This window comes from Suncus etruscus, chromosome 8 (assembly GCF_024139225.1).
Source record: "Suncus etruscus isolate mSunEtr1 chromosome 8, mSunEtr1.pri.cur, whole genome shotgun sequence".
Lineage (NCBI taxonomy): Eukaryota > Metazoa > Chordata > Mammalia > Eulipotyphla > Soricidae > Suncus > Suncus etruscus.
Genome location: NC_064855.1, coordinates 52,776,510 through 52,848,598, shown reverse-complemented (window position 1 = coordinate 52,848,598; position 72,089 = coordinate 52,776,510). Strand labels below are relative to the sequence as shown.

General features: G+C 36.9%; 1 protein-coding gene and 1 pseudogene across 1 annotated transcript; both read left to right on the top strand.

Annotated features, from left to right (window-relative positions):
• The first annotated feature begins 10,781 nt into the window (after positions 1 to 10,781).
• On the top strand, positions 10,782 to 12,442 carry LOC126016218 (60 kDa heat shock protein, mitochondrial-like; annotated as a pseudogene).
• A 13,504-nt stretch (positions 12,443 to 25,946) lies between these two features.
• Positions 25,947 to 53,616, top strand: SPART (spartin). The gene is made up of 9 exons (XM_049778776.1): positions 25,947 to 26,175; positions 38,082 to 38,878; positions 41,316 to 41,513; positions 42,256 to 42,420; positions 45,322 to 45,439; positions 47,653 to 47,847; positions 49,879 to 50,037; positions 50,110 to 50,200; positions 52,974 to 53,616. The coding sequence occupies exons 2-9, from the start codon at positions 38,084 to 38,086 to the stop codon at positions 53,245 to 53,247; spliced, it is 1,995 nt and encodes a 664-aa protein (XP_049634733.1). The 5' UTR covers positions 25,947 to 26,175; positions 38,082 to 38,083; the 3' UTR covers positions 53,248 to 53,616.
• Positions 53,617 to 72,089: the final 18,473 nt, after the last annotated feature.

The following is a 72,089-nucleotide window of genomic DNA, read 5'->3' as shown; positions in this document are numbered from 1 at the left end:
TGAATCTTTAAAACTTTTAATCTTCCCATATACTTACTTTTAAACATCATAACTATATACATACTTCAGTTAATTTATTAATCATTATTTTGTATGGGTATGTGTCTAAGCTTTCAGATAATAATTTACTCAACAATAGCCATATTCTAAGATCTTGGTTATTTGACCGGTACTTAATCTAAAAACACATTTAAAAAGTTGGGTTTTTTTTTAATTATTTTTATTGTTGATATTTAACTACATGGGAGCTCAGGGACCATGTGGTGCTGGAAATAGAATCAGGGAGTCTTGCTTGAGAAGCGTGTGCTTTAGTGCATCAAGACATTTCCCTAGAACTAATTTATTTCCTTAAAGTAATAGACATAGGGGCAAATATCAGATTTTTAAAGGAACAAAATTTTAATAGAGATGCTGAATTAGGACCAGATATGCCTATGAAAATATTAGATATTACATATGAACCTGAAATATCAATTCTTTATAATGGGATGCTGAGTTAAATAAAAATACAAATACAGAATCAAATATATAGCTACAATGTGATAACAGCATAATGAGGATAACTTATTGTTCCATAGCAAAAATTATGAACTATAAATTTTCCCTTTCCAGTCAGAGGAGACATCTTTGTATCACTGGAATAGAAGTCAATATAGTTACCACAATAATAGCAAAAGAAGAAAGGTCCATCTATGACAGGAAGGGCTAGGAGGGACAGTTTAGAGTGCTGACATTTTATAGAACTCTGGAGCATCTGAAAAAAATTGCACCATGGAGAGGTTTTTATATTTATTTATTTATTTTGAGGCTTGGGGCCATACCCAGTGGTGCTGGGGGCTTCTCTCCCTTAGGGGTTCAGGAGACCCTGTTGCTTAGAATCAAACTTTGGCCTACTTATGCAGAGCTTACACACAGATAAAGGTAAATAAGTGATCACATTTCAAACTGTTTAGTAACAGTTACTTTCTATCTTGTATTTTACTCTTGGCTCTGAAATTAACCAATACAGATTACTTAAGGTCCAATTGCCATTATTTGTAGATAAAAGATTACATGATGTTGAAGTTAAATCATCTTCATGATTAATAACATTTTTCTAGAGAAAGATCGCTTTGGTTGACATTGGTCTGGCTCTCTATACCAAGCTCTATCTCTGGTCGTATGTGCCAGGGATTGTGGTTGGGTGAACAACATTGGTCATCAGCCATCTTCTTTGTACACTGGAGGGTCGGTTGAACTTGCTGGTGATGAAACTCACTGTCTACAGAAACAGGATGCTTCTGAAGGTTGTTTCTTCCGACGCCCCCTGATCGCTCAGTCCCCTGACACAGACCCCAACCCTCTGGCAGTCATTTCCTAGGGTATACAACTCCATGAAGTCTTCTTACTAAATAAAAAAATTGCAAAAAGCCTAATCAAAAGCTGAGACACTGATGAAAACAGAAATGTTAGCAGGTGAATTATCTGTCTTAGAAGTTCCTGAAAGAAGGGCTATTTTCAAGTGCAACAGGAGATGGGTTATCGTCTTGACCTGAATACCTAATGAAAAAGGGAAAAACAACTGAACAACATTTCCATTAGCTCAGAGTTATAATTCAGCGAAAGCAACATTTAGAATAATAACAAAACTATGGTGCAGAACAGTTCACAAGAGCCACAGAATATTTTGACTTTAAATAAACAATGCACCAGGCTAAAGTAAATACAAAAAAGCGTACCTATCGTTGCATTAAAAAGGCAATAGAAAGAGATTTTCACACATGCAGAAGGAAAGATCACACTTGTGACCCAGATCTAATTTTAAAAACTAAGAGAAAATACTAGAAAATGAGAAAAATAAATGTTTAGATCTCTACCAACCCATGGAATAAGTTAGGAAGAAATTTAATATTAATTTACTTTTGTTCATACTAGTTTACAAAAGTTAATAGAGTCAAGGAGATACATTGAATGTGACAATAGCACTTGTTTGGTAAATCACTTTAGCTGTTTCTGGAAATGTGAGTGTCAAGGATATCAATGAGTAGATTTTTTTAGAAGTTTATTGACATATTTACGCCATTTTAATGAAGACTTGAAGTTTTAATGTATAGATTAAATTTAACAGAGTTGTTCTAGTTAAAAAGTCCTACCCAAAAAAGAACTAAGAACTTTGGAACACTGCGGTGACAGGCAAGATTTAGCAGAGTAAAACTTGGAGCACAAAAATTCTCAATCTCCCCCCCTCAAGCACACATTCTACACAAATACATTCATGATTTTTAAAATGGTTATTGATAACTATGAATGATGTTGAAATATGTTAATAACTGGAAAGGCCTTAGTGAGCAGAAATTAAAAGGACTAGAGTAGGAAAATAATTGTATCAAGCTTGTGTGAAAATGAAGCTTTGATTTTTAAGTTCCAGAGTAAAATGGAACTCAACTTATATAATCACCCCCAATTGCATCTCTTTGCTTGCTTCTGATTGTTTAATAGGCCATTTAAGACATTCTTTTTTTTGTTTTGTTTTGTTTTGTTTTTGTTTTTGGGCCATACTCAGTGATACTTAGGGGTTACTCCTGGCTATGCACCCAGAAATCGCTCCTGGCTTGGGGGACCATATGGGACACCAGGGGATTGAACTGTGGTCCATTGTAGTTTAGTACATGGAAAGCAGACACCCTACCACTTGTGCCACTGCTCTGGCCTGACAGTCCTTTTCTTGTCAAATATTGATACCCTCGTTATGGAAAGGGAGGGAAGTGAGAAGGAGCAACAGATAATAAAGAAGAGAACCTAATTCTATCTTCTTGGCAAAGGACTGTAACAATAGTCTCCATAATTGACTTTGTTTCATTTTTATTTAAATACTGGTACTATAACAAGATATAAGGTGGATTTCATATACTAATGAACATAAGAGAATAGGATACACTTTTTCCTTTAGCATTAAATTATCAGTTCTTTATGCACTTAAATCCTATCAATGCCTTTACAAATTTATGTTGTATTTTATACAAATGACTGCCTCTCTTCCCCTTTATGTGTTAGATCTTAACATTTCTAGCCTTGCTTATGCTGTAGATCCCTCAGAAAAGGGAGCCTAACAAGATACTAATTTTAAAGAAGCATTGTTTAAAAGCATTTCCTGTCGTTAGGGGCTTTGAAGCTGTTACGCAATTACTAAAAATTAAAAAATTTTAATAGAATTCTTTGTTTTATAGTCTCAGGCTCACGTCCTACTTAATGTTATGATGAGGAATTTGTACAATAAACAGCACCCTGCATCTCTCAAATAATTACATAAATGTACTACAAAAACTGCTTCAGTGCCTTCTTATTGTAGTACTCAGAAGCCATCAATTTTTTCTATTTGTGGTTCGTTTAGCAGAGCATGTCTGGGGAAACATTTTCTGAATCATTGTTTCCTGAATCATATTACCTGAGGTAATTGGAATATGAGGCAATAGGTATACTCACAAGTACTATTTCTTAATCTTCTGCAAAAACAAAGCAAAAGCCGGAGAAATAGCATGGAGGTAGGGCATTTGCCTTGTATGCAGAAGGACGGTGGTTTGAATCTCGGCATCCCATATGGTCCCCTGAGCCTGCTAGGAGCGATTTCAGAGCATAGAGCCAGGAGTAACCCCTGTGCACTGCTGGGTGTGACCCAAACCACCCCCAAAAAAGCAAAATAAAGGGGGATTTCTATGCTAGATATAAAAATATCAGTTTTACAGCAGCTTGAAATCCTTTGAAAAACAGTCAAGGGAACAAAGAAATAAGTAAGCTACCATCTGAAAATAGTGGAAAGTGCTTTGAAATAATGAAAAGTACCACTATGATGGACTTGTTGACTATTGATAAATATCATAAAGGGAGAAGCTAATGCTCCTGGCACATAGTACTTTAAGGTATATAAAGAGAACAGACACAAGGGATAGAATTCATTGCAAATTATACTAGAAGGCAGTGGTTCTCAGAGTGGCCCTAGACTAGCAATATCAACATTCATTAGCATGTGTTAGAAAGGTTATTGTTGGGTTCTGCTTACCCACAAAATTAAGAAGTTTGCATGATGCCCAGCAATATGCATGTTCCCAGTATTACAGGTAACTGTAATGCTTGCTAAAGTTTAAGTTTAAGCATCACTAGAATTATTTCTACAAGGATTTAATTTCTGTGCTTCAAAATTATTAACTATGTATCCATAGTGTGTGTAAATACTTGGAAAATGATATTATTCTTTAAGGTTTTTTATTATAATATAAAATGTTAGGAAACAACCAACAGAAAAAGAAATTTTTTATTTTTCTTTCTTAACAGTCAAGTGTGAGCTCCTTGAGATTGTCTTGAGTTAAAATATTTTTGTTTTCATTTTGAAAGAACTTTAGGAACATCTGTTACCTTCTGTTGTGTATGTAAACATTTTATGGGATTATTATGTTACTGACCCTACCCTGATCAGTGATTGTGCCCTACCCTATAGGGGGTGTGGCCTGGCATTCTGCCCCCACCCTAGGGTGGTACCTGATTCTGCTTCTACCATTGGGTGGTATCTGATCCCACCATTGGGTGGTACCTGATTCTGGGGGATAAAAACAAGGGTCTGTGGAAGGCGAGATGTTTTTTTCCTGTGGCCTATTCTTAGGCCTTTTGGCTTCGGCCTCTTCACGGAATAAAGAGCTGTTTTCTTCAGAAGCCTGATTGCCTCTTGGCTTTCTTCTCGCCGCATTCACCTCAGAACCGCCGACTGAACAGGGTAACAGACGTGTGGTCCGAGCTGGAGGAGAAAGGCCTCATCCTCCATCCCTCCATCAGTTAACCCCATCTAGGGTTGACTTGCAACACCTTCTTATTTCACACATGAGGAATTTAGCAGTAAGGATTCACAAATCCTCCTTCACAGAAGATACATAGATACAGCTTAAACACAAATTGATATTCCTGGGTCAGAGGAAGAGGGAGTGCTCTAGAAGTTTTAACTGAGTAGGTAGTTCTGGATGAGTGTGTGTGTGTGTGTGTGTGTGTGTGTGTGTGTGTGTGTGTGTACACGCGTGCATGTGTGGGAAAGTTAAAGTATTTACACACATTTTATGAAATTGCATGGTTCATTTAACTGTCCTCCCTGTCTCTCAATTCCTGCCAGAGTTTCTTGGCTAAGATTCCTATCATTACAGGAACACATACTCTCTCAGGAGAGATCAGCAGAGCAGAGTGGCCCCAGCTGCAAAGTTGCTTTTGCCAGAGGAATGAAAGAGTCTTTTCACTCCCTGTTTATTCACTCCTCCATGCCAGGCACAGCACTAAGCCCAGAACCTCCTTTCTTCTATGAATGCAGTTTTCAGTTCTGGAAGGAAAACACGTGGATTGTTGAGGGAGGATTGTTCTTGAGTGAGTAAAGGGATAAACTTAATTTTAAACTTTAATCACTTATTTTATTATTTATTCAGACTGTACTTAAAGGGAGTGGGAGCAGAATTTTATTTTAAAGCCTGATTCTCTCTGATCCATCATCTTCCAGACATCCTCAGGAAAAATTTCCCATTGTCATATAGTTCCTAAGAGTTCTATCCCTTGTTTTCTACCGTACTTTAAAAAGTAAAATAGTAAAGGACACAAAATAATGTTAGCATGACATAGAAGTTAAGCATGGAAAGCAAATATTTTTATTCTTTCATAGGTTTCGGTAAAAAAAAAAAAAATAACCTGTATTTTTTTGGAGGAAAATGAGTTGGATTTCGAAAAGCTCCACACTAGGATCCAGGATATCTTTGTAACTGGGATAAGAGAGTTATGGCTTCCTTTGTAGCTATAACTTGGGTAAAACAATCATACCTCCAAATAATAAAGTTCCAGGGGCTTTAAGATAGGACAGTGGCTTTGAACCCAGGTTTAAACCCAACATCACATATGGTCTCGTGAGCCCCACCAGGAGTGAACCCTGCATACAGAATCAGAAGCCCTGAACACTACCAGGTGTGATCCAAACAAACAAACAAAGAAAATAAAAGAAAAGGAAACTTCAGAGTTAACAAACAGAAAAAAGGTAAAATTACAGGAGTATTTGGAGATAATTTAGGTTGTTTGCCATCATATAAGTTAAAATTCCTAATAAAAACTGTGATGAGAGCACTATTTGTTGAGAAATAAAAAACTGGGTCAGAGAGATAGCATGGAGGTAGGGTGTTTTCCTTGGATGCAGAAGGTTGGTGGTTCGAATCCTGGCATCCCATATGGTCCCCTGAGCCTGCCAGCAGCGATTTCTGAGAATAGAGTCAGGAGTAACCCCTGAGTGCTGCTGAGTGTGCCCCCTCCCAAAAAAAACCTAAAATGTCAATAAATCTTTACTGCAATTTTCCCCTTTTCTTTCCTCAGCTTCTGTTACAGCTTCTAAGTGACTAAATGAATATGTCATTTTCTTTCTCATTCTTTCAGAATGGTTTTCATTCCTTTGTTATTTAAAATCTTAATGAATAGTAAAATTTTAAATATGTTTGCACAGTACAAATAAGGTGAAAACAAATTATCTTGGAAGGTAATAAATAACTGGTTTAATTTAGAGAAAAATAAAAGTTTTTTTTTTTTTTTTTTTTTTTTTTTTTTGTTTTTTGGGCCACACCTGGCAGTGCTCAAGGGTTACTCCTGGCTGTATGCTCAGAAATAGCTCCTGGCAGGCACAGGGGACCATATGGGACACTGGGATTCGAACCAACCACCTTAGGTTCTAGATCGGCTGCTTGCAAGGCAAACACCGCTGTGCTATCTCTCCAGGCCCCAAAAGTATATTTTTTAAAGCTGCCACCTTAACTATGATCATGTTTGTGTTCAAAAATGTTATGGAGAAATATTGAAATGTACTGATGTTTTTCATTGGGAAATATAAAGCATTAAATATAAAATACATATTGCTGGAATTATTTTAATATTGAATTTGACATATAGCAACAAACTGATTAACAAGACATTTTTAATTTCAACCCATTGATTTGAAACTCCATTGCGAAAAACATTAATAATATACCAGAAATAACTTTCAATTAGCATTGTTTTAAAAAAAGAGCAATAAAGATACCTTGACTAAAGAATTAGGAGATAGTAGAAAAGTACATCCTGTTCCAATACTAATAAGTGGGTTCTCAGTGCTGAAATAGTTCCTGTCCTTTTTCTTGATGACTCTTTTTCTTCTCCAAGTTTTCTAGATTTTTTTATTTATTTGAAATTTTATGTTAGCCTTTAAGGGCAGAGGATCTCAACTGTGTAGTTTACTCCTATAACGTTCATAGCTAATAAAGTGCCTGGTTAAATGGGAGAAAGAAAAGAAAGAACAAAATAAAGAATGCTTTCTGTTGGGTCAGAGATTACATCAGGTAGGGTATTTGCCTCCTTGCATGTGGCAGATACAGGTTTATTTTTTATACAGTTTTATTACAATGGCTATTTTTCAAATATATAAATATTTAAGTACCATGATTACAAGTTCGTCCCAAGCATTCAATATAGTCCCCTGAGCCTGTCAGGAGTTATTCTTGAGCATAGAGTTAGGAGAAACCCCTGAGTATCACAAGTGTGCCCATCCCCCAAAAGAATACTTTCCACTGATACATAAAAAATATATGTAACTCATCAATTCTTTGAAAGAAAGCCACAATCTCTTTTATGTATATGAATTACATTATTTAAAGGTCATATATTACAATACATTTGCTTCCAGGTAAGTGAGACAAAAATTGTTAAAAGGGTAAAAAGAGAAAAGAAAGAAAGGATAAAAGAGAAGAAAAACATACAGCAACAAGAAAATTTGTGAAAATTATTGTATCTTGCAATGAGGTTATTAAGTTGTCAGGTTTCCTAAGTTCCTGTTGCTAGTTCATTTTTCTGTTATTTCTTTAATTTCTGAATATTATGTGGCCTCAAATACATGTTGATGTCTAAATTGGTGTATTTCTGCTGGAATGAAAGTATTAAAAATTTTGGAGTTACCATGTGGTTGTTTATGGGTTGCATGATCCAGGAATTCCCAGCACTGTGGCTGATAATGTGGGACATTTGTGGGACATGATTTTTGCTTTCAGGACTTCTGGAAATCTGAGAAGTCAGGGGAGGTTTCTGTACTCACTCCAAAAGAGTCCTGTGTTTTTGCCCAAATATTGCCATACTTGAAGTTTTGGTGGATTTGGCATCTCTGCAGAGAGCTATACTTGAGTAGTGAAGCTGGTCCATTGGTGAAGCAGTGATTGTGGATGGTGGGTGCAACTAGTATAGATAGCTTCAGCAGAGTGAGGACTTGATTCACCTCTCTTTTCAAGACTGCCAGGAAAGCCCCAAATCTTAAACTTTTATGGTCATGATCAATTCTACTAGTAGTGGCAAGGGCAAGTAAGTATTAATATATATTAAATCTCTTTCTGGATAACATTTAGATATAAATTATATTGCAATATGAATAGTGAATGTTGCATGCGACCAAACTAGGTTTAATCCCTGGCATCCCATTTGGTACCCCAAGCCTGCCAGGAATAATTTCTGAGTGCAGAGACAGTAGTAACTCCTAAACGCTGTTGGGTGTGGCAAAAAAGAATAGTGAATGTATAAATAATGTACAATAAATCTACAGGAGTAGTTATTAATCTTACTCAGAGAATTTCATTGATCAAAAGTTTTATTAAAATACCACATCTACAGGGACCTAACATAAAATACAGTGGATAAGGTGTTTTCTTAAAAGGGCGTGACTTTGGCTTGATTCTTTAGTACCACCTATGATCCCCCAGGGACCACTAGGAATTATCCCTGAGCTAGGAGATAAGCATTGAGAATATATGGGTGTGACTTAAAAACCAAATAACTAAAAAAATAATTATTAAAAATAACATGTGCACTGTTATATTTAAACAAAATTATTATAGCAGTTCTTTCTAGATAGTGTGGTTACATATCTTGTTTTTACATAATTCTTTATATTTAATGACTCTTTAAAATTTAAATATTATTCCAATGAGATAAAAATTGCCAAGAGTGCTACTTCTACTTTGGAAAAATTAGAAGGTCATTTAATAATAAAGATATAGGATGAGAACAGTTCAAAAATAGGAAGAGAGGGACCAGAGAGATAGCATGGGGATAAGGCCTTTGAACGGTGGTTCAAATCCCGGCATCCCATATGATCCCCCAAGCCTGCCAGGAGTGATTTCTGAATGTAGAGCCAGGAGTAACCCCTAAGCTCTGCCGGGTGTGACCCAAAAACAAACAAACAAACAAACAAAAAAGTAGAAAGAGAATGTGGGATGAACTTAGAGGTATGGAGGAAAATAAGCAGTTCAGCATGAAGTACCAGGAGGCTCCTAAATAGTATGAAGAGTTTATAATGGGCTTAAGTATACCTTCTGATCAAGAGCAATATATAGAACAAAGATATTCCTTTGGTTCAGTATGGAAAAGAGAGTAGGATGGGGAGTATGTTTAGGTGGAAAAGATCTTTAGTCTTTGGTAAATCATATAGTGGAGAAGAGTTGTTGAGATTCCTGGGGCAGAAAGACCATCTCCAGCTAAGTATCCAACTATTCTGTGCCTTAGTGTTCTCATTATGTAAAAAAATATAGCAACTATCTTCAAAGCAGACACATTACTACATGAGAGAAAGAGAGAGAGAGAGAGAGAGAGAGAGGAACAAATGGTCTCCCCCAGCGTTAGCCAAGTACATCCTGAACCCCCACAAACACACACTCACCACACACTAGCACCAGCAAAGAATCTTTGCAGTGAAGCTAAATCGAGAAGGCTGAGACAGATGCCATATAGACCCATGGTTCCTTGAGCATAATATAGGAGTATCCATTCATGCACAAGAAAGAAGATAAATCACGAAAATAGTGTTAAATTTAAGACCTCTGCTTGCACCAATCCATGGGTTTATTAATTTTTTAATATTTGTCACTTTTTTTAAAAAAAAACTATTTTTTTTCTTTTTTGTTTTTGGGCCACACCCGTTTAACGCTCAGGAGTTACTTCTGGCTATGCGCTCAGAAATCGCTCCTGGCTTGGGAGGACCATATGGGACGCCGGGGGATCGAACCGCGGTCCATCCTACGCTAGCACTTGCAAGGAGGACACCTTACCTCTAGCGCCACCTTCCCGGCCCCTAAAAATACTATTTCTTTTGATTAAAGACACTCAACATGAGAGCATCCTAAATTCTTTTTTTGTTTTGTTTTGTTTTTTGGGCCCCACCCATTTGATGCTCAGGGGTTACTCCTGGCTAGCACTCAGAAATCGCCCCTGGCTTGGGGGAACCATATGAAAAGCCGGGGGATCGAACCACGGCCCTTCCTTGGCTAGCACTTGCAAGGCAGACACCTTACCTCTAGCGCCATCTCACTGGCCCCATCCTCCTAAATTCTTAAAAGTTTATAGCTCGTATGATACAGTATGCTCAGCTAGAGTCACAGCTTGTATTCTAGAGCAGACCTACATTGTTCGGATAGCTGTAACTCATTTTTAAAGTTGACATGTATGACTATTGATTAGAAACTTTCCATTTCCCAGTAACCTGGTAATCACCATTTCAGGCTTTGAGAGGTTGACTCTTTCAGTGTCTGAGATAAGTTGTCCTTAAACATGATTTTTTCCTCTGTACCTGACTGTTTTTACTTATCATAATAACATCTTTATTTAAGCTTCATCCATGTTATAGAATATTGCAGGATTTCCTCACATAATTTTCACTTTTTTTTCCTTAAAAGTAGCCTCTCTGCCATTGGCCTGCCTTGCTGCATGCTCTGCTGATGCCCTGCAGAAAAATGCTTTGACTACCTGCAGTTCTTGGCCAGATAAAACCAGCATCTAAGGCACTGGCAGCTCATCTCACTCAGGCTATGCCAAAGATGTCAAATATGTTGCAGATGCTGGGAACTTAATGCTTCATAGTATAGACTTTAAGTCAATGCTGTAGCCATTACTATGGGGCCAAAGGGAAGAAGCGAGATTATGGAAGAGAATTAGGGAAGTCCTAAAATAACCAAACATGGTATGACTGTTGTGAAGTCGATTGACTTAAAATATAAATATAAAAATATTGGTTCCAAACTTGTTCAATATGTTTCCAAAAACACTAATAAAGAGTCTAGAGATGGTACCACGACTGCTACTGTACTGGTATGATGCATTGCTAAGAAGAGCTTCAGACAGATTAGCAAGGATGCTAATCCAATGGAAATCAGAAGACATATGAACTTCGCTATTGGTGTTCTAATTGCTAAATGTAAAATGCAGTCTAAATCAGTGACAATCTCTCAATAAATTGCACAGGTTGCTCCTATTTCTGCTAATGGAGACAAAAAAAAAATTGGCATCATCATTTCTGATGCAATGTAGAAGATTGAAGGAAGGGTGTCATCACAGTAAAGAATGGTAAAATGCTGAATGATTAATTAGAAATTATTGAAGAAATTAAGTTCGATCAAGGTTACATTTTTCCATGATTGATTAGTTCTTCAAAAGGTCAGAACCAAGAGCTTCAAGATGTCTACATTCTGTTTAGTGAAAGAAAAATTTCTAGTGTCCAGCATTGCTCTTGCAATTGCTAATTCTCACGATAAGCCCTTGGTCATAACTTCTGAAGATATTGATGGAGAATCTCTGAGTAAGCTTGTTTTAAATAGGCTAAAATGTGGCCTCCACGTTGTAGCAATAAAAACCACAGATTTTGCTGACAATAAAAAGACAGGCTTTTGCTACTGTGGTGCTGTATTTAGGAAAGAAAGATTGACTTAATCTTAAAGATGTTCAGCCACATGACTTAGAAAAAGTTGGAAAGGTCATTGAACCAAAGATGACATTAAGCTCTCTAAAGGAAAAGGTGACAAATTGAAAATTTATAAGTAATCATCAAATATTTAGATATCACAACTATTGACTATGAAAAGAAAAAACTAAATGAACATCTGGCAAAACTCTCAGATGATAAGGCCATGCTAAAGGTTGGTGGAAGAAGTGATGTTGAATTGAATTATAAATGCTTTCATTGCTACATGAACTGATGTTGTATTGTTTTGGGAGGGGTGCATTCTAGAATATTGCTCTCCTTTGGTGCATTCCAGCGTTGGAGTCATTAACACCCTCTAATGAAGATCAAAAATTGACATAGATATTATTAAAAGAAAACTCAGCATTCCTGCATTACCATTGCTAAAAATGCAGAATCATTGAGTGTTAAGAAAATTTTGCAGAGTTCCTCAGAAGATAGTTTTGATGCTATGGTTGGAGATTTTGTGGATATGGTGGAAAAAGGAAACATTAATTCAACAAAGGTTCTAAGAACTGTATTACTAGATGCTGCTGGAGTAGCCTCTATGTTAATTGCAGCAGAAGTTGTAGTTACTGAACTACTAAAGAAGAAAAAGGCATTAGGATGGTTGGAATGGGTGGATTGGGAGGAGGGAGAGTAGATGGCATGTTCTAATTCTTAGAATATAGTTCTTTAACTTTTTTTAATAAACTGTAAGAATAAGTTCAAGGCAGGTGATCCTCACCCATAACTTCAGAGAAGTCAGTTGAAGAAAAAATAACACTGAAGAAAAGGCTGGCTGTTGTTTAAGAAAGTAACATAATAATCAGTTTCAGTTGAAACATAGAAAGTTATACTGATGTTATTGTCCATGTCTACAGATAATAAATTTTGTATTTTGGGTTTTGGTTTTGTTTTGTTTTATTTTTAGGGGGCTGCACACCCGATGACGCTCAGGACTTACTCCTGGCAATGCGCTCAGAAATCGCTCCTGGCTTGGGGGATCATATGAGATGCCGAGGGATCAAACCACCATCAGTTCTAGGCTAGCACTGGCAAGGCAGAGATGCCTTACCGCTCCACACTACCGCTCCAGCCTCAATTATGTATTTTTGAATAAAAAGACATTTGTACATTCCGGATGACTGATTCAAGAGCCACATACCAAAGTACTGCTTTCAACTTAAATCATCAGGCATTTTTACTACTATTCTGTTAAACTCAGAATTTTAGTGCTTGTCATCACCAGATGAGAAGGTAAGCAGCCTTTCTATGGAGAGTAAGAATAATTGTATACACAGCAGAAAAATATCCAATTATGTAACAAACTTTATGTAATAAAAATTGTTTAAAGGGGTTGGAGCAGTGGCACAGCGGTAAGGCTTTTTTTGCTTCGCACACAGCCAATGCAGGATGGACATGGTTGGAATCCCAGCATCCCATATGGCCCCCCCCTTGAGCCTGCCAGGAGCGACTTCTGAGCACAGGGCCAAGAGTAACTCTTGAGCATCGCTGGGTGTGACCCAAAAACAGCAATAAATGTTTAAAGCTTAAAAAACTTTTTTTTAAAACCAAAATGATAGCACAAAGGTAGGGCATTTGCTTTGAACACGGCTGAACTGGGACAGAACCTGGTTTGATCCCCTATATCCGAGCCTGCCATCCATTAGGCCTAACACACACACACACACACACACACACACACACACACACACACACACACACACCAAAAAAAAAAAGGTAAAGAACAAAGTGGTTCTAAAGTTGAATAACTATTACTCGTTGGAAAATTTGGTTCTGTCCCTATATGTAGGATGACTCGTGGGATGACGCAAGCTGATCTACACAGAGCATGTGGCACACAGTGCCTGTACCAGGATCTATCTATCAGCTGTGTTTATTATACAAACATGAAATATCACTGACCAACACATCTCAGATGACCCCTGGGCATTCCGCTTTGGGCAGCAGGAAGCTATTTCACTATATAGAAATTACTTAGTTTAGTTTCAGAAAGACAGTATAGTGATAGAACACTTACCTTGCATATGGTTGACCGAGGTTTGATTCCCTAGCATCTCGTATGGTCCCCCAAGCACCACCAGGAGTGATTTCTAAGTGCAGATCCAGGAACAATCCCTGAGTACCACTAGGTGTGGCCCCAAAATAAAAAAACAAAACAAAAAAAAATTACTTAATTAAAAGAACTAAGGAATAGTAGTTCAATTTTTGGTATATTGATGTTTAAATTGTAAAGAAAATATTCTGTCAGTGTCCACAAAATGGTTAACCATTCAAGAGAAAGGTTAAAGGTCAGAGTCCAACCTTGTGTGAATGGACCTGAAGCAGAGGTACTGAGAGGATTAAGAAAACAAGACAGACCTAATAGAGGAAATCATGGGGCCACGGGGTTCCCAGCTGTGTGGACTGAAAGCCCTGACTCACCTTCAAGTACAACATTTACTATTCAGGGATAATCAACAAGGGAAGAGGGGAAGATAACCGCCTAATGCTAGTCAAGCCAAAACAAGTTTTTATATTTCAAAGTGAGTATGTAAAGTCTCTGTGGATATCTTCTATTGGGGGAGGTATCATGGCAAAAGACTGCATACAGGATCCCATAGCACAGTATGTTCCCTGGGAATGCTGGCACTCTGGTAATTCAGTCTTTAGGTCACCTTTTTCTTCCCTTCCTCTAGTACTTTCAACTCTCTAACTAAACTTATCTTTTTATCTATCTTTATATCTAACAATTAGGATTACTAATCTGAGAATGAACTAAATATGAAATATAGTTACAATTGCTATTTATGGGAAGGCTCAGGGAAAATAGGTAGAATGAAAACATGTGCCTCAGGATAGAATTGTAGGGGATACCAAATACTAACAATCAGGCAGATTTTAATTGTGGTTCTATGAAGCTACTTAATTGCATAACACTGTATATAGTCCCCCAATACCCCCCCCAAAAAATGGTGCATGTGAAAACTGGCAAAATCCAAATAAGATTGTAGTTGAATTAATGGTACTATGTCTATGTATGACCTGGTTTCAATAATGTACTATGATTAATATGTTATCATTGGGGAAAACCTAAGTGAAATGCATATTCTTTACTATTAGTGCATAAATATTTCAAAATAAAAATTAAAATACAACTAGGCCTCATCAATATTACTGTGAAAAAGTCCACTAGAAAAAGTCCAGCTCACAGTTGCCAGATAATCTTAAGTAAAATATTGTACTGATAATAGTTCATGGCTTTCTTAGATAGTATTGTTCTCACTGATTGATTTCAAAAGAATGCAACCAACTGCACAAAATAAAACAACTGTTTCATTCTTGTTATTTTTAACCTGGCCCACTGAATAGGCACTGTGGTGTGGAGGCTAGGGCTGGGGATAGAATGAGGCAGAAACAGAGAAAATAGAACTGAAAAATTCAAAGCAGGTAGATCTAGAGACAAAGGAGTTTAGCATTTTTTTTCTGTGGCACTGGGAACCTAGGAGAAAGATATGGTCTACTAGTCAATGAAACAGATGGCTTATTCACACATACAAAGAAAGACAATTATAGTTTATTCAGCTATTCTCATCTGAAAATTAATTTAAAAATAAAGGAAGGTTGCTTTTCTATTGATTTGCTTTGGTGGCAGTTCAAGGCTGTGCTCTTCACTCAATGCTTCACAATCTTTCTTGAAGGTGCTTAAGGGATCATATGTGATACCAGGTATCAAACCGGTATAGTCATATGCAAGACAAGCAGCTTACCCTCTCTAATATCTCTTCAGTCTCTCAGCCAAATTTATTTTAAGTTATTGCCTTCTTCAGAAAAATTATAAATTATTAATAATGTTTATTTATCCTACTCTCACATATTCTTGAGAAGATAAGATCTTTTTTTTGTTTGTTTGTTTTTTGTTTTTGTTTTTTGGGCCACACCCGTTTGATGCTCAGGGGTTATTCCTGGCTAAGCACTCAGAAATTGCCCCTGGCTTGGGAGGACCATATGGGACTCCGGGGGATTTAACCCGGGCCTTCCTTGGCTAGCGCTTGCAAGGCAGACACCTTACCTTTAGTGCCACCTCACTGGCCCCAGATAAGATCTTTTTGAAGTGTTTTATCTCCATGATCTATGCTATTAAAAGTCGTCTGTTGGCTAGCAACACTAGTCCCAGTTTCCTGGGAAACTTAGTAAAATGCAGACTCTAGAGCTCACCATAGACCTTTTGAATCTGAATTTGTATGTTTTTATAGTATTCAGAGGTTGCTAACGCATATTTAAAATATAGTGCTCTAGGAACTCTGCCTTTCTACCACATCCAGAAAATTCAGAATTCATAATCACCAACAAAGTATTAATCAAGAAAGCATTTATTCCCAGCACTTGGGAAAATAACCTCATCTACCAAAAAGAATAATAGAAAGATATTTTAGCATAAAACATAAACATAATTTTTAACATAAAACATAAAGTTTTTTCCTTCTATGTTACAGCTTGCTTTCTTGCTGCTACTTTGGGGCTTAACTGCTGAGAGATAGCAGTCGTAGGGTTTCACAGGCATTAAGCAACCCATGTCAATAAGCTTGGTGTCTGGTGAGAATCCTATACTGGTTGTCGCTAACACTTTCTCCTGAACTAAGCTGGTCTCTTCACTATGGTGTGGAGACCCCTGAACAGGGTCTCTAGAATGAAGGTCCATCAGGAAGAGAAGCAAGCAAGCAGCCCTCACCCCTCCTACCAACCCCTCAGCAATGTCTCCAGCTTGTGATATTGGAATACAATTTTGCTCCTAATAGCTCAGTTACTACCTAACAAGTTGTCTAAAAGATATGTAGGGAATTCCTGGCACTCGTTTATGACTCCTAAGAGGTAGGAGTCACAATAATTTCTGTGGCAAGTCATCTTACTAAATATCCTTTTAATCTTCCAAAACATTCAGTTAATTGCCACATGTCTAGTGCAAGTGCTGAAATAATTATATTTTTTAATGCTTACCTCAAAGGAAAAATAATATGTCCATAAAGGTAGTATAGGAGTTAAGGTACCTGAGTGCTATCATGACTGATCCTGGGCCACAGAGCCATAAATAAGCCCTGATCACTGCGTGATGTGCCACTAAACCAAATAAAATAAAATAAATTTTCAAAAAAATGATCAAAGAGGTATAATTAGGTAAAATTTGTACAAGGATCCTCACAATCATGCAAGTATAAACTATATTTACTCAGAGGTATTCAAGGCTTACTCCTGGCTCTGATCTCAGAGAATACTCCTGGTTGTACTCAAGGGACTGACTACATGAGATGTAGAGGATGGAACCTGGTTTGACTGTGTGCAAGGCAAGCTTCTTGCCCATTGTATTCTATCTCCAGTCCTGGTATAAACTATAATTAAACTGACAACCACAAAAAGAATTGTTCTTAAAACAAAGGGTAAAAATATAAACTGTAAATACTCTGTTGTAATCAATATAGATTGCTTATTATAAGGAAGTTTTAATGTTTAAAATGTAAACAGTAGCGATAAATGTTTAGTGAAATTAATAGATTTATTGATGGTATTTCCCAAGAATAAAAAGACCTTTGAAATATGCAGGGGATTTAGAAAACAATTATGGTAGTTAATGGTCCCTGAAATTTACAAGCTCAATCTGTAGGTCTAGTAGATGGAGCCATATAAAAGTACTAATTATTAGTACTTTCATACTGTACTGCCTAATAGTTTCAGTGCAGAAAATTTGAAAAACTGAAGGCCCCCTGGTGAAGCTTTTGTTTAAAATATTTTGAGTTCTGTTGTTTTTGTTATTTTGAAATTCAGAAATAACCTTACAAAACAAATGATTTTCAACATTAAAGGTTCTGCTTATTTGATACACTTTTTTAACCCAAAGCTTACATTAATTCAGGTGTTATGCATTATTCATGAGCTTTAAATTAAAAAAAAAACATCTTGATTGCCTCTAGTTGGAAGTAATTACACTATTATTTTCAAAATAGACCAAGATCACCAGGTTAAGGTGTGATATTGTTACACCACAAATTTTAGCTGTATGCTTAATTCTATTGTGTGAACTATGACTTTCATTTATGAGAAGAGGAACTTAATCATTACAACTTTTCAAGTTTTTACTAAACATTTAGAACCTGCACAACATCCCAAAAGGTTTTTTTTAATCTATGGGAATATTAAAAACTAAGAACTAAGAAAGGGAAATATGGGTTGAATGCCTACTCTTAATATGCCAATACTATATATACATGTGAAAATTCAGAACGCAAACAAATGGAATCACACCACTAACTAGCTTTACTGGAATAAACATCTTTTATTTGACAAAGGAGATTTGCTTGCATATATGGCAATATAATTCTTCAAAGATTTTCAGAGATTTGTTAATCAGAGGAGGACAGTAATATCCAGTAGGTTCTGAAAATAAACCAAGGATATCCTAAACCATCACTAGATCTCTTTCTTTGGTACCAATGATAGCCTAAACCATCACTAGATCTCTTTCTTCCCCTTTTCCTGTGTATCATTATCCCGTATTCCATTTCAGAAAATGACACCTACAGCCACATCCAGTTGTTTAACCCCCAAATCTGTAAAACATTCAATACTCTTTATCTTTCCTCTCCCAGAATCCAGTGAACTTACTAAGGTAGCCATAATCACCCATAGCTGCGGACTTTATTTTACATGTTTCTTTAGTGGCAATAGAAGAAAATTTTGTTTAAAAGCAAATATTTTAATTCCAGAAATTATGTATGCATAATTATCCTAAAAATTATCCACGGAACTACAGATTGACAGCTGCCACTTATTTAGCATTTACTGTGTTCAGTGTTGTTTTCAAATTTAACTACTTTGTAAATATTACTTGCAATGTGCCAGGCATATTTAATCAACACCACTTTATCCTAAATTATTCATGCATACTGATTCTGAACTAGTTACTATCATTATCTAGCATTATTGATAAGAAAATGGCACAGATTGTAAAAGTATATTTTGTCCATAATCTAAGCTCAATTGCCATCTAATATAAACTCAAGTAGCTGGTTTGAAGCCCAGGTCTTTTCACTTTGCTACTTTTCACATAATGCTGCTTAAGTTATCTTAATAATAGGCACAATACTAAGAAGTAATTATTATTTCCCAATGTCACAGTTGAGAAGTAGATATTTAAGGGTGTGGCGCAAGCAATATAGTAGAACAATCATGGTACTTGCCTTGCATGTTGCTCATCCAGGTTCCATCCTTGGTACCACATATAATTTCCTGAACTCCTACAGGAATGTTCATTATTATGTTCATTAATAATACAAAATTATTTTGGGGAAAATTATCCACATTTAGAAAGATAGTAGTGAAGACTACTGGGATTCAAACACAAGTCTTCTTATATAAGTCCATGATTCTAGTCTGTATTTTCAGATGTACTTGAGGTAATACCAAATTCCTGATCTTGGCAAAGGTTTCAGAAGGATGTTTAAGATTATTCCAAAACATTTTATCTCTTGAGAACAGGATATTGTATTACAACAAGATATTGTATTACAGCAGAAAATACTGAGGATTTAAAGTCCATTATAAAAGTAGCTCTATAAGTTAAATAATTACTATTAATGAGATTTTTATCATGTTACTTAAATATTCCATTCTATATGTGTATAAGAATTACAAGATAGTACATGAAATATACTCTTACTGAGCATACAAGAGTTATTCAATTTAATGTAAGTTTCAACAAAATAACTCTAAAAGTAATCTTTAAAAATCTTAGCTTTGTCAGGTATATTGATAAACACAAACAGGGGTTAGTTTTCATTTTATGATGCCTCCTTATTGATTCATTGGGGAATTAAATAAAATGGTGTAAAATTTTGTTTTACATGATATAGAGAATCTTCTAAATAGTAAGCATCAAGAAATGATAGTTGTTGACCCTAATTAATTTTTCTGACTATTTAATTCAAAAACCTTTAATTTGAATTACAAAAATCCTTATTTATTTTGATGGAGCAATTTATAGATTCAGAGAGAAGCTTAATACATAGTGGGGGGGGCTGTTTAATACTGGATTTTTGTTAAAATTTTAATTCTTCTCACCTCAGAACTGTATACAAACAGACTAGTGTTATAATCAAGCTTTGCAACTGAATACTAGTCAGTGGTACTTAGTTAAACTGGGATATAACACCACAGACACTTGTCTACTTGTCTATATGTAAATTAAGGGAACTTTGGGGATGGTAGAACTGGCTCTTTTAAAACAAAGAGGTATTCTCAAGATCTACTGCTATCTTGAATGTGATTAATAGCTAGCAACTTCTTTTGTTGTTAACGACAATTCCAATTGTTCAAAATGAACTGGGTCTATAGGGAAATATATATGTGTGTAATTAGAATTTTGAACCTTCGTATGTTTATTAGTTATGGCACCATATTTGGGACATGAATTTTCGTGTGTGTGTGTGTGTGTGTGTGTGTGTGTGTGTGTGTGTGTGTGTGTGTGTGTTTGGTATTTTTGGTTTTGGTTTTTGGGCCACACCTGGCAGCTCTCAGGGGTTACTCCTGGCTCTACGCTCAGAAATAGCTCCTGGCAGGCTGCGGGGACCATATGGGATGCCGGGATTCGAACCACCGACCTTCTGCATGCAAGGCAAATGCCTTATCTCCATGCTATCTCTGGCTCCGGGAGATAAATTTTCTTAAAGACTGATTTACTTTAGGGAAAAAGAATTTGTTTTTGAAGAAATTACATCAATCAGTGATCAAATCAAGGACAAAAAGATAAAAACAGACTTTTGTTGTTGTTGTTTTTGATTTGGGGCCATACCTAGCAGCACTTAGGGGCTACTTCTGGTTCTGTGTTCAGAAATCTTGCCAGGCTCAGGGCACCATCTGAGATACCATGGATCAAGAACCAGGGTCAGTCCTGGATCGGCTATGTAGGCAAACTCCCTACCACTGTGCTATTGCTCAGGTCCCCAGAAACAGATATTTTTAAAAATTCCTGGAAAGAATTGCTAGAACATATTTACCATATAAACATAACCCCTTAGTGTATTTTTATTTAGTCTCCTAGAATATTATGCTTTTATTTTTCTTGTTTGCTTTATGTACTCATATACTCATTTCTGCTTACCAGTGAACAATGTATCTGTGTGACATTAAGTACTTATTATCTGCTATAATGTAATACATTTGGGCAATTAGGTTGGGATGAGCTAGCCCCAAGAACTGAGAGTGCTGAAAGGATTTTTGGATCTAGATCTTTCCACCTATCGCATGTATACTACCATGAAATTGTTAATGTTTGTAGAATTAGGATCCCCATCCTGCCATACAGATAAGATAATCTAGGCTAGATGATGATGATGATGATGATGATGATGATGATGATAATAATAATAATAATATATCATTAATTCCTGGTATTTAGAGAATTGTTTATCCTTCCTAGGATTAATCAAGAAAGGAAAGTGTTACCCCCCCCCCCCCACTTAAAGAAGGCACGCACCAGAAATGGCTTTTTGCCTTCCTGGGGTAGTGCCTTTCTCCCAAAGAATTATTTGCCAAAAGGCCCGCTCAGTGAAGTCAATCATTTGACCCTTTGCGTGGATCATTGGCAGTAATTCCAACATGGCTGTAACATTACATTTTTTCTTTATTTGGTCACTATAGAAATCCAGCCTCAACTTTCCTACAGACAAAGAAATGCCAGTACCAAAAACCCGCCAAAAGTTCCCTGCTGGCTAGTTTATTTGTGACTCATATAACCTGGCGCCAGCAGCTTGTTTTTCTGAGTCTAGCTCTATGATGGTAAACAATCATTTCTGTCCCCCCTAAAATCTATTTTTCGGCAACTACATAAACATCATAAATATCTCTCTCCTCCTGGTTTCTTGAAAAACCTGCTTTTTGCTAAACTAAAAACATCTCTAGCTCTTGTTTCACTGCCCTCCAACAGGGGTCTTTCTCACCTATAGGATAGTCGTTTTGATATATAGATTCTAGGCCTGTTTCCCCATTGTACTGCTCTCCTGCTCTTTGTTCTCCCTGAGGACACCTTGCATACCAGAGTTTGTGCTTATAAATGTCATCAGCTGAAAAGTAAATTTGTCTTTCGTCCCTTGGACGAGGGTCCCCATACAATGCATTTTGTGTGGTCTCATTTATTTTATTTTCATATTTCATATTTGTCTGCCTTGTGTACCCGCTTATTCCAGTGGAAATTTATCTGACCCACTAAGGTTTTTGCTTAGGGACGCTAACACGTCTGCAGCAGGAAAGGGGTTGATGTCTAACTGTTGTCCCAATCAAGTAGTTCTAAAGACAGCCTCATGTCTGTCCAATATATATTGTCCAATATAATAAAGCAAACTGGATATCACAGATAACATTGAATCTAATACCTTCACTAATAAAATTTTTAATATATTCACCTAAGATTCAGGCTTTTATTCAAGAGTTGTTAATCTATAAATTTAATAGTAATTATAATTAATATTGCATGCCTATTTAGGCACATATTATTATAAGACCTTTAACAAGTATTTTTTCTAAGAATTTTATGTTATTCAAAAATGCTATATTACTTTTTTGTTTTGTTTTATTTGGGGGTCACATCAGGTGGTGCTCAAGGTTTACTACTGGTTTTATGGTCAGGGATCTCTCCTTGCTGGTTTAGGTGACTAGATATGGGTTATTAGATATTGGATTGGCTGCAAGCAAAGAAAACACTCTATTTGTTGTAATATGTCTCTGACACTATTGCTATTTTTTAAAATTACTTTATTTAATGCAATTTAAAAGTGGTTTACACAGTTGCTCATGTTACATTTGTTTTTCCAGCATTAATTCCACCATCCACCATTGTCCTCAGATTCCTACCCACTCCCAAGCTTGGTTCTTTGGAAGGCATGAAATAATTTACTTTACATTGCTTGTTTACAGGTAAGTGGTAATAAAATTATTTTTTAATTATAGCAAAAGAGTATTTGTAAAAATTATTATATCCAGCAATGGGGTCATTTAGTCATTGTCTGTAGGTTTAGTAAACTATTTATTGCTAGTTGAAAATTCCTTTATTGAGTTTTGCTTGTTAACCATAGGTGGCTTTTATGTTACTTTGACATCTAACTGGTGTGTTCCTTCTAAGGTGACAGTATTGAAAAATTTGGAAATATCATATGGCTGCATATGTGTTGCTTCGTGGTCTGGGAATTCCAAGTTCTGTGATTGATACGGTGGCAGCTAGGGGCTATAGTTATAGCTGTCAGGCCTTCTGGAAGTACTGGTGGGGCAAGGTGCCCACACTGACTGACAAAGTCCTGGTGATGTCAGTCCAAACATAATATACCTGGAGTTTTGGTCAGTTGATCAGTGGAAAAAGTTGGATCAGATGATCAGTGGAAATGTAGCAATGTTGGGTCATTGATGATGTAGAGATTGTGGGTTGTGGGTGAAGCTGCTGAAACTTCGGCAGGGCAGATACTCTACCCATCTCTCCTGCCTGTGAGTGTCCCACTTTTAGTTGAGAGGGTGGTGTACCCATGATTTTTCTCATCTTGGTTTACATCCTTTAGAGAATAAAATGAGTCTATGGAGCTTGTCCATGAAAGGAAATTGCTGCTGGTGTGGGTTATGACTTGATTGCTATTTTTAATAGGTCACTATAACAGGGTTAAAATATTATTATTTGGGGCTGGAGAGATAGCATGGAGGTAAGGCTTTTGCCTTTCATGCAGAAGGTCATTGGTTCAAATCCCGGCATCCCATATGGTCCCCCGAGCCTGCCAGGAGCGATTTCTGAGCCTAGAGCCAGGAGTAACCCCTGAGCACTGCCGGGTATGACCCCCCCCTCAAAAATATTATTATTTGCATTTTTAGTACTGTGAAGCATTTTTACTAAATAAAAATTCATCACTATGGATGGAATCAGAAGAGGTTAATAATTGTTCAGATTTCTTAGACCTACTCATTATTATTAAATGATTTTTGTAAAGGATATAAATATAAATTCATTTATGATCAATTTTTTTATTACTTTGGCTTGGAGACCACAGTCAGCTGTGTTCAGGGTTTATTCCTGTTTCTGTCCTCAAGGATCACTTTTGGTTGAGGGTCTCGGCTACCATGAACCTTGTGAGGGACTGAAATGGATTTAGCTATGTACAATGGGCTCACCTTATTCACTTTACTATCTCTCCAGTCCCAACTTAATTTTCCCAATTCTATCTGTGTACCTTGATTTATAATGCTGATGATAATAGAGTTTCAGATATACAATTTTCCAATATCAACTTTCAGAGTGGCCCAGCAGACTGTATGTTGGTCTGGGGATGGAAGCAGGAGTCTATAGTAAACAGTAAAGCAAGTATTGTTTCTCTGACCTTGTAACTTTTATTTTAGATCAATTTAGAGTAAAAAAATAATTCATGTTTTATTGGATGAAAAAGTTTAAAGTTTAATCTGAAGATGCTAATGAAGGGAATCACATTCCTTTCAGAATTTTAAGGTGCTATAAAAGCAAAACTAAATTGAAGTTCATATTTTAAAATGCATTTCTTCAGAAGAGTCTGTTATATAAAGGATTTCTTGTTTTGTTTTGTTTTTTAATATATAAGGGATTTCTGATTGTTACTTTCTGAGATTTGAGACAACTACCGAATCTACCAATTTCTTGAAAGCTTCCCCCAGTATAAATCCAAGAGTTCTCATGTTTGGTTTTGATGAAGGAGTATGAATGAGTTCATCTGCAATGAAGTCACTGTTGAGATATCTTAGACCTAAATCACATAGCCTTTAATACCTAGAGATAAGCATTATTAGTTTAGAGATTAAAATTAGAGATTAAGATAGAGATTAAGCATTATATTCAGAAAATAGGCATGGGCCAGCTGCATGCAAGCCAATTGCACTAACCCTCTGGTTCCATTTATAATTTTATTTTTAATTTTCGGGTTTGGGGGGCATAACCGATGGTACACAGGTTTTACTCCTTGTGAATTGGACGTTCCATATGGGATACCAGCGGTCTGATCCAGGTCTGCCTTGTGCAAGGCATGAGCCCAAAGTCACTGTACTCACTTGGGCCCCTTATAAATTTTAAGACTGGCCTTTTCTAATCTTCCGTATGTAATATTTTACTAATATTTTGGAAGACAGGGAAAATGTTCAACCTCGATTTTCCTCTTTTCGACTGTATAATCACAAACACTATCAATCTCGCGGTGACATATCCTTTGCAGTCTGCAACTGTTTAAACCACATTGCTAGAAGCAGACACACTTGCCTGCACACACTCACTCTTTTTCCCTTATACTAATTTTAGTACCCGTCCTCTCTTAGGGTGCTTAATCATAAAGATTACAGTCCGAGTTGAATTTTAGGTTTTGCTCCTCATCAGGAAGAATGCTCAACTCTCCCTCAAGCTGTTAAGACTCAGAGCTACTCTTTTCTTCCTCAGACCTCAGGGGCCCCCACGGTGGGGGCGGAGAGGGTGGGACTGTGCAAGCATGGATTGCCCACGTGATTGCAGGAGCCCCTAGTTAGGGGCCAAAACTAAGCTCACTGGGTTCTCGCTAGCCCAACACCTGCCTCATTTTTAGCCCCTTCTCCCGGGCATTTTATCTTATTATTTTTATTTATTTTATTTTATTTTATTTATTTATTTATTTTGGTTTTTGGGTCACACCCGGCGATGCTCAGGGGTTACTCTTGGCTGTCTGCTCAGAAATAGCTCCTGGCAGGCACAGGGGACCATATGGGACACCGGGATTCGAACCAACCACCTTTGGTCCTGGATCGGCTGCTTGCAAGGCAAACGCCGCTGTGCTATCTCTCCGGGCCCTATTTATTTTATTTTTGGTCTTTGGGCTACACCTGTTGACACTCAGGGGTTCCTTCCGGCTCTGCGCTCAGAAACCGCTCCTGGCTTGGTGGGGGACCATATGGGACTTTGGGGGAATCGAACCGCGGTGCTTCCTAGGCTAGCGCGCGAATGGCAGACGTCTTACCATAGCGCCACCGCTCCGGCCCTCTAAACCCCGCCCCCTGGCACTTTCTCGGCGGCTCAGGTTCTACGCAGTCTCTAAAAACACACGCAAAAGGGCAGGACGCTGGAGTAGGATGACGAGCCTTTAACTGTGCGTGGGGGGGCGGGGAACGCCCAGTGCTCGTCACATGAGGTACGCCCAGGGGGCGGGGCCAGCAGGGCCGCGTGACCCCAGGGTTCAAGGCCTGGCATTCCACAGCGCTCGGACGGATCGCGCTTGCGCAGCCGGACGCTGGGCACTTGGGGACTCGGTGCTGCTGGAGCCGGAGACTCCGCGGGCTCCGTGGCTGAACGCAGCGGCCCGGGGGCGGCGGTGTCCGGGCCGGAGCTCTGCAAGACGCAGGTGGGGCGGCAGCGGGGAAGGAATTCACCGAGAGTTGCGGGTCGTCCGGGGGATGGGGAGGGAACCCTGCCCGGATTTGTTTGCTGGCGGGGGAGTGCAGCCTGAGGAGGCGGGGTTGGCTAGGCCTGGTGTCTGCTGCGTCCCCAAAGCTGGAAGTTCTGAAGGGGTGTCGTTTCTAGAGAGCAGAGTTGCAGAAGTTGTGGGGTACATCCCTCCCGTGCTGCTTCGTGACCCCTCGTGTCTCTCCCTGCGGCCCTCGTGACTTCTCCACCCTCTCCCTTTTACTGCTAAGAAACTGGGGAGCCCTCGCCCCTTCACGAGCCTCGCTGGGGCCGTTCCAGCAGCCGATCCCCCCGTTAATTGAGCGATCGAACGTGGCTGATTGTTCTGCCAGAGTTCCTGTGAGTTGAGGGGGAACTTGTCCTGCCCACCCCAGATGGGGGGTTAGGGGGCCCAGCTCCAGACTGTGGGAGAAGTCAGTCTGGGAACCCGCGGGTAGTGAGTGACAGGGTTTTTGTTTGGTTTCCGTCGGGGTTGGGGGGTTGCTGTGTTCCCCACCTTCTGGTGCTGACAAAATGCTCCACCACCATCCCCATTTGTGATGAGTTGCTTGCTCTCTGCTGCTCCCGCGAGAGCCCCCCAAATTTGGTTAAGTGGGTCATGCTTGATTGAGTGCATTTGCACCTGGGATTATTGTTGTTTCTCAAGAACCTAAAAGATCCTTGGGAAATCAAGGCTTTTTCCTCTCCTTCCCATTTGCATTGTCCCCCCACTAACAAACCACCAGGTCGTCCAGGACTGTGGCCCACCCTACTAATCTGAACCTTTTTTATTTTTTCTAATTTTGATGGTCATTGCGAGGTTTTCATCGTTTACTGATATTCTAGGACATCTCTGGTGATCGATAAAATTTCCTTTCGTCTCCTTTTTCCTGGGGCTTTCTGAACCGTAGATGTGCAGTTCCTCTAACAAGCCTGAGTCTTGGAAGTCTGCGGGAATGAGTTAGGGGCATTCCAGCTATTTAGAAGAAGTTCTTTTATCAGCTTTCTCGTGAAGGGGTGAAGTGTCAGATAGGCTGGAGTTAGGCAACGTTTGTGCTTAAACAGTCCTCAGCCCTAGGCTGCACTGGGTTTCTGACCTCCCTCCGTCCCCTGGTTGCAACTGTGTTGCACCCCTGGAGATAAAAGAGCAATCTGTAGGGGAGGGAACTCACAGGAGGAAAAGAATGTTAGAAAAGGCAACTCTTGGCCGTGGGTTGAAAAACATTGCTCTAGGGGAGATAAGAATGTTGTTTTTATTAGACTGTTTGGGATGTGTGTGCTTTCAGTGGTTAGTTAGGGGATTAGTTAGCCAAGTATTTGACCCAGAAATCTGCTTTTTAGCTCTTGAGCCTTTTTCAAAGCTCAAGTGGTTGTGCATAGCTCATACAGTTATATTTGCAGTACATTTTGTTTTGGTTATGAATATTTTGTTACAAACATTACAAACTTTTTGTTGTTGCTACAATGTTTAAAAAGAAATGTTTCATAGGTAACTGGAACTGAGCTTTTAGTATGGGATTTAAGACTGGTGCAGATTTTTTAATTTACTGTCATCAAATGAATATTTCCAAGACTTTCTGTCCTCAGCTTTAGAGCCCCAACAACTGAATGGTCTTCTGAAAACCACCTGGTGTGGGATACAGCCCTTGTAGACCCCAAGAACTATCAAGTGCAGAAGTGGCCTGACATCCACTTAGACATCCAAATAAAGAGGGCCCCTATTTTAAAAATCCCTTTACACGAAACCCACATAAATCATTAGCAGTATTGTAAACCACGTTTTCCTAAAATAAAAAAAAATCACTTATACATTATTCAATAATTTTAAGTAAATCATGTAAAATGAACTTTTTAAATAAAGCTATAGATAAGATCTTATTACTTTAATTTAGAGGTCCCTGATCATGCTTCTCACTTCAGATGAGATCTATTATTAAGCTTAATCCAAATTCTTTTCTACCATGGAACATGTCAAGCACCTTCATCTCTTTCTCAACTTATTAATTTGTAAGCATAGTAGGAGATACTTTCTTTGAAATCAGACATTTCATTTCCTTGACAAATATCTGTCGACTTTGGAATCAGTCTCTTCTGTTTACTGACTGACTTTGGCAGATTGTTCTAGATTTGTAAAATATTCTTGAAATCAGATAACACTAATAATACCAAAGAATGTGAAGATAAATGGAATTAGAAAAATGCCATGTACATCCAAAGAACATAGTAAACAGTAAATTATGATTCTAAGGATTTATAAACCATGTGTTTTTTATACTTGTAATGTAGTTCTTCTATAGGAAGTAGTTTAAGAACAGTTTTCATTTGTTTGTGAACTTTCATAGTAGTTTTTATAAAACTCCTTTAAGTTAATTTATAACATTATTTCATTTTCTCTGGTGACAAAGAATGCATTTTCCATATATTGTATAGGTCCCAGACTTTGAATCGAAAGTTGGTGTTCATTTTTAATTTTACAAAGGAGCATAATTTTGTATTTTCTTTATTTTTTGGTTTTTGTATACATATCACCAATTTCAAAAGTATAGCGAACAGGCTGGAGCGGTGGCTCAAGTGGTAAGGCATCCTGCCTTGCCCGCGCTAGCCTAGGACGGACTGCAGTTCAATCCCCCCGGTGTCCCATATGGTCCCCCAAGCCGGGAGCGATTTCTGAGGCATAGCTAGGAGTAGACCTTGAGCATCACCGGGTGTGGCCCCAAAACTAATAATTAAAAAAAAGTATAGCAAAGAGCTTGGAGATGTGGCTCAGCAGTAAAGCTCATATTATCTTTCCCTCACCTACCTGTAGAATATGTTCACTTATGCATGAAAGATTTATTTTGCTTTTATTAATAGAGTATGTTTGAAAGCTTTTATTGTCATACATGTCATTAAAATATCAGTATAAATGTAAACTTAAGTTTAATTTTTTTGCAGTGAGTTTTCTTCTAGATTTAATTTTTATAAGTAGTAATAGTTGTGTGAACAACATAATAGTTAATCATTTGGTATACAGAAAAATGTTTGGTAGTAATTAATCCCTAATGTGATGCATTCATGGAATTGGGCCTGCAAAATGAACACCTTTGACCTGAAGAGTGGGAGTGGTAGGGAATGTTTTATTCTAAGGAGGTTTTATGATTCTGAGTAAATACACAATAGTAAGAATGAGAACAAGTGAAAGTTATAACTTCCTTTGTAAGGGGAAAAATTGAGAAAGAATATGGGGAGAAAAGGAATAAATAGAACCAGACACCAGCATAACAATTGTATTGCAGGCGTATATATTTACAGATTGAATAGTTTTAGGAGTACTAAATTGAAGGAGAGTCATCTGGAAGACTTAAAACAAAGCAAAATTATACTGTTGAAACTTGTTCTCTTGAAAAGTCACTGTATAGCATTTCCACAGTTTAAAGTCTATTGAGATCAATGGTTATCAGAGAGGTTAACTTTGAGTACACTGCTAAGTAATTAACACTGCTTAGGGTACATTTTTTTTCTTTCAGTTTACTCCTGGCTAAGCGCTCAGAAATTGCCCCTGGCTTGGGGGCCATATGGGAGCCGGGAGATCGAAACCCGGTCCTTCCTTGGCTAGCGCTTGCAAGGCAGACACCTTACCTCTAGAGCCACCTCTCCAGCCCCGTGGGTACATTTTTGTAGTGTTTGGGAAAATTTGTGGTTGTCAGAGGGTTGAAGTTGTGTCGGTGGAGGTTAGTAGATCACAAATGTCACTAAACATCTTATATTGAACAGGATAACATCTATAAATCCTATTTATTTTAAGTAATAAAGAAACTCTAAAGAAGGATTTGTATTCCCTAGGGGACTAGGTGAATGAAATTTTTTTGTGTGTATTGATTTGATATGCCAAAATATTATATATTTTAGGCTTTGTGGTCCTGTATGATCTGCTATATATTTTAAACTCATTCTTTTAAATTGTAAGAATCTTGGTTCTGGAGAATTAACTTAAGTGGTAGAATATATGTCTAGCTTATTTTAGACCCCTGAATTTCATCAACAGCACCTTCATGATACCTCCAGACCAAACTCGGTATGGTGCTGGTAGTGCCCAAGCATCATTAGAGGGACTCATATATTTAAAAAAGAAGGATTGTAAAAATATGTGACTAGAGATATTGCTCAGTGGTATAAAACTTCATATGTGTGAATGACACTATGTGGTTGCATGATTTGAGCCAAGCTATGGCCATCTCCACTGACTAAAAAAGTAAAAATCATCCCTCCTGTCTTTCAAAAATGAGATGTAGACAGTCAGCACCTTCAAATATCAGAGGTTTTTTTTTTTTCCTCCTTAAAAGTAGTGCTAGCATTAGTATTTCCTTAAGAATTGTTTTTAGGGGCCGTTGTGGTGGCGCAGGGCATAAGCCATCTGCCTTGCGCACGCTAGCCTAGGACAGACCATCGTTCCATCCCCCAGCGTCCCATATGGTCCCCCAAGCCAGGGGCAATTTCTGAGCCCATAGCCAGGAGTAACCCCTAAGCAGCACAGGGTGTGACCCAAAAAACTGAAAAAGAAAAAAAAAAAGATTTTTAAATATACAGGAGATAAACATGTAGCATGGTATACAGAACTTTTTTTCAAATTAATATCTTTATTACATGATTACAAACATGTTTGTAGTTGGGTTTCAGTCATAGAAAGAATGCCTCCTTCATCACTGCAACATTATGACTATCAATGCCCCTGCCACATCGCCCCCAAACCCTGCCTCTATTCGAGATAGGCATTTTACTACTCTCATTCGTTAACATTGTCATGATAGTTGTTAGTGTAGTTATTTCTTTAACTTCACTCACCACTCTGTCTTTATTATCTCTGGGTATTATTTACAAAAATGTCTTTTATTTTTCTTAAAATCTATAGATGAGTAAGACTAGTCTCTGTCTGTCTCCCTCTGACATTTCACACAGCATAATAGTTTCCATGTCCATCCATGTATAGGAAAATTTCATGACTTCATCTCTTTTGATGGCTGCATAATTTTCCATTGTGTATATGTACCACAGTTTTTTAACCATTCATCTGTTGTTGGGCATCTTGATTGTTTCCAGACCCTGGATATTGTATATAGCATTAAAATGTATATAAGTGTGCAGAAGGCATTTTTGTATTGTGTTTTTGTGTTCCTAGAGTATATCCTTAGGAGTGGTATATCTCGGGGTGGCGAACAAGTTCGACACAGAGCCAAATTTTAAAACTGTGAGAGTCAGAGAGCCACACCACGCAGTGACCTGCCAAACAGACAAACACACAAAAGCATATAATTTTAACAATAATCTATTAAACACATATTGCAATTTGCCATTTTGAGTAAGAATAAAAATCCTGCAGTGATGGTAAGGGTGTGCTGCGTCCTCCACACTAAGAACTAATGGCAAGAGGTGACCCAACGGGCCCGGAGAGATAGCACAGCAGTGTTTGCCTTGCAAGCAGCCGATCCAGGACCAAAGGTGGTTGGTTCGAATCCCGGTGTCCCATATGGTCCCCCGTGCCTGCCAGGAGCTATTTCTGAGCAGATAGCCAGGAGTAATCCCTGAGCACCGCCGGGTGTGGCCCAAAAACCAAAAAAAAAAAAAAAAAAAAAAGAGGTGACCCAACATGTGACACACGGGTCCCCTGCTCTCTGGCCCGTGCAGTTGTTTCCGAGGGATGAGAGATGGGACTACATGCCCGGAGATCTCTCCTTAAAGGTCCCTCCTCAGAAGCAGCAGAACAAAATCCAAACTTGGCAAAGAGCCACAGTATACAAAATAATGATAAGAGGCAAGAGCCACATTCATTTTGGCTCGAGAGCCGCCTGTTCACCATCCCTGGTCTATTTGGATCATATGGGAACTCAATTTCCAGTTCTTTGAGAAATCTCCATATTGTTTTCCATAAAGGCTGAACAAGACAGCATTCCCACCAGCAGTGAAGGAGAGTTCCTTTCTCTCCACATCTGATTACAGATGATTACAGCACTGATTACAGAACATTGTAAACACTATAAATGATGGTGTCTGGTAATAGGTCCTATTGGTAGTCATACAGAAAAAATAAGTGAGTGACAAATCAGTGTTGTTTATTATATCATTCAAGTCAGCGATGCTCCTATGCTCTAAATTATTAAACCTCCCTGTCTCCTAGGGAATGTGGTGTGCAAAATTCCTGCCTCGCTTTTTCTGAGAGGAGAAATGATGGATCTGTGGAATGGTTAGGCATTTTAATGACTCATTTTTTTGTAGAATTCAGAGAAAGGGATCTTCAATTTTGATAGGATTTCAAATTGGACTGGTAAATTAGGTCTCTGTTGATCTGTTATAAAAATTGGTTTCTAAATAGAGAATTAAATATGTTTTCACAAAATCTGACTATGTTAAGGCTGGCCAATGGCTTGTGTATCTTTGAGGTTAGAGATTATTAAATTACCTTATCATAAATTTTAATGTGATGACAAGGGGAATAAAGATCTATAAAACAACAGTTGCGTGTAGTTTTGGTAAACACACGTTCATTGAGTATTGGATATAGGCTAGTTGGAAGAGAGATATGCTTCAAAGATAAAATACTAGACTTTAAAAGACAATACCTCCCCTAAAAGATAAAATGCCTCAATATTCGTGTTAAATATATATTTAAATACTATAACAAATTAATTTCATCTGTTTTTAATGTGAATTAGAACATTTAAAATTATGTGAATTGTATTTTATTAGTGCTTCTCTAAAGTGTCTTTTTCTTTGTTCTTTTCCTTTTTTAGTTTTGGGTCACTAACAGCTCAGGTTACTAGGTTACTCCTAGTTCTGTATGCATTCCTGGTGATGCTCAGGGATTGTTCATGTGGTTAGCAAGTTAGAGAAATTAACAACAGCATGCTCAGGTGATGCTCATGTGGGATGCCAGGGATTAAACCTGGGCTAGCTGCATGTAAGGCAAATATCCTACATACTGTGCTATAGCTCCAACCTCTAAAGTATCCAACATTTCTTATTTTAAACTAGTCCCTTTCCATCACATACCTAGTATTATGATGTAATACTTTTATAAGGTTTCATTGAAATTGCACTGAGGACCCCAACCTTACTCCAAGGTTATTAATTTTTAAAAAGCCTTATAAGTCTACCTATTTACCTACCTGTATTGAATTCCACCATACCATCTGCCTTTCATAGTTTTTGTGATAATACTGAAAAAGGAGCTATTTTTGTAATGCAGTCACCCCCAAGCACCAGCCCTCTTGTGTATGAGTGTGCGCGTGCACACACACATACAGCTTAGGCCTCAGCCCTTGTCAGTTTGCTTTTTTTCAGAACAGCCCTATTTACTCTTAATTATCTCCATTTAGACTTATGAGTTATGACATCGCTGTTTTATTAAAGTCTAACAAAATGTAAAGGTGCTAATCTTAAATCTCTATCTTAATGATTTTTTATGTGTAGGCACACAAATTATGAATATTGTCTTAAAAGAACATTTCCCATGTGTGACAGCACAAGTGGTAGGGTGCTTGCCTTGCACATGGTTAACCCAGGATGGACCTGGATTCAATCCCCGGTTTCTTATATGGTTCCCCCAGCCAGGAGCGATTTCTGAATGCATAGCCAGGAGTAACACCTGAGCATCACCAGGTGTGGCCCCAAAACAAAACAAAACAAACAAAAAGTTTTTATATGCCAAGTCTTCACATGTCTCTTCTAAGTTTATGCCCCTCACATTAGTACTGTAGGATTTTTTGTCATCATCAAGTTTCACCTGTTCTGACTTTGCTTTTGTTGATTCTGACACTGCAATTTTTCAGGTATGTCTATGATATTTGTCAGCATTAACTTGCTAAAGAATTGGTGAAATTCATTAGAGTTAGAGGAGATGGCACAGCGGTGTTTGCCTTGCAAGCAGCCGATCCAGGACCAAAGGTGGTTGGTTCAAATCCCGGTGTCCCATATGGTCCCCCGTGCCTGCCAGGAGCTATTTCTGAGCAGACAGCCAGGAGTAACCCCTGAGCACCGCCGGGTGTGGGCCCCCCCCCCAAAAAAAAAACAACAACAACAACAACAAAAAAAATTAAAATTTTTCATTGTGCTTCTGTGATTTACAAAACTCTGTTATTCATGGCTTCTGATGCTTGTACTTCCAACACACCACACCAGGGGTCTCAAACTCAATTTACCTGGGGGCTGCAGGATGCAAAAGTCGGGATGAAGCAGGGCCGCATAAGGGATTTCACAAAAAAAAAAAAAGTCCTCAAACATCATTATTAACAGTTTTAATTATTTCTTTTGAACATGAATAGAACATTTAGTGAAGATCATGAACAGTTCTTCTGAACATGACATCTTTTGCCTATTTCTTGCTGCCAGAGACTTGATAGCGCTTCTACTCACAAATCTGAACCACATTTGGCTTTAGAGAGGAAGCAGTTGAGACCCTCAGTATGGCTTGAAGATGATCATCATTAAGTCTAGACCTATACTTTGACTTACTGAAGTTCAATGTGCAGAATAACTTTTCACACAAATATGTGCTCCCAAAAAAAGGCATATGGTATGTTTGAACATTGGGGAAAGCTCAGGAAAGCTGGGGGGCAGTTCTCTCAAAAATTGCCCATGCATGTCTGTTTTTCCACTAATCTCCCTGAACTTGAACTTGGCTTTGAGATCAGAGTTGCATTGCAGGTCAATGAGCTTCATTTGAAGCACAGGAGGGGCATCTTGCACATCAAAGGATTAGGGATCCACAAAAATTTGGAAAGTGGCTCTGTGCTTTTTGAAATCTGCAAATCTGTGATCAAATTCCTTCTCTAGCTTAAAAATAGCATCAACATATTTCTCACCACTGAATGCTATGCCTGCACCCACAAGTTCCTTGCATGCTGGGAAATGGCAAAGGTTTGTCTGAGAGAGCTAGGATTTCCATAACACAAGTTTTGTGGAGAATGCTCTCACATTGTCATAGGCAGCACTGATAAGCTGCCCCGGGCCTTGTAACATCTTGTTTAGTACATTCAGCTTATGTGTGATGTCAACAAGAAAAGCTAAGTCCATGAGCCATTTGTGATCACTCAACTCAGAAACAGCATTCCCATCCTTCTCCATGAAGGCTTTCACTTCTTCTCTCAACTCAAAAAGTCTTTTCAGGACATTTCCCCTGCTGAGCCAACATACCTCTGTGAAATAGAGCACATCTCCATATTCTGACTCCATTTCCTCTAACAAAGCATGAAACCTCCTGTGCTTTAAGCCCCTGGATCTGATTTGGTTGATGCATTTCACAACAACAGACATCACATTGTCACACTGCAGGCATTTACTGCAAAGGGCCTGCTGATGGATAATGCAGTGAAGAGCAATGGCCTTCTCTACACCCTCCTCTTCAAGTTTTTTTTGAACAAGTGCCACCAGTCCATTTTTCCTCCCTGTCATCCATGGCGCTCCATCAGTTATTATTCCAACAAACCTCTTTTATGGCAAACCTGCATTCTCAATGGCATAACACAGATGCCGAAATAACTCATTAGCCATGCATTGGAATTATTGTGAGCAGCTCTTCTGGCAATTCAAAATTGCAATCAACACCACAGATATAAAGTGTGAACTGTGCAGTGTCTGTTATATCTGTGCCCTCGTCCAGAGCAACTGAGTATGCATCAAAACATTTGGCTTTCTCACACAGTTGATGATAAATGTCACTTGACATGTCAGAAATGTGCTCTGCCACCGTGTTAGCAGAAACGCTGATTTTGCTAAACTGACCTTTTCTGGACAGATAATACTTGTAGCCTGTAACATGCATTTTTTAGCAAACTCTTCTGTGAATGGTTTCCCTGCCTTAGCAATCATCTCACTAACCATGTAACTTGCTTCGACTGATGCAATATTCTCTTTGGTTGCTTTCTTGAAGAAATCTTGTTGCCTCATTAGACATGCTTTAAGACTGGCAACCTGCTTGGCTCTCTCATTTAATTGATATTTTGCACATTCCTCAGCATGTTTAGTTGAATAATGGCGTTTCAAGTTGTATTCCTTGTGCACTGCAACTTTCTCTGAGCAAATAAGACATGTGGGGATGCCCCTGTGCTCAACAAAGAAATACTGCATCTCCCACTTTTCCTGAAATTGTCTGTGCTCGTCATCAATCTTTCTCTTCATGGCAGGCCTTGATGAAGTCATGATGAAGGTATCACAAAATCTAATTCTGTAATAAACTTCTCTCCCTTCTCCAATAATGCAAGGGACAGTGGGCAGGAGCAGCGGAAATGATGTCCGCGCTAGGCGTAAAGTATTCTTGATTATCCGCTTACCGAACACTCGCAATAAAAAATCGCATTAGTAAGAAAAAAAAGTCGCAAAAAATCACATTAAACATTTGCATACCCCGAACAGAACTGCTTGGGGTATGCAAATGTTTAATGCGATATTTTTCCTACTAATGCAATTTTCATTGCGGTTATTCGGTAAGTGAATAATCACGAATAATGCGATATTTGAAGGCCGGCCACGAGTTTGAGACCCCTGCACCACACCCATCACCAGAATATCCACTTCTTTCCCCCCAAAGACCCCTACACCAGTACCTTTCACCTTCCCCACTCCTCGACCTTCCACCAACTTGGTTGTGTAAGATTAGTTTGTTGTCTTTGACTTTTTGTTGTTACTTAAAGTGTATCTTTAGGTTTCACATATAAGAGAAATAATTTTGTTTCTATTCCTTTCTTATTTTTCTTTTCTTTTTGTTTTTGTACCACATTTGATGACGCTCAGATTACAGTACTCTGGTGCTTCTATATTTAGGAATTACTCCTGGCATGCTCAGGGGATCATATGTGATGACAGAGATTGAGCCTGGGTCAGCCATATGCAAGGCAAAATGTCCTACTTGTGCTCTTGCTCCAGCCCCATATTTCTTTTTGATTGACTGACTTCACTGACCATGATATCCCCTAGTGCCATTCACATTACTGAAGATTGCATAGTTTTGTTCTTAGAATGCGAGTGCTCAGTATATAAATATACCATAACTTCTTGATCCATTCATTCATTGTTAGATATTTTGGTTTCCATATCTTGGCTGTTGTACTAATTATGGTGATGAATATAAGTGTATATGTATTCTTTCAAATTGATATTTTTGTGATTTGGGGATAAACACCAAAAAATGATATTGCTGATGCTGGCAGGACCATATAGGATGCCAGGGAATCAAATCCGGCTCAGCCTTGTACAAAGCAAACACATTTACCCACTATATGATCTCTGGCCCTATAAAATAGTAATTATTCTGAATTTTAGTTTCATTTCCCTGAGAAAATACAGTATCGAGCACCTTTTCACATACCATTTAAATATCCTTTTTTTAGTGAAGTATTTATTTATGGTGTCTTTTCTCATTAAAATGATTGATTTTGCTATTTTAATGGTGTTTGTGGACAGAATGACACTACATATGAGTAATCTCTTTACTGTGTGCTTTAGGCTCATATTTTTTAAACTGGTCTTCATCTGAATTTATATTCTAATGAATTTAAGAATGAGACTCACATTATCCTGAAAAATAAGTACATAAGAATTTCTCTTTAAATGGGACAAGATCTTTTCTGTAGATCTATTATTCAGTAGATCTATTCTGATTTGCTCTTCTATTTTTAGTGAAAAAGACAGTTTGGACCAAGAGCATTATATTATCAACTCAGTAACTCAGTATTGAGTACTTTGCCTATATTATATGTCTTAGTTATAGGCTTAGAAAAGGCAATAATGAACAAAATAGACAAAAGTCTTATCCTCTTAAAATATATTGAGGTAGGGAAATCAATAAGAAGTAAACAGTTCAATAAGATAATAAGTATGCTATTTCCTATTTTGCAGAGATGGAGTTAGAGCCACAAAATGAGGAACCTGCTGAAATTAAGGTCATTAAAGAAGCATATAAGAACGCCTTTGTATTTGTTAATAAAGGACTGAATACAGATGAATTAGGTCAGAAAGAAGAAGCAAAGAACTACTATAAGCAAGGAATAGGACACCTGCTCAGAGGAATCAGTGTTTCATCAGCAGAACCTGAACATACAGGCCCCGAGTGGGAATCTGTTAGACAGATGCAACAGAAAATGAGAGAAACGCTACAGAATGTACGTACGAGGTTGGAAATTATAGAGAAGGGTCTTGCCACTTCTCTGCGAAATGATCTTCAGGAGGTACCCAAGTTATATCCAGAATTTCCACCTAAAGACTTGCCAGAGAAGTCCCTTACTTCATCTCCTCAACACACTGAAGTAAATGGAAGTACTTCAAATACAGGGCCAGTTCTTGCACCGAGTTCTCTGGCCTTGCCATCTCAGAATCAGAGTCATCCAGCAGAAGCACCTCCTGCTTATACTCCGCAGGCTGCTGAGGGTCACTACACAGTATCTTATGGAACTGAATCTGGGGAATTTTCATCAGTTGGAGAAGACTTTTATAGGAATCATTCTCAGCCACCACCTCTTGAGTCCTTAGGGCTAGATGCAGATGAGTTGATTTTGATCCCAAATGGAGTACAGATATTTTTTGTAAATCCCGCAGGGGAAGTTAGTGCCCCATCATATCCTGGATACCTGCGAATTGTGAGGTTCTTGGATAATTCTCTTGATACAGTTCTAAACCGTCCTCCTGGATTTCTTCAGGTAAGCCAAAGAAAATAATAATTTGAATTTTACATAGAGTTCATTTTTATTTATGTTTATATATTCAAATAATTGAAGAATGATCATAAATTTTAGTTCCTTTGAAAATGTAACCTCTGATTTTGATGGTCCTTAACCCATCTGTGTTTGATAGCCTTTTTTTAAGATACTATCTTATCAAGGCCATACCACTAGCATCACTTGTCAGTATGAGCCCAAACCCAAAACAACAAATAGTAATAATAATAATTATTATGTAACAACTCTGTTTAGTTTATATAGTTGTTTACAGGCCACAAACAGTTTTATAAATCATACTTTGGAAAATAGTATTCAGTCTTACTATAACTTGTCTGCAGTTTGCTTTTTAAAAAAGATCAAAGAGGCTGCTGAGCAATAATATGTGAGTAAGGCATTTGCCTTGCCTATGGCTGACTAGGTTCAATCCTCAGCACCCATATAATCTCTCAAACATCACCAGGAGTGATTCTGGAGTGCAGAGCTAAGAGTAACTCTTGAGTATATCACCAGGTGTGTGCCCCCCTCCCGCCTCTCTCAAGGAAAAACAAATTAATAAATTAGAGAGTGACTTTTGAGTCAATCAGAAATGATAATCAGAAGAAAAAAAGAGGGGCCGGAGATTTAGCAGAGTGGGTAGGACATTTGCATGAGACCAACCTGGCGTTGATCCTGAGTACAGAGCCAGGAGTAACTCTATGAGCACTAATTGGTGCTACCCAAAAATTTAAAAAAAGAAAAGAAAAAAAAGTCAGATTTAAGTACTTTGTGTCTCTGCACATTTATATTTTATTGGCCAAAGATGATGTTAGAGTATCAGAATTCTAGCTTTTATATGGAATCTTTTACCTACCTGTCTAATAGACAGTATTTTTATAATTACCCTTTCACTTTTTTTAGTATTAGGAAGATAGTGGTGCTAGAGGGATGCCATTAAATTCTGGTCTCTCACAAAATGTATCTCAGAAAAGAATGTAGTTGAATATTCTGATTTAAATTTGGTGTCTTTCATATTTAACTCTCCATGATGTTAGTGTAAATTCTAATGTATTAATATCCCCTAGATTTGATTTGGGCTGACTTTGTGTCAGTTTTATTTAAGTTCAAGTCTCTAAACGTAATTTAATATTCTATTCCAACTTTATCATTTCAATTCTTATGTTTAACACAAAAAAGTTATTCAACATTCTTCTAAGTAATATGTTTCCAATTAAAAATTAGTAACTTTGGGGCCATAGAGAGTTATTGCATCAGTTTGAATCATAATACCACTTACACTTCCATGAGCACCACAAGGAGTCCCTCTTAAACTTATTGGGTGTTAGCCCATCCCCTTACACTTCCAAAATTCTTGGATTTGTATGGCACAAGACTACTACTTGTGTTGTAATCCTACCCCCCACACACACTTTTGAGTTGCTGAATCAGTGTATCTTCTACGTTTTGTTTTGTTTTGTTTTTTGCTTTTGTTTTGGGGCCAAGCCAGCACTGCTCAGGGGTTACTAATGGCTCTGTGCTCAGGGATCACGCTTGACTGGCTTGAAGGACTGACATGCAAGGCAAGCACCCTAATTGTTATCCTACTGTTCCAACCTTCTATTTCTGTTTTTTTGTATACAAAATGATAATACTAAACAACCTTATGGGAATTTTTGAGGAGTACGTCAGTAAATATGTATAGAGTATTTCTACTAAACAATGTCTAATTTGAATAGTAAAACATAAATTTACCTTGACCATTATTCAAAAGTAGACTCATTATTGCCTAACAGTATATTATTTAGAGCAGTGGTCCTCAAACTTTTTAAACAGGGGGTCAGTTCACTGTCCCTCAGACCATTGGAGGGCCGGACTATAGTAAAAACAAAAACTATGAACAAATTCCTATGCACATTGTGTATATCTTATTTTGAAGTGAAGAAACAAAACGGGAACAAATACAATATTTGGCCCATGGGCCATAGTTTGAGGACCACTGATTTAGAGCCTTTGGCGTTGAGGTTGTTCTTAATTTTAATAAAATAAACAAAAAGGTTTTTATTCATGGATTAATAATGTTTTTGTTTGTCTTGGGGATCACACTTGATGATACTCAGGGCTTATGTGTGGCTCGATGCTCAGGAATTAATTCTGGAAGTGGTCAAAAGTCCATGTGTTAGAGCCTGGATCAGCCTGGGTCAGCGCATGCAAGACAAATACCCTACCCTCTGTGATATTCTCTGGCTTCTAACATTCTTAGGATAAGTTGTATAAGATTTGTAAGATTATCATACTTGTAAATGATTCATTTTTTTCATGGGTTATTTGTTAATGTTGTCAATATACTATATATAAAATGAGTTCCATATGTTGGAATGTTTATTATCTATTATAATTTAAAACTTATATTAACATTTATTTCTTCTTTTTTAAACTTCAGGTTTGTGATTGGCTGTATCCTCTGGTTCCTGATAGATCTCCAGTTCTTAAATGTACTGTAGGAGCATACATGTTCCCTGATACAATGCTACAAGCATCAGGATGTTTTGTGGGTGTTGTGTTATCTTCTGAGTTACCTGAAGATGAGCGAGAACTCTTTGAGGATTTGTTAAGACAAATGTCTGACCTTAGACTCCAGGTAATTTGTGTGATCATGAATGAAAGCAAACTTTTTGGGTGGGGGGTTCACACCCGATATCACCTAGGGTAGTGATGGCTAACCTTTTTGAGCCCGAGTGCTGCCCAAACTGCCGCACAAAGCCATAGAAATTCCTCAAAAATGCCAGCACGTCAATTAAACCTTAATAACAAGATTGTAGTATCTAAAAACTATGGAGCACATGCCGCAATATCTTAATTGCGGACCTTCCCACGAGCCAGCTCCTAGGCCTTCGAGTGCTACAGGTTGCAGGAGTGCTATAGGTTTACCATCATGGACCTAGGGGTTACTCCTAGCTCTGGACTCAGAAATTGCTCCTTCGAGGCTTGTGAGAATATGCGATACCAGTAATCAAACTGGGTTTGTCCCAGGTCGGCCGCGTGCAAGGCAAACGCTCTACTGCTGCTGTCCTATCTCTCTGGCCCTCTCTAAGACTCATTTAAAGTAAAATTGTGATTACATTTTATTTAACAAAGTCTTATACAAACTGCATTAAGTTTATCTTTTATTATTTTGTTGTTTGAAATATACTATGGGCCATATGCTCTGAATCAAAGAACTTGAAGTTTAGTGGTTTGATGAAAAAAAGTATAAGAAGTCAGAAATAGTTCTGCTTATAGTCTACTAGACATATTTGAATATGTATATTATTAGAATACCTTGGATGAAAGCAATACAAGAAAATGTCAGTTGGATTTAAGCTAAGTTCTTTACTCACTAGACCAACTGGAATTGGGCAGAAGGAGAAAATGAATTCCAAATACCTGGAAGATCAAGACGTTCCTCTGACCAAATGAAGGAACCTAGTGACACTGATGTGAGACAATTGGGTCCTTCATTGGATCAAGGCAGTAAGGATGTACGTAAAGGAAAACAAGGAAAAAAGGTGAATAAAATGGCAAAAAAAGATGTTCTGTTATAAAGGAATATTTTACAAGTTTCAGTGATGATCTTTTACTCATTTACTGAAGCAATTTGCAATTGGGGTCCAACTTGGATCTCCGGCATGCAAGGCAAAAGCCCTACTACTTGCTGTACTGTCTCTCTGGCCCCCTGTAAGACTCATTTAAAGTTAAATTGTGATTATATTTTATTTAGCCATATCTTATACAAACTGCATTAAGCTTACCTTTTAATTTTGTTGTTTGAAATATACATTGGACCATATTCTCTGAATCAAAGAACTTGAAGTTTAGTGATTTAATGAAGAAAAAGTCAAAAATAGTTTTGTTTATAGACTATCAGATAAAGTGGTCACTAGTAAAAATTATTCAGATTATATTTCTCTTTATATCCCTTTTAAAATATTTGTTCCATAAATTATTTTAAAAGATACTATTTGGAGAAATTAAATTTTTGAGTGTACTTTTATCATTCTACACCAAGATCTTGGAGCTAAATATGTTACTGTCTTTTTTTCCCCTCTGCTTTTAAATTTTAATTCCTTATTTTTTTATTAATGATCAACAGAACAGAGAGCAAGTTTATAAAATTATATTAGTAATTTTTTATTGGATTCTTAGTAGATAAGCAGAGTAGACTGGCTGTAAATTTGGATTAAAATGTGATAATTGTTTTTGAGTGCTAGCCAGTACATGTATATACACAATGGGAAAGTTTAAATGTTTATATGAATCTGTTGTCTTGTAGGGAGAACAAATTAGCAAATAGAAAGTTTCTGCTGTGATCATGAGATAAAGGTACATAGATTACATGCACCTTCTAAAAGCCTTGTTTGGCAATTCAGTGTGTATGCATGGGAAATTGTAAGAATACTTTTTGAAAGGCATTTTATCTAAAATGAATCCTGAAGAATAAAGAGAGTTGATGGGAATTTTAAGGAGTAACAGTTCTGCTAGTATGGTACTATAGCAAATGTTTGTAGAAAGAAAATAGCATTGTGTATCAAATTAAGAAACATAGTTTGGCTTGTCATTGTCGTAGACATAAGGTAAGTGCTTAATTATCTTTGGAATTAATACCATATTCATTTGCTTATAAAAGTGTTGGCATGGTTTATAGTAAACCTCTTAGATTAGCTTTATGAGGGTGATGTTTGTCCAAAATGGTTTCAAGAAACCATTGCAAAAAATTGCAAAAGAAAGCAAAAAGAGGGGCCGGAGTGGTAATACAAGCAGTAAGGTGTCTGCCTTGCTCGCACTAGCCTAGGAAGGGCCACAGTTTGATTCCTCCCCGGCATCCCATGTGGATCCCAACCCAAGAGCGATTTCTTAGTGCATAGCCAGGAGTGACCCCTGAGTGTCATGGGTATGGTCAAAAAAACAAAAAAAGAAAGAAAAAAGAAAGTAAATTCCAAATTCATGGAGAACTTCTTTAATCCTTTATACAATTGTTTGGGGTTTTTTTTTAGTTTATAATAATTTCAATAATTTTTTGCAATATTTATATTACATGGTATGATTCAGGCCATTGTTGTTATGCAGTGGTCCAATAACTAACTTAATAGGTAATTCATGAGACAAGTTAGAAGTTGAATTATTATCTGATAACCGTTATCATTTTGATTATTTTCCCCAAAGATTTTACTATTCAGCAATCCTACCAGCATTATGTTAAAATCCCAGGGGCCTCTCAGCAGAATAGAGTGGTAGTTAGCCTTTCTGTAATTCTGTAATATTGACTATCTTTTTGTTTGTTTGTTTGGGGCCATACCTAGCTGCTCTCAGGGATTAGTACTTGCTATGTGCTCAGAAATAACTCTAGGCAGGCTTGGGGACCATATGGGATGGCAGGGATTGAACCCAGGAGGATCCCATGCATGGCAAATGCCCTCCCTACCCATTGTGCATTGCTCCAGTCCTGGTATATTGCCTATTTTAATTTGAATTGTTTATGTGATTGATGTTGGGCATGTACTTAACAGTTTCTTTTGGATTTTGTTTTCTTTATATAGTCCTATCTTTTGTTATTTTTATTATTGGCAGAGTATAATCACTTCTTAATTTCTAAGGTCTCTATACATGGTGACTATGTAGAAGTTTTGTTCTATAATCTACTGGATGCTTTTGTTTTCAGGCTTTTTTATTAATATTAAGATAAAATAGTCTGTTTAAGAATAAGTTTAGCGGGCCCAGAGAGATGGCACAGCAGTAGAACATTTACCTTGTATGCAGCCGATCCAGGACAAACAATGGTTCAAATACCAGCATCCCATATGGTCCTTTGAGCTTGCCAGGAATGATTTCTGATTACAGAACCAGGAGTAACCCCTGAGTGCAGCCAGGTGTGACCCCAAAACAAAAAAGTTTAGTTTTTGCGATTTTGAGTGTCTGCCCTGTCCTTCATACTTAGCTCTTATATTAGCCCAGTAAGATATTTCTCTGTTTCCAATTTCCATTTCACAGCAAGGAAAATCATTTTGTGTTTGTTTATTTTTTTTTACTTAATTTCTGTCAAAACCAGTTTATTTGGATACATCCTTTCAACTGAGTCATTTAATAAAACTATTTTAACAATTCTGGGTACTAAATGTGTACTGATCTCTTGGGGATGATAGCTACATAAGGAAGTCAGTCATGGGAAGATCAGTATAATATATTCTTGCTATTATAAAGATAAGTTGATATTTATCTCTTATCTTGCTATCAGAAAACTAGCAATCTTCATAGAAGTTTGGTGCTGGCATTTATATATTTTAAAATGTTCTATTAAGGCAGGTAACTAGATATTATCTATTGTATCTGATGACTTAGCATTATATAATGTTAATGATTTTCCCACCCTTCTACTCTTATTAGTTTATATTTTGAAACATTTTAATATGTAGGGTAAAGATACTTCAAATGAAGAAATTAATCTGAGTCACATTGTACCCTACAAGCCAGAAGACAAAGCGAAGGAATTACCTGAATGGAGTGAAAAAGTGGCTCAAAACATTTTGTCAGGTATAACAATAATGTTAACTTCCCATACTATACTATGAAACCTTGAAACCCATAGAGAATACATAGCAGAGTATTTGTATTTTTTAATAAATGGTATCTATAAATAATATAGTTCTATATTCTTTTAGATATCGCATAATGTCATATAAGTTCTTCTTTACAGTTATTTTGGTTTATGTATGGAAAAACTTGACATAGCAGCCATAAATTTGTCTTAACTCCAACATAATGACTCTGGGCTCCAAGAATGAATGATTCAGCAAATAGGCAAATCTGCATAACTTTTTAGCATATACTTGGAAATTTCCAGCTTTATTTGTAATAAACAACTTTCAAACCTTCCCAGATGTGAGGAAATAAGAAAAAAATTCTCCCTACTTCTTAAGGAAGAAATACTAGATTTATATGGAATGAATAATGGATAATCTCACTCAGACCACTTTCGAAATAATTTTCTATCACAAACTAGGTTCTTAAGCCTACTAGGCCTACTAGATTCATAAGCTCAGGATTTCAGAACAAATTCTCAGGGGTATATCACTTAAAAATGTGACAAAACCACATTCTGGTAACACTTAAAGGGATCCAATTTACCCCTAAGTCTTCACTGTCTTCCTGCTTGTAACTTTTTCACTTTGATTTTGTACCTCAAGTTTAAAGCGTTAGTAATAGCCATAATAGTCTGGTAACATTAAGGTCACTTAACTACTTGTCATAGTTAGGTCTCCTTAATTTGTCTTTTAAGTAAGTACTATGAGAAACAAGCAGCTCAGCCAATACTTAAGGTGCAAGTAAAAAAGCCATAGGAAGGATGTAAGATTTAATAGAGAAAATAGTCTAATAGAGTCAAGAGAGTACTATTTCTACCTTACTCATGCAGACTCTACACAGATGTATAACCAGGTATCTAAATTTACTTTATCCATGACTCATACCTGTTTGTCATCAAAGGCTGGGTAAATGTCAGTAAAAGCCACCGTTTTATGAAAGTTAAGATTTTAAAAACTTAATTAACTGCTATAAATTTGTCTCTAAAACATTGTCTAGGAGTGTCTAAATTTTTTCACTTAATGCCAGCTCACTTACAGGCTTGAAGTAATTAGATGAAACCCATGCCTAAATATTTTATTTATACAGCCTTAAAGAATTACACACGGTTTTGCCAAAAAAGGAAATAGTTCAAATTGTAATTCTTTCCAGAGTATAGTATCACCTGTTCCTGTCATCCTGTATCTGTCAGCTAATTTTTTCTTTCAGTAATGTATCAAGAAACATGAATAAAATAAAAGAATTAGGACTTACTCAATAGAAATGACTGAGCAATCTAGACCTCTCAATTTTCATTTCAGATAGTTTCATCTTGCACATTCTTTGGATGGTCTCATACTTCCATCAATCAGGTTTATATTGCAAGCTAAAAAGGGGCTGAGATAAAGGGGCTTGGATTTGAGGAAAAGTAATTCCTAATATTCATTACCCTAAACAACTGTTTCCAAATATATGATACTACTCCTTAGGGATTGCTGGAATGAAAAGGGGGGAATTGGTTCAGTAATAGTCTTGGGTCTGATGGAGGGATGCTTCTGTTTGTTCACTTTAGAAAGGTACAGTTTCAGGGTGTATTGATTTTTTTCCTTCTGAAAAGAAAGTGGCAGGCTAAATAAATTTGGGGATCTTTGGAAACCAAGCAAGGCATCAAAAGTTCTACCTTGATATATGAGACAGTTTTATTGATTCCCAGTTTGTGTCATTTGTGCCTGTCATCCTTAAAACTTTAGAGGAAAGTAATACCTGTACTAATATAAAAAGCATAAGGGTGCTTGGTATCCTCTAGCCAAATATATCAGTGGCATCACTGTTCATAATTATATAAAAAGAGTAAGTAGCACATAGAGGAAACTACAATTGTAATGGCATCATAGAGTAATACAAAGCTTTCTTAGTAAAAAGAGAATTTACTTAGAAAAGGAATATAGACATTTTAGTTAGAAGACAGTTTGCTTCCTTTATTGAATGTTTTATTAGGTGTATTAAACTTTCTATTTTTCCTGTTAATTAGTTATTCTTTAAGTATTTAAAGGTATAAATTATTAATTAAAGTATTTAATATAATATTTAATATATTTATATATTTAATATAAATATTAAATAGTTAATAGTTAAATATTTAAAGGTATAATATTGAACTTTTTTTTATTTTTTCCTTTAAAAAGGTGCTTCGTGGGTAAGTTGGGGTTTAGTCAAAGGTGCTGAATATACTGGAAAAGCAATCCAGAAAGGTGCTTCTAAACTTCGAGAACGGATTCAACCAGAAGAAAAACCTGTGGAAGTTAGTCCAGCTGTGACCAAGGGACTTCATATAGCAAAGCAGGCTACAGGAGGAGCAGCAAAAGTCAGTCAGTTCCTTGGTAAAATAATTTATGACTTCTTTACTTTTTAGTCAAGTTAGGAATGATCTATTAGTCCAGATTAATCTACCCATTTAAATGGTCTGCCTTTAATAATAATAGTAAATAACTAATAATAAAAATAAAATAGTTTAGCTCTAATAATTAATTGATTATTACATACTTAATGTAAATAACAATAATAAAATTAGGACAAAATTTCACTTTGCTACATATTGTTGGATCTACAGACAAGCAGTACCAACCAATTTAGTACTTTACAATGAGAATTTCAGGAATTTATCATACCTTATCAGAATCTGCATTTTGTTCCAACATCTGGATGATTCTTAATTTTTGTTAAACTTTAACACTACCTAAAATGTTTTTACAGTATTGTAGGAAAAGGGCAAATAGCCTTTTTAAAGGCATGGTTATTTTTTTTAAAGGCATGGAATATTTTTGCTATCCTGGTATATGATTGTTTTAAGGACAGTCCACTAAGGTACATAGCTGGATTGCTGCCTTTAATAAAGATCATTGATTCTTCTGTCCAGCTCTTGAAACCACAGGTCTAACTAAAGTTTAATATTTTATAGAAGTCAGATAGCTCCTTAATGGATTATCATTAGTAATTTTTATATTTAATAATCTTTGGAATCAGAGTCATTACTTTTTTTAAAATAAATGTCCCATCTAGTAAGTAGTAAAGCATTATAAGGTTTTTTTTAAAAACATGATTTTTCTTTTAAAATGATGTCCCATAATGATAAGATAGCAGATAGGGTGACCCAATCCAGGTTCCGTCACTGACAACCCCATATGGTCTCCATGCCTGCCACCAGTGACTTTGAGCAGAGAATCAGGAGTACGTCTTAAGCATCAACAGGTATAGTCCAAAGAAATAATCAAAAAAGAAACCTCACTAAAATAATATTCTAATCTATAAATATTTTTCACTTTTCTTTTTGTCAAGATTTTTTTTAATCTCCTAGTTCTGTGCTCAGCGATCACTCCTGGTGAGACTTGGGAGACCATATAGGATCTGAACTCAAGAGATTAAACCTAAGTTAGCCTCATGCATAGCAAAGTACTTCCTGCCTGCTCTACCATCTCTCCTGCCTGAAAGCATGTTATTTAGATTAAAAAATGTGAAATTGGGGCCAGAGTGGTAGTACATCAGTAGGCTGTTTGCCTTGCAGCAGCTGACCCAAGATGAATACAGGTTCTATTTACAGCATCCCATGTGGTTGACCGAGCAAGATTTGTCAAGATGTAAATACCTCATTATTATTTTAATGATATATTTGCTCATTTGTAAAAAAAAAAAGAAAAGGGGGGGGCCGGGCGGTGGTGCAAGAGGTAAGGTGCCTGCCTTGCCTGCGCTAGCCTTGGACGGACCGCGGTTCGATCCCCCGGTGTCCCATATGGTCCCCCAAGCCAGGAGCGACTTCTGAGCGCATAGCCAGGAGTAACCCCTGAGCGTTACCGGGTGTGGCCCAAAAACCAAAAAAAAAAAAAAAAAAAAAAGGTACAAATATTTTTGCTGACAAACATAAAAATTGGACCTCCTCATTGCATTATAACTTTTTAAACAGGGGGCCAGTTCGCTGTCCCTCAGACCATTGGAGGGTCTGACTATAGTAAAAACAAAACTTATGAACGAATTCTTATGCAAACTGCATATATTTTATTTTGCAATGAAGAAACAAAACATATACAAATACAATATGTGTCCCGCGGGCCATAGTTTGAGGACCACTGCATTATACCAATCAAAAAGGTGGATAGTTTTCTCTCTTAAAGCAAAATTACAAAAAGAACATTGTATTTAGGAGGCAGGACTATAAATATCATTAAACCCAGCAAGCTAGTCTTTAACTCAAAATGATAGGTTTTTTTTTAAAGCAAATCTTGAATCTGTCCTTACATAGAAACAGTAACATTATGCTGTATAACGAATTAATATGCTTATCCAAGAATTTTGATTAGTAAAAATCAAGTGAAGAATATTTTTGTTCTTACTCTTTTTTGTCCCTATGGTTTTATTAGTTGATGGAGTTTGCTCTGTGGCAAGTTGTGTTGGAAAGGAACTAGCTCCACATGTCAAGAAGCATGGAAGCAAACTTGTTCCAGAATCTCTTAAAAAGGACAGAAATGGGAAATCACCTTTAGATGGTGCTATGGTTGTAGCTGCAAGTAGTGTTCAAGGTAACATAAATGTTCAGATAGTTAACTAAGATTTTCTTATGCTACTTTTACTTATTGTGAATATGTTTGCAGGATTTTCAACGGTCTGGCAGGGACTGGAATGTGCAGCTAAATGCATTGTGAACAATGTTTCAGCAGAAACTGTACAAACTGTCAGATATAAGTAAGTTTCATTTAACATTTTAATAACTAAATCCCTTCTAGTATTAATAAAAATCCTAGAGAGGTGAATTACTGGATTACTGAAAACAAAAGTTTTTTCTATTTTTGTGACTAATTCAGCATAATACCTCCCAAATCCATCTACATAGCAGAAAAATCATTCATATATTATAATTGAGTATCAACTGTGATACAGATATAGATACATGAGAGAGACATATATCCATAGTCTTTCTCCATTCATTTTGTTTTGGAAACTTGGGTTATTTCCAGATTTTGGTCATTGTGACTAGTGTTACAATGACATAGAAGCACAAATGTCTTTTCTGAAGAGTTTTTGGGCTATTGCAGTAGATACCAAATGAACCCACACATCCATACATATCTGTATATCTTAGGACCTTTTTGAGCTCGAAGCCCTAAACTGCCGCACAATGCCCGGTCCTCCCAATGGCCAGTCTGGCCCTGTTGCCAGGTGAGCTGCAAAGCAGACACCGGCACACTCACCTCCTACCGTGCCGCATATCTCAATTGTGGACCCCTTCTCGCCACTGTTGGCACTCGTGCCATAGGTTCGCCATCGAGGCATATCTTAGGAAAGAAGAGTGGAGCATAGAATTAAATAAGGAACTCTCTTAAATCCCATAGTGTTGTGAAAACTTCAAAAATAAACATTGCAAATATGAAAATATGCAAAAGAAAACAAACAGAAACAACCCGACATCAATAATATTATAGTAACAATGCAAGCTGAATTACGGACTTACTTATTAGACCTACAACCAGAAAACTTCAGAACCTCAGCTTCAAAGACGTGTTTAAAGACTCAATTCCATTAGCACTGAAAACAAATTTGGGGATTAACAAAAGGACCATCATCAAATTAAAAGACTTTTATATAGTACAAAAAAGACTTAACGAAAACAAAAGGCAACATATCAATTGTGAAAAAATGATCTGCATATCATCTGACATGTGATCAGCATCCAAAATATGCTGAAGGACTCACAACTCAGCAAAATAAACAGCACACTAAAATATGAGGAGAATACCTGGGTAGATCCTATCTCTAAATAAGACCTAGATATCCCATAGACACAAGAATATTCCTTATCATATAATGGAAATGCAAATCAAAACTAAACTATCACCTCAAACCTTTGAGAATTGCCTGTATCCCAAAGTTTGTAAATCACAAGTGTTGGTGAGGACGTGCAAAAGAAGTACTATTGTATTTTGTGGTACAGTCTTAGAAAAACAGCTTATAAATTTCTTTTTAAAAAGTGTATGACCCAATGGGGCCAGAACAATAGCTCAACGATAGGGCAGGGCATTTGCCTTGCACTTGGCTGACCCAGGATGGACCTCGGTTCAATCCCACGTGGTCCCCTAAGTCAGGAGTGGAGCAATTACTGAGCGCGTAACTGGGAGTAACCCCTGAGCATCACTGGTTGTGCCCCAAAAACAAAAAAAAAGTGTATGATCCAACAATATCATGTCTTGTGATAGGGAGTGGAATGAGGAAAAGTAGTACAACCTCTATTTAGTTATATGAATTCTGGGAGTCAGATTGTACAGTTAGGTAGGACTCTTGCCTTACACACAGCCAAAATGGTTCAATCTCTGGCATGCCATATAGTCCATCCTCAAAACCGCCAGGAGTAAACCCTGAGCACAGTCAGGTGAGACCCAAAACTAAATCAGATATTTATAAGAATTAACAAAAGTCTCAGAGCTGTAGTGATAGCACAGCATTAGGACATTTGCCTTGCATGTGGCCAACCTGGGACGGACCCAAGTTTGATCCTCAGCATCCCATATAGTCCCCTGAGCCTGCGAGAAGTGATTTCTTTTTTTTTTTTTTTTAATGTCTTTAAGCACTATGATTACAAACATGATTATACTTGGGTTTCAGTTATAAAAAAGAAGACCCCGTTCACCAGTACAACATTCACACCACCAATGCACCCCATCTCTCTCCTTCCCACCTCCTGCCTATATTCAAGACACTTTTCTCACTACCATTGTCATGATAGTTGTCAGTGTAATCATTTCTCTAACTGAACTCCACTCTTTGTGATATGCTTCATACTATAATCTAGTCCTCCCAGCCCTCATCTCTATAGTCTCTGAATTATTACAACACTGTCTTTTTTTTTTTTAATCCCATAGATGGGTGAGACTATTCTGTGTCTATCATTCTACCTCTGACTTATTTCATTCAGCATAATAGTTTCCATGTCCATTCATGTATAGGAAAATTTCATGACTGCATTTTTCCTGATGGCTGCATAGTATTCCATTGTGTATATGTACCACAGTTTCTTTAGCCACTCACCTTGTTGCATCTGGGTTGTTCAGGAGTGATTTCTTAATACAGAGCTAGGTAAACCCTGAGTACCACTGGGTGTGGCCCAAAAACAAAACAAAAGTGTTGTTTAGGTAACTGTCAAAGCCATCTATAGAGACTCTAAAATCTGCAGTAACTCCAAATTTATCCACCCAACAGGGGTAGATAAAAGAAATTACCAATTATTTATAACCTTTATGACTTATTTATTCTTCAGTATAGTTAATATAATGTTAATCTCAGTCTGAGTTAAATTTACCCACTTTTAAAGGAGAAAATTCAGCCTTGGCACAGTGTGTTGTATACTATATTATTAGTTTATTGACTTTGAACCTAATCTTTGATTTATCTTTGAATGACAACATACCAATAAACACATTAATTTATATTTGTAATTTTATAATACTTTCTCTTTCTCTTAAAGATATGGGCATACTGCTGGAGAAGCCACACATGATGCAGTAGATTCTGCCATCAATGTTGGTTTAACTGCTTATAATATTGAAAACATTGGTATCAAAGCAATGGTGAAGAAAACTGCAAAACAGACAGGACACACAATCCTTGAGGACTATAAGATAGTTGACAGTTCAAAAAGGGGGACTCAAGCAGGAGAAGCAAGTATAACAGGGCAGGAAGAGAAAGATGAGCAGAAAGAAGAACCAGAGAAGGAGGAGACAAAGAAGGAAGAGAAATGAAGGACATGTTCAGAATTACCTATACCAAAGCCTTATAAATGAATGCAATTTTGTTAAACAGGCAAATGTGGAAATCCCTACAGAGAACTAGTGTTGTTAAACGAATCTAATACTACAATGTGAATATCTCCTAAGCTTTATGGCATGTGTTCTACCTACTAAAACAAGAATCCATACTCTTACAACTGGCCTTGGAAAGTATGTGGTTATATTCTCAGTAAGATAATTTTTTCCTAAGTGTGGCTAAAACATTTTTGCATTTAAAATAAGATTACTAATACATATGCTATATAAACTTCACCAAACCTTATGTTAAAACTATTTTTGTATTTGCTATTCTTCAGAAAGTAGAAAAGTATTTTCAGGAAGTAGCAAGGAAAATACATATTTACACAGATTTATTGTTTATTGACCTTCAATCAGTTTATAGTAGAAAGAAATGGCATACAATATTGCCTCCTTTTGCACTAATCATAATTTTTTTTTCAAAAGTGCCTATCAATTTTCAGTGTGTATAGCTAACAGAAACAAGACATAATAAAAACTTTTAGGTAATACTTAAAAGACTTCTTTCTCCAAAACAGGGACTTAATTAATCACAAAAAACAATTAGGTTCTTTAAATTTAACTTGGTTTTTATATTTTCAATGATACAGTTTTTTTAGTCTTCTGGATTTAGACTAATAATTGGTTTGATAAATTTAAATTTGGAAATTTGGGAATATTCTATTAAGATTTGGAAATTTGGGGAAAAAAAGATTTAGAAATTTGGGAATAGTATTCTATTAAGATTCAAAGTGGTTTTCTGTTTAATTTGACCAAAAAAAAAAAAAAACAGATATTCATTTTACTATAATCTTATAACTTTCCAGAAAGCTAATATTTTGAAGAACTAAAATTATTTATTTTATGGATGGTAGGTATATTTTTATTTTAGGATTCAGACAGTATTTTATATGCTAAAAAGCAACCTTATGTTTAATACATAGTAAGCAGGCATAATAGGTAGAAAATAGTTTATAAACCAACATATAAGCTAGAAATATATAAAATATATAATGGCATTTTTTGGTTTACTGACTTTAAAAACTTGATATTGGTTTTTATAGCTATGATTCATTATATTTCTGAATCTGTAATGGCTAGTTGTTTGGACTTTATATGAAACTGTAAAGAATGAATTGTGAATAAACTACATTACTTTTCCTCAAATATAATCATGAGTTTATATTTCAGGAAGACAAAATTTGTGGAACCTTTCCCTAATTTCAAAGATAATGTGCAAGTTTTATACTGAAAATAAAGTTCGTGTAGTAAATAGCTTCCATTTAGTCTTTGCTTTGTTTAAGAACTGGAATAACTAATCATGGAGCTTTAACTTAAAAAAAAACTTAGATGGAGTTTAGCAAAACTTAATTTGTCAACAGTTACCTGACTAATCATTTCACCTCATTCTGTTTTGTTTGTGATTGCGAGATTACCATTTTCAGATTAATAGTAGACAAATGTTAAGTATTGCTTTTATGTTGAGATTCTTCAGAAAAACACAACCAAAAAGAGAGGAAATTACTTAACTCAAACAATGTAGCAATTAAGAGTTCCTAATCTGGGGCCAGAGTGATAGGACAGCAGTAGGGCATTTGCCTTGCATCCCATATGGTCCCCTGAGCCTGCCAGGAATGATTTCTGGGTGCAGAGTCAGGAGTAACCTCTGAGCACCCCTGGGTGTGACCCCCACCAAAAAAAAAAAAAAAGAGTTGCTAGCCTGCCACCCAACCTTTAATCCCTTCACCATCACAAATTTAGCTACTAATAGCAAACTATTCACCCAATACCCATTAGATAAAGGGCTAACGTCTAAGATATACAAGTTACTAACAGAAATGAACAACATCATCAGCAAAATCTACCCAATCCAAAAATGGGGGAGAAGAAATGAGCAGGTACTGCTAAAAAAAAAAAAAAAAAAAATAGCCAAAAGGCACATGAAAAAGTGCTCCACTTCAGGGAGATAAAAATCAAAACAACAATGAGGTGCCATCTCATGCCACAGAGACTGGCACACATCACAAGGAACAACCAGTGCTGGCAAGGATGTGGAGAGAAAGGAAATCTTACTGCTGTGAGAATGTTGTGTAGTCCAGCCTTTTTGGAGAACAATATGGAAATTCCTCAAAAACCTGGAAATAGAGCTCCAGTATGAACCAGCAATACCACTCCTAGGGATATACACTAGACACACACACACACACACACACACACACACACACACACACACACACACACAGAAATGCCCTCTGCACGCTTATATTAATTGCAGAGCTATTTACAATAGCCAGAATCTGAAAATAACCCAGATGCCAGACAACAGATGAGTGGCAAAAAAAAAAATTTGGTACATATACAAAGAAAAATATATAGCTTTCAGAGAAAGTGAAGTCATGAAATTTTCCTATTCATGAATGGACATGGAAATTATTATGCCGAGTGAAATGGGTCAGAGGGATAGAGACAGAATAGTCTCAATCTCCTGGATTTATGTAAAATAAAAAAATAGTATGGTAATAATACCCAGAGACAATAGAAAGTTTGAAAGGATCAGTCTATGATATGAAGCTTATCACAAAGATTGTTGATTGCAGTTAGAGAAATAACTACACCAACAACTATCATGATAATAGTAGTGAGTGAGAGAAATAGAATGCCTGTCTCAAAGACTGGCACACATCACAAGGAACAATCAGTGCTGGGAAGGATGTGGAGAGAAAGGAGGTGAAAGGGGGTGGTGGGAAGGTTACACTGGTGAAGGGGGGTGTACTTTTTTTATGACTGAAACCCAACTACAAACATGTTTGTAATCATGGTACTTAAATATTTTTTAAAAGGTTTTAAATCACACCAGCAGTTTTTTGTTTTTTGTTGTTGTTGTTTTTCGGGCCACACTCATTTGATGCTCAGGGGTTACTTCTGGCTAAGCGCTCAGAAATTGCCCCTGGCTTGGGGGGACCATATGGGATGCTGGGGGATCAAACCACGGTCCTTCTTGGCTAGCGCTTGCAAGGCAGACACCTTACTTCCAGTGCCACCTCGCCGGCCCCCACACCAGCAGTTCTATATGTAACAACAATCACCCTTTTAGAGTATTTGTACCACAGATAAGCCCAATACTGTTGGAAAGACAAGTAATTGTAGTTATTATTTTATTTCAATAAACTGATAATGTTTTAAAATTAAAAAATAAAAGAATTCTATCTCGTAAAAAAAAGAACACCAACCTTTTAACCCAGTTTCTGTATAAAGCAGTAATTTTCAAGCAGTGCTTAAAAAAACCACTAATTGGAAACCATTGATCTGTATTTCATGCCAATGAGAATGGCATATAACCAAAAGTTTGGGAATAATCAGTATTGGTTGGGTTGTGGTGAGAAAGGAACTCTCATTTACTTTTGTTGGGAACATTGTTTCATCCTTTTTGGAAAACAATATGGAGATCACTCAGAAATATAGGAATAAAACTCTAATATAACTCAGTAATACCACTTGGCATTTATCCTCAAAACAAAAACAATAATTCGAACGGATATATATGCACCTGTGTTCATAGACTTACTACAGTAGCCAAGATACGGAAGTACATCTTAAGCACCCAAGTACAGACTGATGGATCAAATGGACACACACACACACACACACACACACACACATACACACACACAATGGAATACCATGAAACAATATGCAGTAACATAATGAACTAGAGAATATGTTGAGTGAAGTCAGAAGAAAAGATCAAAATGATGTTTCTCATGTGGAACATATTAGATTCACAGAAAGGTGAAAACAAAGATTTCAAGGCAGCATTTACAGAATTGTTTCACAGTCGAGTCAGAGTGGGGGCTTTGGAGGGAGGGATCTTGAGGTCTTTGAGAGAGGGAAGGAGTAAGCTGGTGATGAGTGTGTTATTGGAATTGCGTGCATGAGAGACTCATTAAAATTAGATAAAAAGAGAAACACAATCTGAGATCCTTCACTAGGTTTACTTACCTCTAGTATATGAGTAAACTTGCCTCAGGTATAGACTTGACAGTGTTTAAAAAAACAAAAGTTCTTAATATTTACTGCTACTGCCTCTACAGTATTTCCAACATTTGTTTAGCCTACCATTACCTTCTCAGAGAAAGTAAATCACTTAGGAACTCCCTAGAAATGTATCTTCTTTATACCAACAAACGCAAACTTTCCCAGGAAGAAAGGTCACCTACTTTGAGAACATAACAGAACCCATCCACAATATTGTAATGGGTCATGTTTTAGGACCACTTCTAAGTACCAACTGGCTGTAGAAATAATGTGAGCTAACTTTTATAGTGTTTACTTTATGAACTTTTAAGAGTCTACATTCTTTTATATAAATTAATTTTAAACTCACAAGATTCCTATTGGGTATATGGCAACCTTCATTTTATAGACTAGAGAACTGAGGTGTTTAGTAGTCTTTCTCAAGAATGGGAAATGTTTCATATCTTTACAATGCTCGTGGAAAAGATAGGAACATGTGGACAAATCACTTTTGTACAATTTGTTAGCAAGCAACATTTATAGAATCTCAGTATCTTTAGGTGAAATTAAGATGCAACATCCACACATCTTTATCCATAGGACCTTTTTTCTTAGTGCATTTTGGGGATCAGTCTTGCTCTGTGCACATATTGGAATACATTTGTTAAGAGAATGTAGTTAAGACTGAAAACAGAATGAAAGAAAAATAACACACTACTCTCAAAAAAGAAAAAAAAAGAAATCTACACATAGAAATTGGCTAGTAGTACTGTTCTTCCTAAAGATCAAGACAAATTTGTTGTTGCTGTTGAGGGAGGGGAGCACATTCAGCAGCACTTGGGTTACTCCTGGCTCTGCACTCAGGAATCACTACTGGCAGGCTAAGAGGACCATATGAGATGCCAGGGACAGGGATGGAGCTTGGGTGGCAAATACCCTAACTGCTGTATTATTGCTATGATTCCAGACAAGTTGATTTTTTCAAAAATTTTTGAATCTAGCCATTTAATATATATCTTTAATAACAATTCCAGTTTATAATGGAAAGTTTCCTAAGGTATTTGTCAATAGATCATAAATCCTAGATTACGGTACTAGTGTGAGCTTTTTTCTTTTTCTGTCTTTGTAGATATTTTAGGGTAAGCTAAGAAAATCCAGATTTTGGATTTTGGGCCACACCTGGTGACACTCAGGGGTTTTTCCTGGCTATACACTCAATTGATCCTGGCTTAGGGGACATATGGGATGCCAGGGGATCGAACCACGGTCCATCCTAGGCTAGCGCAAACAAGGTAGACACCTTACTGCTTGCACCACCGCTTCAGTCCCTCTTTTTTTGTTTTGTTTAATTTATTTATGTAAGCACCATAATTACAAACATGTTTATAATCATATAAAAAGTACATCCCTTTCACCAGGGCAACCTTCCCACCACCAATGCCCCATTTCTCTTCTCTATTTCTCTCACTTGCTACCATTTTCATTATAGTTCTTGGTATAGTTATTTCTCTAACTGCACTCACCAATCTTTATATCATGGACTGGTCCTTTCAAACCTCATCTATTGTCTCTGGGTATTAATACCATACTATCTTTTATTTTTCTTAAATCCAACAGATAAGTGACACTATTCTCTCTCCCTCTTGACTCATTTCACTCAGCATAATAGTTTCCATGTTCATCCATGTATAGGAAAATTTCATTACTTCATTCTCCTATTCCTACTGGGGGATTCTCAGAGGCTCTTGAGGACCATTCAGTACTGAGAATAGAAGCAGGGTCTTAAATGTGCTGTATACAAAATCTTCAACTTTTGACAGTTCAGGAATTTAAAATCACTCTTTGTTATACTCAGTGCCTCTTTTCATAGGTGATTGCATTAAAATATGTACATTACTATGTTCTCTTCTGTGTTAAATAATAAAATAACTTAACTATTATTATTATTAGAAAGGATTTGAACTAAACAAAAAGAAAAATTTTCCCTGGATAATATTTGTGGCAATATAATTTCTCACTGGTCAAAAAATGCTCCTTCAGGGATAGTGCAAAATGATAGCAAGTGGGATGCTAGTCTTGCATTCAGCTTACCTGCGTTTGATCCCTAACATCCTATATGGTCCCTAAACATCACCAGGAGTAATTCATGAGTGCAGAGCTAGGAAGAGAAACCCTCTAGCACCCACAGGTATGGCCCCGAAACAAAAGAAAATACTTTCACTCTGTATGGTTGAAGGCAATATGTTTTAGATACAAATATTTTACATTTAAAGAGAGTTTTTGTTTCTTGACATCACTATGTAACTCCAAGGACCAGTTAACAAATATTCTTTTGATGAAACAATAGATTTTATAGTAAAGTGGCAATCTACAAAATTAATATGCAAAAGTCCATGACTTTCTTATATACAATATTGAAAGAGAAACATTTAAAAAATCCCATTTACAATTTTGCTCAGAAAATCAAGTACCTTGAAATCAACTGAATAGGTGAAAGTTCTATATAAAGAAAACATTACTTCAATAAATAAAGAGGACATTTAGAAATGGAAAGATAGCCCCTACTCAAAAATTGGGAGGATTAATATCAAATGTCAATACTACTCAAAGCAATTTATATATTTAATCCCTATAAGGATACCCATGATTTTTTTAAAGAAATAGATCAAACATGCCTAAAATTTATATGAAACAATAAATCCCCAGAATAAATAAAGCAATCATTTAGGAAAAGAAGATTGAAGGCCAACTTCAAACTGTACTACAAAAACTGTAGCAATTAAGATGTAGCAAATAAGCATGATATTGGATTAAAAGCAGAATCTCAGATCAATGGGATAGACATGAATTTCTTGAGACAGACGCTTTGATAACATAAAATATGTCCCACATACTAATGATCAGGAAGATGCAAATCAAAGCAACAATGGGACTGCATTCGCGCTCTCCCCTGGGAAAACAAACAAACAAAAAACAATGAGATATCTCACAGCACAGAGACTAGTATACAACAAGAAGAACAAAAACATCCAGTGCAGATGGGGAGGTAGGGAGAAAGGGACTCTCACTCATAGCTCGAGGGAATGTAGATTGGTTCAACCTTTTGGGAAAACAATTTAGACATTCCTCAAAAAAGTAGAAACTGAGCTCCCATCTGACCCAGCAATACTGCTCCTGGGACATGCCCTCCCCCACCCCCCCAACTAGCAACTGCCCTATGTATAAAAAGGTAGCCTGGTAGTTAGGAGGGGAAACAGGTTAATACCAGAGCAGAGCTTGCCTGCAGAGAACCAGAGGCCCAGGCCCACTCCCTGCCCCGGCCTGTCTGAGCCTGATATATAGCATCAGTAAGATGCAATTTGTTCTGCCTCTCTCTGAGCCTGATATATAGCATCAGTAAGATGCAATTTGTTCTGCGCCTCTCTCTCTCTCTCTCTCTCTCTCTCTCTCTCTCTCTCTCTCTCTCTCTCCCTCTCTCCCTCCCTCTCTCTCTCCCTCTCTCCCTCCCTCTCTCTCCCTCCCTCCCTTAAATCCCAGCTCTCTAGCTGGTGATCTCTCTTCCCACCAGACTTCAGGAGATGCTTAGCAATAAGGCACCAATGTTCAATGTTTCTACTTCTCTCTCTTTCTCTCTGTCTCTTTCTATCCCCCTCTCATTGCTACATTTGATGTCTCTGGAAGGACCCAGCAGGACTAACTGGAATACTCTCATTTTATGGTTAAAGACAAAATATATACATTGATAGGCACAATGCAATAAGTCTGCCCAGTGCAGAATTTAAGCCAAGTAAATTGTGTTAACAATTTTTGTCCAAGGAAAGAATGTGGGTAAAAGAGTAAATGGTAGAATTGGGATGATGAGGTAATGCTACAGCTCAATGGTAGAATACTGTCATTGTTGTGTGAGGTCCTAGGAGCACAATCCCCAAAGAATGGTGAGCAACTTCATTCCTCAGTGTGCCAAATCTGACAACTATGGTAAAAAGCAGAAGTATGTTATTATCATTTCCCATCCCTCTACTCTCATTCCAAAACATATATACAGGAAGTATGTTGGGGTAGGGGTACTTTTTATAGAAAAGTAAAAGCCAGGGTTCTATTTGGCTGGACATTCTAAGAAGACATAGTCAAACAGCTGGCACCTGATCCTGGCAGCTGCTTGGGAAGACAGTTGATCCTAGCTATCATAAATGCTTGCAGAGCCTGGAATTGAGGCTCACTAGCAAGAATTCCCAGAAGTATAAGTGGCAAAAAAAAAAAAAATGCACAGAGTAGTTAAAAGACATTCCCAGAAGTGCTTTGTGTTATTTCCACTATATTTACCAGTCAAAACAGTCACGGATTCAAGAGGATAGAGGAGTATAAAGTATAGTTCTCAAGGACACATTTTTTTTTTACTTTATTTAAAGAAAATTCACCAGAGAATTGATATAGTTGATTATAATACATTTGTTTCCAGATAAGTGAAAGAAAAGCTATTGAAGAAAATATAAAAAAATAAAATGAAGAGAAGAAAGTTTTAAAAAGAAAGAAAAAGTGCAGTTGTAAGCACATTTGTGAAAACTATTGTCTCTCCAATGAAGACATTAATACAATGGCAAGGAATACAAGGAAGCTCTTGTTGTTAACTGTCCATTCTATTAAGTTGCTGTGTTTCTATAAAGATAACAGCATCAAATAAATAAAGTTGTCCTGATATTTAAAGCACTATACTATGATTTTTAGGGGCTGTACTCAAGTGCCAGGCCTCCTGGAAGAAGGAAGATACAGGGGGAGGGTGCCCACATTCAATCCAAAAAGTCCTGATAATAAAAGCGCCCAAACCAGCATACCTGAAGTTTTTGGTCAGATTGGTGTTCCTAAAGGGAATCGTAGAAAGATGATGAGGCAGGGCCATAGGGAAATGGTGATTCTGGGTGATGACGACAGCAAGCATAGTTTTGACAGGGTGGGGTCCTGGTTTGCCCTCTCCTCCTGAGATGGCCAGCTTTTTGCTGTATGGTTCCATGTACCCATGATCTTTCACATCTTGGTTTATATCTCATTTGAGAAAAGAGTGAGTTTATGGAGCTGGTCAGGTTCAAACATGGCAATTGCATTTGTGGGCATGGAAAAGGATACATTTAGAAGAGAATGAGCAACAGGATCATCCTTACTGTCACTTGAGGAAAACTATTATGTGATTTATAATAATTGAACAGAGATTGTAATGAGAATGTGGCAAGAAATGAAATTAAGGCTGATAGAGAAAATTAATGAAAGTTTTTAAATATTATACTAATGAGATTTTATTCATCTGAAAGCACCATTTGACAGTAAAATAATTTTAAAACTATTGCTTTAACACCATGACAAAAATATATAAACAAATGACATTTCCAGGCAAATCTACTGCTCAGATTTACAGTTTCAAACTTATCAAGGCTAGCAGTGAGAGGAGAATTTCAGTATACTTTCATTAAAAATGTTACCTGACTCCCACCTTCTATACATATCCTTTTCCTTTGCTCCTGATCTTTTGCATGTTCTGTCCTCACTCTTAACATAGGTAATGTCTTCTTTCAGGCAGCCAGGACACATTAACTCCTTTTCTCAAGAACATCACTTTACTAATCATACTCTTTTGCTATATCATCTGTTTTATCCTGTTTCTTTAGGGCAGTTCCAACAGTGTATAAGCATCCTGAATATATTATAACTAAAAAGCAAATAATGGTCTAGCATGATAGTTTGTGAATGTTCTTTTTGAAGTGACCTGAATTAGTTTTGCTTCTATGATCAATTAAAACATCTTTGTCAAGGTTAACAGCAACTTCTGACTCATTAAACCCAATGTCAACTCTTAGTACTTTTATTATTTATTAGCAACATTTATTGAACTTACCCTTTTAAAACGTTGTTTTAATAGATAAACCAACCACGTTTATTATACCACCCACGTTGTTTAAACCTCATCACCCTATCCTCTCAAACAAGATATTCTGATGCCAGTTCTACCATTTATTATCAATTCCATTTTAATATGGAAGAAACAGAAAGATGTTGTGCATTTATACATTTTAATACCATTCTGCTATGATAAAAATAAAATTATTTAATTCACTAAAAAGTTAAAGATCCTAGAGGGAATTAATTATATAAAGAGAAATAAGAGGATAGGGGCCCGGAGAGATAGCACAGTGGTGTTTGCCTTGCAAGCAGCCGATCCAGGACCAAAGGTGGTTGGTTCGAATCCAGGTGTCCCTGTGCCTGCCAGGAGCTATTTCTGAGCAGACAGCCAGGAGTAACCCCTGAGCACCACCGGGTGTGACCCAAAAACCAAAAAAAAAAAAAAAAAAAAAAAAAAAAAAGAAATAAGAGGATAGGAAAACTCAAGTATTAGATTATTTCACTTTTGTATTATGTAAGGACTGCCAGGAGCCAAAGTTCTAGTAAGTTCAGAACTAAGAAAAGTACAAAGGGCTATAAAATTTATGAACCTATTAAATGGAATAAGCAAACTGTTCAATCAGAAAAATAAAACAGTTCATGGACAAGAAATGTCTTCTTATTTTCTTGTCTTTGGGGCAGGGAGAGTGACAAACACACTTAGCAATGTTCAGGGATTACTCCTCACTATATTCATTGCTCATACCTGCTAGTGCTCAGAGGACTATATTTAGTAAAGGATATTCAACCAGGGTCACACTCAACACAAGGCAAATGTCTTAACCCTTATACTCTCTCCATCCCCTCAGCTATGATTATTTATTTTTGGTAGGGGGACCCTATGCAGGGCCTATATGGAATTTAGGCTAGCCATGAGCAATATCAATATCATCTCTCCTAATTCTCTGACCTTAATAGCATTTTTTTTAAATTTCTAACTATGCTTTCAGTTCAATTATTTTTGATTGAATATTTTCTTTTTTTGGGGGGGGGTGGTCCACACCAGATGATGCTCAGGTGTTATTCCTGGATACGTGCTCAAAAATCACTACTGGCTTGGGGGACCATATGGGACGCTGGGATGGAACTGTGGTCCGTCTTAGGTTAACTGCTTACAAGTTACCGCTGTGCCACCGCTCTGGCCTCTCTGATTGAACATTTTCACGCCTTTTCTTGTTAAAACTCTATTTTTTTTAATTCAGTGAACAACCTAATAATTTTCTCTTTAAATTCCTTGTAAGGGATGTTGGAGATATTTGAATGCTTTGAATCCTTCTAAGGCATTTGTCATGATCTGTTAGGGCAGAGGAATTCCTTCACTTTCTTTATGTTTGGTCTGGGGAAGATGGTAGGTGTTCATCTCTCTTTGTCTCTACCCTGGGTCAAGGATGGATGCTCCACTCTTTATCTGCTGATACTTACAGTGGTAGTATTGACAACTCTTTGCTCTCCAGATAAGTTTGGACCTGCTAGGATAGATGAAATCGGAGTATATGCATTGGTAAGTGGGGCAATGGCTCTTAGCTTTCCATGAACTTGTCTTCCTCTAATAATTTGGGGGTGGTTTGAGGTGGGATGGAGACCCACAAACTCTACTTGCATCAGCATGAGCTAGGTGGGGCCCAGGTTTCTCAGATTTCGGGTGATATCTCTTGTGTCTGCTTAACTCCTATTCGATTTCTCTTAAACTGAACTAATACTTAATAGTGAAATGTTAGAAGAAATTTGATTCTTAGTGGAAAAAGATGCTGTTACAACCACTAAAATCAATATAGAGTTAGAAATTTGGTGGACACAATAAAAGAAGAAATGTTTAGTTTAAAAAATGAAAGAACAGCAATCATAGACAGTTAGAAAATAAGATTTTTTAAATAGTTTTCATTGTTTCTTCACAGCAATCCTCAGGAGGTCATAAATTACCAGGAATAGAGCCAATGAGCTTTGCACATTCTTAGCTCTCACTTCAGCTCTTTGAACTATGTATCCAATCCAGAACATAGCACTTTAAATGACCGTACCCTCCCTCTTCCACTTCTCAGTTACACAGCATCCTGTTGTGGTGCTCTAGAAGGTCTGTGTTATAGTTTGTACGTTTTTTCCTCATTCGTGCCAATGTCTCCTGCTGTCTCTCTTTTTGAAGAGACAGTTTCTCTAGCTTTGGTTCTTTGGGAGAGCTTTGTTTCCAACAATTTAACCACTTAAATTAAAATACATGAAGGAGGTTTATCTGATATCTTGTCATTAGTTTACTGCCATCTTGCTATAACTTTTTATAGTCATATTCTTTCTACATATAGTTATATATAATTATATATAGTCTATAGATTAGAACTCCTCCATGTGATTTGTAGAAAAGACACTGTATAGAGATAGACTAGAAACAGATTCTAGTTTATTAGAAACTTATATGAGACTTTAAATTTGGATGAATTTTAAATGAATTTAAATTCATTAATTTTAAATGAATTTAAATTCATTAAATTTTAAATGAATAATAAAATGTGACACCTAAGGGATAAGTAGGGGTTTTATTCCCAATTATGAGATTTGAGGGAAATAGAATATTTCACAAAAATCTACATCATACACAGAGATGTGAAATAACAATGATCATTGTATTAATTTGTGTAGGATGCCATAATAAAAAAAAGACACACTGGTGACTTACTTATTTGATGGAAGGCTAATGTTTCTCTTTGTTCTACAAGTTGAAAAATGCCAATCTATTTAGTTGTTATTAAAAGACCATTTCCTGCCTTGTGTAATCTTCTCATGTATGCTTGTATTTGGAGTAGAGGGGAACCGGGGAGAGAGGAGGGAAAGTGAGTGGGGCAAGAAACAGAAAGAGAGATGGGTTTCAAGTGATATTATCACTAAGGGTAGGGTGTATGCTTTGTAAGCATTTAATTTTAAAACTTCCAGGTCAATTTTAGAGTTTATTAGAAAATTTATAGTAATGTAGATAAATACATCTACTTATTAACAAAGTCCTTCTTTAAGATAATGAATCACCAAGGAAAATATATTTATACTTGATATTAAAAAAACAAAAATTGAGTCATCTGTAAAAGATATCAAACAGCCATGACAAAGGGTCTACATTTTTACATATCCCATGAAATTCACGTTAGAGAATACTAAGTTTTCAACTGATAATTTGGAGTGAACCATAAAGACGTGTCCTTTGTCATGATGAGTATGAATAAGTATTCAGCTTGGGTCTGAGAGAAAGTACAGAATAAGTTAAGGTGCTTGCTTTGCAATGTGCGCCCATTCTGCTGAACCAAAAGATCAAGTATTGCCAGGTATAGCCCATACCACTCTCCACCCCTCCAAGCCTGCTTAATTATCAAAGAATTTTGAATTTATTGAAAACAAATACAAATTGTGCTCATTTTTTATAATGCAATGTATTGTATATAATAATATATTGTATATACATTGTATTCCATTATTGAATAACAATATTTTTTTTCTTAACACCACCCATCACCAGTGCAACATTCCCATCACCAATGTCCCAAGTCTCCCTCTCCCCACCCGACCCCCGCCTGTACTCTAAACAGGTTCTCAATTTCCCTCATACATTCTCATTATTAGGACAGTTCAAAATGTAGTTATTTATCCAACTAAACTCATCACTCTTTGTGATGAGCTTCCTGAGGTGAGCTGGAACTTCCAGCTCTTTTCTCTTTTGTGTCTGAAAGTTATTATTGCAAGAATGTCTTTCATTTTTCTTAAAACCCATAAATGTGTGAGACCATTCTGCGTTTTTCTCTCTCTCTCTGACTTATTTCACTCAGCATAATAGATTCCGTGCACATCCATGTATAGGAAAATTTCATGACTTCATCTCTCCTGACAGCTGCATAATATTCCATTGTGTATATGTACCACAGTTTCTTTAGCCATTCGTCTGTTGAAGGGCATCTTGGTTGTTTCCAGAGTCTTGCTATGGTAAATAGAGCTGCAATGAATATAGGTGTAAGGAAGGGGTTTTTGTATTGTATTTTTGTGTTCCTAGGGTATATTCCTAGGAGTGGTATAGCTGGATCGTATGGGAGCTCGATTTCCAGTTTTTGGAGGAATCTCCATATCGCTTTCCATAAAGGTTGAACTAGATGGCATTTCCACCAGCAGTGGGAATTTGTGCTCATTTTTTACAGTTTGTTGGGCCACACCAGACAGCATTCTCCTATTTTTCAGGGTTGCTCTCCATTGTGCTGAGGGTATATCAAACTCAAGAGCTCCAGTATGAAAAGCCTTTGAGTTATCTCGCTGACTCAGAATTTAAAATACTCTTTAAAAGTAAACTGGCTACTTTTTAAATAAAGTAGCTATTTGGGATACCATAACAAAATATGATAGACTGCAGTCTTAACCACCAGAAGCTAATTTTTCTCCTTGTTTACCTTTGGAAGAATTACTCTGAGAAAATTATTTTGTAGTAAGTTTCTTATAATGGTGATGATGACAAGGATGAAGCAAACTTTTATAGTCCTTTTTAAATGTGCTCTGAACTCTTCTAAGTACCTTATATTTTCAGGTAAATTACCAACATCCTATAAGGTAAAAACTTTATACTTATTTTACAGATAAGAAATGGAAGCACAGAAAGGTAGCTTGCTCAAGATCACACAAATACGGTTAGTAACATGCTTATAGTAAGTAATATGTATGCAACTCAAACCCACTGTCCTATTTAAGGAATGTTTTCCCCCCTGATGTCTCCTGTCTGCAGCCATTTCACACACAAAGGCTTCCTTTACCTGATTGTGCCACCCTTTTTAGATATGTTAATACTTTTCATGCTGCTTGTACTTTCTTATCTTTTCTGACTTGAATGAGTACCATGTTGTGGGGTGGCTGGGGGAAAAACTGAGGACATTGTACATAATGTGAACTGGTGAAGGGTGGTGTACATTCTGTAAGTGAAACTCAATTGTGAACAATTTTATATTGATGGTGCTTTTAAAAAAAGTAATTATAAAAAATAAAGACTGCCTTTAATTGACGATTTTATTCTCAGTTTAAAAACACAATCCAGAGCCAGAGCCTCCACACTCTGTCTCTCCTTATAAAAGGTTGGAATTCTGGTAGGGATACAAATAAAATGAAAGGATTCTTTTTTTCCAGGCTGGGTAGAAAACGGAATTATCTCCTTGCAACTTAAAAGAAAGCATTTAACGCAAAAATGCTTCTTTTGTTTTTGTGCCACACTCAGCTTTGTTCAGGATTTGCTTCAGGCTCTGGCAGTATTTGGGGGACCATATGAAGTGTCTGGTATTGAACTTATTGATCCCATATAAAGTAAATGCCCTACCTGCCCTACCATCTTTCTGACCCCCAAAATTTTTATTTGGGAACAGGAGAGATAGTTACAGTGGGAAAGTTGTTTGACTTGAAATCAACTGACCAGGGTTTGATCCCCAAAATCACATGTTTCCCCTGCACCAAGCCTGCCAGAAGAGATCCAGAACAGAGCCTAGAGTAAGCCCAAGGTTGGCTCAAATACCAAAAAGAAGGAAAATTCGCATATCTTTAGGCTGAAGCAATAGTTTAGTAGTGCATGCACATAGCTGATCTTGGTTCAATCGATTCCCAAGCATCTTCAATGGTTCACTGAACACCATCAGAAGTAATTCCTCTGTGCCAAGAATTACATCGAAATGTATAGGCCAAAAACTAAATATCTTACACTTGTGTAAATGTATTTCCTTTCCTTCTTTTCCAGAACATACCTAGTTAACTGTAAACATAGACACCCACATACACACATACATACAATATATAAAATCTGACAACAAAAAATTATAAAATTGCCCTAAAATATGAAAAAAGTCTTGAATTGATAATACCTATTTTCTTTTGTTTATTGCGGTGTCATTATTTAGTATCCAATAAATTACACGAATTTATGTTTTAGACTTTGCAAAGCACATTTATTTATTTTTGTCTAGGTCTATTTAAATATTTATTCTAAAAGATGTAAAGTGTTAACCCTAGGTCTAGAGGATGCTTAGAACTAAACTGTCCAATTCTCAGACTATCTGAGATCAAGAATATTTAGAGAAAATGGGAACCTTTTAAAGCATAAGGAGCTTATCTGAAAAAAAAAAAGTTCAGCTTAATTGGTAGCATTTACAATCAGATCTTACTCTTAATTTTTTCAAGTAATTTTTTAAATTTAGGCATAATAATTTATAAATGTATCCACAATAGTTTCAGGCATTGTTTTATATGTATTTGAGTTTACAATATTTTCTTAAATAAAACCTAATCTTATTTGTTACAATGTGACACTAATCTTAAAGAGATCATATTATTTTCTCTGCTTGAGGGTCTAGAAACATAAAACCAAAGTTCCTTTGCAAAGACGATTGCCCATGTAACTGTACCACATACATAATATTAGCAGCCCTCCTATTAAATTTATTATAAATAACATTTTAAAGTATTATACTAAGAGTGCTAAAATGACGGTTATTTTCACTGAAGTTCCAAGGACAAGAACATTTATTTTGACTACAAATATTTAGTGAAAAATGTAGAGAATTTTTGTTATAAATGAATTGGGGAAGAAATAAACCTTTTTTAACATGTCTTTGTTATTCCCAGTAGTTAGGTACCCTTGTCTCTATGTTTTGGAAATTTAGAAAAGGAAAATGTATTTTTGTCCTTTTTTTTAATGGAAGAAATGAAATTTCCCAATTTTCTCTGCTGAGGTTTTATCGCCATCTTGTGGAATTTAGAAGTGATAACAGACGGGGCAGGAGCGATAGCGCAAGGCTTTTTTTGCCTTGCTTAGGCTGACCCAGGACAGTCCTAGTTTCAATTCCCAGCATCCCATATGGTCTCCCATATGGTCCCCGAGTCAGGAGCGATTTCTGAGCGCATAGCCAGGAGTAACCCCTGACCGTCACTGGGTGAGACCCCAAAACAAAATACAAACAAACAAAAAAAGTGGTGACAGGGTTATTTTAAAGTTACTCTGGAGAAAATTTCTAATACTATCTGTAGACTATTGCATATTACCTGCAATTATAGAATTGCAGAATTGTAGAATATAAAATACTAAATATGAAATATAAAATAGTTTGACTGCTTCCCCATAACTCACCTCCAGACCTAGATTTTAAAAACAACAACAACAACAACGAAAAACAAGCAATTGGGTGTCAGTAGACTCTCTTGGAGTGGTCTAACAAAAGCTGTTCTGACATGACAATACACTAAGGCATTCAAGGAGCTCATAATCTGGTTTCCAACTGGAAAACACACTGTGTTGAGAGAAAATATGTTTATTTTCCTTAGTGAGTATTTGTGTTTTTTTAATTCTTGGGGGGGTGGGTTCAATAAGATGCTTAAATCTTCAGCCAGAGAATTGTAATTATTTTTGGCAAAGAACCAAAGAAAGTTTTTGAAGAGGAAAAGTGTGGTTGCCTTTCTAATCTGAAAGGGAAACTACAAAAGGTCAAGCTCTTACTGGACAACCCTCTCTGTTTCATGGGAAGATGCCATGTCTGAGTAGTTGGGTTTTCTTACACAATAAAATCCAGGAGAGGACTATCTGGACAGCAATAAATATAGCCAAGGTGTTGGAAATAACTGAATAGTAGCATAAAGATCTCAAACTTCTACATCCAGTCAAGAAATTTCTCTTATTCTCTTATGAATCTTTTTCTTTATATCAGGGGTCTCAAACTCAATTTACCTGTGGGCCACAGGAGGCAAAGTCGGGGTGATCCTTGAGTGCAAAGTCAATAGTAAGCCTTGAACATTGGGGGCTGTGACCCAAACAACTAAAACAAAAAAACAAAAAAAAAAAAAAGATTCCTCTAGGGCAGGGCCACAAAACGTTGTACGGAGGGCCACAAACAGCCCAGGGGCCTCAAGTTTGAGACCCCTGCATATAAAAACTGTATCTAAGCCTTAAGGGTAAGGACATAGATCAATGGGCTGGAGCACATAGTTGCATGCAGAGGCTCAGCTTCTATCTCGAGCACTGGCTGGTTCCCTGAACACCTTTGAGAATGACCCTAAGAACCAAACCACTCAGCACTGTTGAGTGTGGCCAGCAAACAACAGGAAAACCAAAGAAAATAGTGTTTGTGATATTTAGATATATACTATTTGTGTGATGCCAAGCATTTTGTTTTTCTGTTTGTTTGAAAGTTAGAGAAGAGGGCTTAGAGTTAGTTATTTTTGTGGAATAAAGTCTTAATTAAACATTTAGAAATTCAGTAATGATGATTAGAAGTGATCACACTGGACACTGGGTGTTGAAAGGCAGCAGTAAAGTGATGTGCATGATACCCGTTCAGCACAGTGTCTAAAAGCAAAAAAGAGAGAAGAAAACTGTCTGCCATAGTGGCAGGCAGGGGAATAGTTTGGGTAAGGGTGAGTGTGCAGGAGGAAAACTGGGGACATTGGTGCCAAGAAATGTGCATTGATAAAGGGCAGGGTGTTGGAACATTGTGTGACTGAAAACTCAATCATGAACAGTTTTGTAATTATATCTCACAGTAATTCAACTATTTAAAATTTGTTTTAATAAATACAGTAAATTTATCAATTCTAAATTTTTTACATTCTGTCATTTACAGTAATTCTCAGTAATTTCTCTATAGACAATACTAAGCAATTGATGTTAACTAGTTTGAATACAAATTTTGAGTAATTTGTATATAAAAGCTTATACAAAAAGTGTTTTGTTTGTGTAATGTAACAGGAAGAGTTAGCAGTTTGTGTCCAGATTTGGTGCTTTAACTTAATAATGCTTTCAGTACTCAGGACCCTGGCTTTCCACTCTAACATATTTTCATGACTGATTTTTTTTTCTTCATGCTTATAAG

Coding starts and splice junctions, on each gene's coding strand:
- SPART (XM_049778776.1), top strand. CDS start 38,084: ATGGAGTTAGAGCCACAAAATGAGGAACCTGCTGAAATTAAGGTCATT. Junction 50,038..50,109: donor AGCTGCAAGTAGTGTTCAAG/GTAACATAAATG, acceptor ATATGTTTGCAG/GATTTTCAACGGTCTGGCAG. Junction 50,201..52,973: donor GTACAAACTGTCAGATATAA/GTAAGTTTCATT, acceptor TTTCTCTTAAAG/ATATGGGCATACTGCTGGAG.